Consider the following 72,089-nt stretch of genomic DNA (forward strand, 5'->3'; position numbering starts at 1 on the left):
CCCAGAGAGACTTTGCGCTCACTCTCCACCTGCATGGTCCTAAGGCGTATCCCTACCTGAGAGACGACCTGAAAATTCACCTTCCACATCCCAGTTCCTTGAAAAGGTATTCTTCGTCTCTAATTTCAACTACAGTAACAACTTCAGCTACAGACTGTAGTGTCATGAATAGTTAAACTTACTGATCTAAGTCGTGCTAATACATTTTGATGTTGTAGTTTTTTTAGTATGTCCAGGGTCCACAATAGGGGTGTGATTGGGTTAGTGGCTCATTGGGTAAGTAATTAAATGGTCAATGTCATAATTGTGTCAAGGTGGCTGATCTCACTGGACGCCAAACCTGGCCTCAACAAAATGATGCTGGACATGCTGGGAAAACGGCGCCAAGAAGATGAGGCCAAATATGGGGTTGTCACTCTGATGTTGGATGCGATGGCCATAAAGAAGCATGTTCAGTACGATCCACAGTCACAAACCATGTCTGGTTTTGTGGACATGGGGGATCGTATAAATCAAAGTGACATAGCTTCAGAGGCTCTTGTGTTTCTGGTCGTTGGGCTCCAAGGTTACTGGAAGGCTCCATGTGTTACTATTTGACTAAGAGCCTAACCCCGGAAACGCAGAGTGTCTTAGTTGTGCATGCTCTGGAAGAGCTTAATCAGCGCCAGATCAAGGGGGTGTGCATGACAATGGATGGCCATGCATCCAACATCAGTATGTGCACCCAGCTTGGATGTGACCTTAAGGCAACACCATGTGAGCCCTTGAAGACACATTTCCCCCATCCAAGAACCAGTGACAAGGTTTTTGTTATGATGGACGCTTGCCACATGTTGAAGCTGACGCGCAATATGTTGGAGGTACGTGCCTCTCTGGTTGATCATATTCAGTTGTTTATGTTTTAATCGTATGAAATCTGTGTTATCACATAATTGTGGAGAATATGCAGATTTACATTGCATGTTTGCGAGCAGTTAAAAACTATGGTTATTCTGCAGGCATACAGCCCAATTTTAAGCGTCACTGGCACCATCAACTGGAACTACATCGTTCATCTCAACGATGTCCAAAAAAAAAGTGGACTGCATGCTGCAAATAGGGTCACTGATAAACATGTTTACTTTAGTAATCAGAAGATGAAGGTATGTTTTTATGATGATTTGCTTTGTGTTTTTATCCTGGTGCTGATGTTTGGATCTTGTAGCGCTAATTTTCTCCTCATTTGTGTATTTTATCTCAATCAAGGTCTCCCTGGCTGCTCAGGCCCTCAGTAATTCCGTGGCAGTGGCCCTCCGACCTTGCGGGATCTGAAGGAATATGCAGTGTTCCAAGATTGTGAGGCTACAGCAGAATTTATCGAGGTAATAAAGCAAGAGATCTGCATCACAATCTAAAGTCATTTCCAAATATTCTACTGTTCTTATGAACATTTGAGTGATTAATTGCTTTAATCCTGTTGGAATTTATGGCATTTATTACAGGTGACAGATTCCAGATTTTAAGATTTCACAAAAACATGACAACACAACACTTGTAGATCTACTATTTTGGTTGTTAATGTGTACAGAATATATAATTGGTGTATCAGTATCAAAAAAGTATCCTCAAGTCTAGCAAGCACATATGTACAGTATGAGCTTTTTGTACTTACCGCAACTCATAATTAGCCCAGGAACACCCCTCATCTCAGGTTTAAATATTAAATTATTCAGACTTAGATGTATACTATGATACTTTAAACTCAGTTAAGGTGATGATTTCAGTGCTTCCAGTCACTTAAGATATTTGTTTATAGATAACGGACAGGCTGTTCGATATCTTGAACAGCCGCAATCCCAGAGCCAGAGGGTTCAAAGCCCCACTTGGTTCTCGGAACTGGACAAGCACCAGGGAGTTCTTGTCAAGAGCCAGGGCTTACTTGCTCGCTTTGAGGATGGGAGATGGCACACCCCTCTACCGTACAAAGAGGTCTTTAAAAAAAAAGAGAATGTTCTGTTGGTGATGCACTGATAACCCTCAGATGCTCTGTCGTCCTCCTGTTTGCATCGAGTTCATAAGATGCTCTGTCCTCCTCCTGTTTGCATCGAGTTCATAAGATGCTCTGTCCGCCTGTCTGCATTGCGTTCAAAAGATGCTCTGTCCTATCTGAGTTCATGAGATGCCCCACTCTTCAAGTGGTACGTATTATTTTATAATTCATATTCATATGATAATGTATTTACTTGTCTGTGAATTAGTCTCTGTTGCAATTCTCTTCTTTGTTTTTGAAGGCTGCTCTCTGTCCTCGGCTTTGTCATAAACATTGACACATTGATGGCGATGATTCCCATGCTCCTCGAAGGACAGCGATATGTCCTGACGTACCGATTCAGCCAGGACCACTTGGAGCATCTTTTCAACTCCATTAGAGCTTCCGGTAGAGTTCATATTTACCAGCCACATAAAGTGTCAGCATATGCTCTTATAGCTTTCACATATACAGTATCTGGAGTTGTCAGAAAAACTATTTAGAGTATTTAGAATGTCTGTGGGCTTGCATAAATATTGTTCTGAAGGTGGCTGGAATAACAACCCTAACGCCAGCCAGTTCAAGTACATTTTCCGGAAGCTGATGGCCAGGTGTGGGGTTGTTAAACCAAGCAGCAAAGGCAATGTGACAGCACAGGATGACACAGAGTCCCTACCAGCTGATCAGTCTGCTGTTCAGTGCTACCGCATAGACACATCTACCAACCTGTCGGCTGTAGAAATGTCCTCTGCAGAAGGAGAAGATCTCCCTTCCCCGTTTGCAGACATTCCTGCCCTTGTACAAGACCACAGCTATCTTCCCAAGAAGTTTGATGGTCTTGTGGAAAATGTGCTTGTGTACATTTCAGGTAGAGTTAGACTTTATAGTAGATTTACCCTATAACTAATTTATTTCCCCATGCTTATTAATTAAAAAAAGTAATTATAATGTGAATCTGTCCACCATTGATTTCAGGATTTGTGGTGCGACGCACACTAAAAAAGCTTTCCTGTGATGTCTGCCGGGCAAGCCTGTTGATGGATGCTGAATCTGCCAGTAAGGACCAGAGCTACCATCTGCTGACGCTGAAAAACAATGGAGGTCTTGTCATCCCATCAGCAGGCACCGTGAAGGTCGTCAGGGCAGCAGAGTGGGTTGTTCGGCAGGCAGTAGCAGATTCCAGGAGATCGCAACCCATCAAACTGTTGGAGGTCCTCTACATGGTGAGGAAGAGGATAGGTGGAGAGGATGTGTTTTTGCTCGGGGAGCACATCACTGACACGCGATATGGCATTGACAGTCACCACCATACACTCTTGACTCTGGTTGTGTCCCTCTTCTTCAAGCTAAGGCTGCACCACATTGCGAAAATGTCAACGCTTAGCTTGCAGAAAGACAGTGTGAGACAGAAGCTCACAAAAACTGTCCTTTTCAAAGGGCAGTAGCGCAAACTATTTGTGCACTTAAAGGATGGGTTTTCAACTGGTGGTCTGTTTAGTTTGCTACTCTTCTTTGATGTTTGCATGTGAATGAGTGGTGTATGAGTGTGTGCGTGAATGGGTGAATGTGGGGCTTTGTAAAGCGCTTTGGGCACCAAGATGGTGTAGAAAAGCGCTATGTAAGTTCAGACCATTTAAGAGAGAGGAGGAGAGGGAGGGAGCTGTATTGATTATATTGTATTGATGGAAAGAGTTTTGTGTCCAATTGTGTCTTAATGTTTTTTTTTTTTTTTATATTTTGTTATATAGTATTTTTCTAATTGTGTGCCTTTGGACCTAAGTAAAAAAAACAAAAAACAAAGACCCATCTCTATTCTCTTTATTTTACAGAATGGCAACTTGAGACAGATTTATATTATACATAAATTTACACATGTATTTAATAATGTTAATATTAGTAATAAACTAAATTGCACTATTTCATGTTTCATGTACCTTATAAATATTGACATCATTACTGTGTGTGTGTTTATGGGTATACCTAGTACTTTACCTGTCTAGTCTGCTTAATATATTAATATATTAATATATATATATTTTCTTAATTAACTCCGTGGCTATAATTTTTCACAAGTATGCAGTTAAATAGTCGCATCCCTGACGTTTATGACACACCAAGCCGTTTGAAAATCGGTTGAAAATTGAGCAAAATATAGTTATTTCAGCACTACATGCACAATAGACTTTAATGTTATAACTGGACGAGCGGTCCTGTCCTAAGATGGCCACCGAGTGACGTCGTCGAGTCCCATTGGCTCTCAGCGCCGGTAAGCCATCTAGCCTTTATACATATCTATGGTTTTCGATACGTATCACTACTTTATATGGGCTTCCGCCGGAAAACTTCCCCCGGAAAACCCCGCCCAGCCGTCAGTCAGCGGGAGACGCTAGAGCTTGCCAACAGCTTATCACGCCACTCAGCTTTGTTTAATTTCAAAAGTCAACAATGGCACAACACGAAGTGTGTTTTTGGATGTAAGGAGAAGACATCCAGCCTTATGGAAACAATGGATATAGTTTATTATCTGGATTAGCAGCGGAGTTTTGCGTGTGTGTTTGATGCTGTGGATTTTCAGAACCGGGTCATGACGAGTTACACGTGGTAAGTAAGACTTCTGTCTTATGTTGGAAATAGGCGCGTGTATATTATATAAATGACATGAACATGTAGTGAATCATAAGTTAAAACAGTGTTGTATAGTGTTGCATGACTCGTACTCGCTCCTCCTGCGGTAGTAACTCCTCCTTCATTTTTTCGTACGTTATCGGAAAGATTCGGTAAAGCTAATCTTTCTTTTATAAATCTGATTAAACTAAAGACTCTTCAGAGATATAAAGGATGTCATACTACTCTATAGGTACTCCAGATTAACATCAGAAATGCGGAAACAGCGTGTGTTACGTGAGCTTTAAATCAATGTATTGTTTCATGTGAATGAGTGGGAAAATGGTTTTTACATCTTTTCGTAGCAAAGTCTCTACTCTACAAGAGTAGATAACTTTTTTGCTTGTTAACAAATGTTTAGGATGTGTTCCTTGACCTTATTTCAGCAACTTTTTGTTTTCTTTTTTTTACTAACCACGCATAAACATCATTTACTTAAAAATACAAACATGTACATACATTTATCTTACATATTATTATATATGTGTTTTAAAGCAACTGAAAAAAGACCAAACGTGAGAGCATGTCAGAACCATTGACAGTGTCCCAAAAGGGTCGGACTCGGACCCCAGAGGGTTAACTTCAACAATGAAACAGGGTTTAATGACCCTTATCCCTAAACCAGGCAAAGATGCAAGACATATAGATAAACTTCGCCCAATCACACTCCTCAACTTTGATTACAAAATCTTAGCTCATATATTTTCTAATAGACTTAAGAAAAACCTAAATCAACTAATTAGTGAATCACAATCTGGATTTTTAAAAGGTAGGTCAATACATAATAACACTAGATTAATTTAGGATATTTTAGATTATCGTGAATGGATTGAAGATGACGGCTATATTCTTTTTTTTTAGATTTTAGGAAAGCGTTTGATACATTTGAACATAATTTCATTTTCAATTCCCTCAAAAAATTCGGTTTTGGCCAAAGATTATTTTCTTTTATAAAAATTCTGTATACAGATATTAATAGCTCTCTCGCTTTCATCTGGGACATCCCAAAAGTTTAATATATCTCGAGGAATAAGACTAGGATGCCCTATCTCCCCTTTTCTGTTTATCTTAGCAACAGAAATGCTGGCTATATTAATAGATAAAAACAACAACTTTGAAAAGTTAAATGTATTTGAAAGACAAATTGGTATTAGTCAGTTAGCTGATGATACAGTAATCTTTTTATAGAACCAATATCAAATTGACAAAGCAATTCATCTATGTGATCTCTTCTCTAAAGCATCAGGGCCCGGTTCCCCAAAACGTTCTTATCGCTAAGTAGTTCTTAACCTATTCCTTAACCTCTCTCTTAACTCTATGGCACGATTCCCAAAACGTTCGTACGCTAAGTATATCTTCTGTAAGTCACACTTTCGTAAGGTTGGTCTGGACCATTCGTAAGCTCTCTCTTAGCGTTGTTTGAGCGCAAAACGCTATCGCCGCAGTCTTTAGAAATCAGTGCAGCGCAGTACAAGTCAAACTATGGTATGCTGACAATGATTTTATGTTATAGACATTTTTAAGACTTATAATAAAATATGTTTGCAATGGATACAGGACTATTTATGCAGTTGACTTTATTTGGTATCAGAACTAATGAATCAAAGACGGCGCCGGTGTTTGTTCCTCATTGAAGTCTGTTCCCTATATGTTTATAGCGTTTTCATCATGTTACATTTATAATTTATTTAGAACGATTAAAGATTTCAATTGGTTATACTAAAAAGCAATAATATCATGTATTCTATTATACAATTTATTAAATATTTCATATTTGACAGTTTTATGTCTTTTAACATATAGCCTGTCTTTTTCTTTTCTTTTTTTCTCTACTGTTGGTTTTAAAACTGTTATGTTTCCAAACATAATAAATATATATTATACATATAATATGATTCATACTGTAAAAATAATTGACTTACAATCAAGAACAGTCAAGATACATTACATAAATGCACACATATACTTCTCAGTAGCCATTAAAACTTTCAATGTATACAAAGAATAAACATATAATGTGATAAAAATGCTATAAAAACACTAGAGGGAAACACAGGGGGAACAGACTTCCACACAACACAGGCCGCGTAACTGTTTAGTCCATGCCAAATTTTTATTCGGCAACCCTTAAACCTTTTGACATTTTGCCTGACGTGGCTAAATAAAATAAATCGCCTTCCAAGACAACTCAATATGGAGCTGCTAGATCTCCTCAGACCATATTCTCTATCTAACTAGGTTGCTTTTTATTGAAAACATTAATGGTAAGTAATACCGCATTAAACAGAAATACTGCAGCTGCTTGCCAATCAATTCTGATTGTTAAGTACCTTAACATTCGTATAAAAGTGTATTACATATTTTTTTAAAGTCAAAACCCATACCAAGAAGCGGCACAAGTGGCACAACGGGATAAGGAGGGTGGATAAATAGCGAGGGATACCCGGTTCGTCTACCTGTACTGACAATTTGATCATTTAATTAATAGTCTATATTTTACGGATAACTTAAACTATGTTAAAATAAATGTCACTGGAATAATTTGAGTAATGTTCCATTTGTATAGAGCGTGTTGTCTTTCTTAACGTCGTAATGCACCTTCGCGTGAAGTGGAAAATCGATACCTGAGTGATCGATCGAAAATAATTCAGCACCTTAACTTGGGACAGCGCCATTGTACGTCGAACTTAGAGGCAGCGTGTTAAGAAGCTTCCTAAGAGACACTTCGGGGAACACACTTAGGAACATCAACAACTTTGGTAAGATATATCTTTTTGAGTCTTCTTAGCGCGCTAAGAGTGAACGTTATCGGGAAACCGGGCCCAGGCCTTTACTTAAACAAATAAATGTGAACTAATAGCAATTCATGATAGTGAGCTGGATTCATTGTACAATATACCAATTAAAACTTCTGTAAAATACCTGGGAATAACTATTACTAAAGACAGCAATCAAAGTATCCAAGAACATTTTGTAAAGATGTAATGTAACACTGCAATCTTCAACTTTATCTGAAAAAATAGACATCATCACTATATTAACAAAAAATGACTTGCTTCATAGGTATGAAGGAGGTGGTTTAAATGTTATTGATTTTGAGTTGTCCAAATTACCTCTTAAGTTATCTGCATTCCATCAGCAAGTTATCATGTGTTGGAAATTGGCATTTTCCTACAACTTTAGTCCACCTGTATTTGGAACAATCGTTTTATTGCACACCATAACAAATCTTTTTTTTATAGGAACTGGTTTCAATACAACATTCTTTCCATGCTGGACATAATGGATATCTCTGAGAATATACTCAGTTATAATGACTTTTGTCTTAAGCATAAGTTTGTTTGTCATCCTAAAGAGTTTTTTACAGTTATAAAGGTCATACCTAAAAGCATGATATTATTGATAAAAGTAATTCTTTCACATTACTCTGTAACTTTCACTCTCCCAACCCTCTGTCTTGGTGAACTCTCTATAAAAGATTGTAAATGCAACAACAAATATATTAGAACCATTTTCACCGAGAGGCTACATCCAAATAGAATTAGACGTCATTATATTTTTAAAGACTTCAACCCAAATGAAATTAAGGAACTGAGAATGAATTACCTTACCTTTCAAAGTCTTCTCAAAGTAAAAGAACTCCACTTTAAAGGTGCAGTGTGTAGATTTTAGGGGCATCTAGTGGTGAGGTTGCATATTACACCTCTCCCTTTCGAAGCACATAGAGAAGCTATGGTAGCCATCACAAGACAAACACATCATCGTCTGAGACAACGAAGTGACAAACACGCTCTATAGAGCAGTTTGTCCGTATAGGGCAGGGAGGGGCAACTTCGGTCCTTGAGGGCCGGTGTCCTGCAGAGCTTCTCTCCAACCATAATTAAACACACCTGATGCAGCCAATTAAGGTCTTTCTAGGCATACTAGAAACTTTTAGGCAGGTGTGCTGAAGCAAGTTGGAGCTAAACTTTGCAGGACACCGGCCCTCCAGACCAGGACTGAAGTTGCCCATCCCTGGTTTAGGGCTACTGCAGAAATTTGATTGCGCAAAATGGCAGCTTCCATGTAGGAGGACCCGCCGTGTATGTAGATAAAAGCGTCTCATTCTAAGGTTATAAAAACATAACAGTTCATTAAGAAAGGTTTTTATACACCACTAAAAACATGGGTATCTATATTATATTGCATTGCTGTCAAAAGATTGTTCTAAAATTTACACACTGCACCTTTAAAATAATAAATGATATATACCCATCCAAATAATTCCTTCCTCACACTTTAATATTAGAGAAAACACTTGTCAATTTTGTGAAACTGAAACCACTGAACATTTTTTTTTATAGTAACTACACAAAGCAATTTTGGTTTCAATTGTATAGCAAAGTGTCAAGTATTATTGTATATATAAATCCCATTGAATACAAACAAATTAAGTTTGGTGTACTAAAAACTTATCAACAACACTATCTAATTAATAACCTTTTTGATTTTGCAAAATGTTTCATTCACAAGTGTAGAACTCTTAAAACTCCTCCATCCTTTCCTCACTTCATCAGAGAACTTGAAATGATTGCAAACTCTCTTCATACTTTTTCAAATGAAAAATGTAATGTTATTGCCAATTTTTTCAAAGATCTTTGTACCCAATAAGTATTTGTAACCCCTTGTATTGTCAACATTATTAAAAAGTATTACTTATTTATTTTTACCATTAGTTATTTATTTTCCCTCCTTTAATTATTTTTTTTTCCATTATTTATATTATTTAATACATTTCTTTGTGTTTTCAGATTTGAACTGTAACTGTTTATGGTGCAATGTGTCTGCCTTTGACAATTGTAGTTTATTTTTTTTCTATTGCAGCGTTGTTTTTGTATGTACATTTGAAATTCCAATAAAAAAAGGTCACAGCCTTTGAATTGGGACACAGCCACAGCTTCACTTTTCTTCTTTTTCTAGAATTTAATGACGGTTTGAAAACTTAAGTGGATTACCCCCACCTACTGGATTGGAGGGTGAAGCGCAATATGATAAATTTGTTGAATGTCTAAGTAGATAAATTGTTAATTCCCAAAGCTCTTATATGTTGAAATAACTGAAGTCATTTTCTTACAGATACTTGTTTAAGTAAAACAAAAAAAAGTCTTACACAGGGCTGCCAACTTTTGAGTACTTATCAATTATGGATTTAAATCTGCAGTTTTATGAGAGTATCTGCGTGCATGGAATCTGGGCAGGACTGCTTTTCATCCAGACCTTGATGCTTTAAAGCGATACTCCATCGTTTTGTCATATTAAATTATGTTATTACCTTAACTAAGAAGAGTCGATACATACCTCTATTATCTTAGTGTGTGCACGTAAGCGCTGTGGAGTGCGGCGACACTTTGGTAGCACTTAGCTTAGCCCAGTTCATTCAATGGTACCAAACAGAGATGAAATTAGAAATGACCAAACACATCAACGTTTTCCCTATTTAAAACGAGTATATAAACGAGTTATACAATCAAATATGAAACCATTTTTTATCTCTAAAGAATTTTGAAATGGTTATGCATGCTTTTGTAACATCACGATTGCATTACTGAAAATCACTGTATATCGGGGCTCCTCAGTCATGGGTTTCTCGTCTACAGTTGGTTCAGAATGCAGCGGCTCCGGTTCTTTATCGTAAGCGCAAATGTGAATCTATCACACCAGTTTTAATTTCATTGCATCGGCAATGAATTTTACTGTTTGATTATAAATCTCTCCATAATCAGTCTCCACAGTATCTATCTGATATATTACAGCCATATACTCAGACAAAATAACTCAGATCTGCTGATTCTGATTAATTGCAAGTTGCCAGGGCGCGTCTCAATAACAGAGGTGATCATGCTGTTTTTGGCCCCAAGTTGTGGAATAGTCTTCCAATTGATATCAAAACTTCCTTAACATTATCCATTTTTAAGTCTACTGTTAAAGCTTATTTTTCCTCTCTGGCATTTAATATTTTATGACTTCCTGTGCAATGACTCTTTATTTTAATTAACTTTATACATTTAACAGCTTATGTTTTATTTGCCTTGTTGACTTGTATGTTTTGCATTCTCAGTGCAGCACTTTGGAAAACTTCGGTTGCTTTAAATGAGCTATATAAAAACATTATATGGTTTTGTATTTGGATTTAAGAGTTTAATTAAGGAATATCGCTCGAGTAGGAGTGTGATATAGCTCTATATCATCACGGCTGTGATTAGGCCAGAGGCAATCACAGCCGTGATGATATAGAGCTATATCACACGACTCCGAGAGCGATATTGCTTTTATACAACAGTTCGACGGCACACGTTTGAAAAACGAAAACTAGAAAACAACAACAACAACGGAGTTATTTTAAAAGCCTCTTTGTTTGAGAACTACTTCTTCCGCCACGGATTTGAGGGCGGCCAGAATGACAGGTAACACTTTCGGCTGCTTTGAATCTCATAATAACTCAATGGACGGATAGGCGTTTCTTTATATTAACGTTTCTTGGTCACAAAGTGTAGTTTTAAGATTAGTTCAGTCGAGAATATATATGTATTATATTTAAATCTACAGTCGATTAGTAAAGGTAGCGCCTGTTTGAACGTTTGCTTAGTGAGATTCGGTACGTATGAGAACCAAAGCATGAGCGGACATCAGTGTTCACTCGCCCCGCTGACCACCGCCCTCTCTGGGCTACATCTCTGACAGGGATTCCCTGGCTCTGATATTCGCCTTGTTTGTTTTTGATGGTCAAAATGAGATCAAATCTGCAGTATTTGGTGTCATGATAAAACTATTACTTGTTTTCTTATTCATATTTAGTTTCTTTTGTGTTATTATTGTTTTGCCGCGAGGTAAAAGTTAATAAAACTATACTTATATAAATGTTACTATTGGTTTACCATTTCATCTTAACGCGATACGAGCACTCGGTTATTATTAGACTTCGTTCTTGTCAGTACTATATAAAACGGTTTTTTATAAGTGTCAGAGAGATGTTTTTGCATGCTGCTTATAAATATACCAGTGGCGATATCTCATAACATGTTTTAATAGTCACGTCGCGATTAAATAAATGATCAATGTCCACATTTAAAAGCTGCGGTGCTTACCTGCAGTTCCACTGTGTTTTCGCGTTCTGATAAGAGATATAGCTCCAGAAAAAAATGAGTGTTTACATTCCTCTTTCCAAGTGTTAATCGTCCACACGATGTGACAAGACATTACTCCCATTAACTTTAACGTAACATCCAAGAGCGCTGATCTTTGACGGAATAATAACTTCCGATTGGGGATTCACAGACTGATTTACGAGCTAGTGAACTAATGAGACACACAGAGAGTGATTCAAAACAACGCGGTTGTGTGTGTCCGTGTGTGCCTGCAGTTTTTCCATTCAGAGATGAGCCTGTTTAGAGGACCTCCATTCACTAGGTGGCGGAATGATACGAAAGGTGAAGCGGTTACTGTGCCGTTATCAGTAGAATATTGCACACCTCTTAGCCAATCAGATTCGAGAACCAGACAGAACTGTTGTATAATAACCTGTAAGAATCGCATATTGTTAAAAAAAACCTTTGGTCTCCTTCAGCAAAAATGAAATCATATACGTGTGAGATCAATAGCGAGAGAAACGTAAGAATTAGTTTGTTTGAGGCAATTTAAAAATAGTTGCAAAATGCAGCCTAAAGCACTACTATTTACTTAAAGGAGCATTTCACCCGTAGAAACATTAATCTTTATTGTAAGTGTGTCATATTTGATATGTAACATACATTTAGAATTTGGTGGCTATTTGACCGAGAAAATGGGTGTTTGTAGTCTCACCCCTTCAACAAAGATATTGGACTTCCTGCTTTCAATGATGCAAAATGATGAGATTTTTACATCATTGAAAGAAGGAAGTGCAACACTGAAATCTGTATTTCTCCTGTCTCAGCGGAAACTGAGGAAATGATGCACAACCATTAAAGGAATAGTCTACTCATTTTCAATATTAAAATATGTTATTACCTTAACTAAGAACTGTTGAATCATCCCTCTATCATCTGTGTGTGTGCACGTAAGCGCTGGAGTGCGCTGCGACGCTTCAATAGCATTTAGCTTAGCCCCATTCATTCAATGGTACCATTTAGAGATAAAGTTAGAAGTGACCAAACACATCAACATTTTTCCTATTTAAGACGAGTGGTTGTGCGAGCAAGTTTGGTGGTACAAAATAAAACGTAGCGCTTTTCTAAGCGGATTTAAAAGAGGAACTATATTCTATGGCGCAATAGCACCTTTGTGAGCACTTCGACTCGCCTGAAAAGTCCGCTCCTCTTCTCACTCTCATAATGGGAGAGGGAGGGTGTTACTGCGCCAAGTCGAAGTACTCCCAAAAGTGCTATAAAATATAGTTCCTCTTTTAAATCAAGCAGCAGCCCTTTTTTGGGGGGTGTATGAAAGGGTGTGCAAAGCACCACTTACTACTTACTATAAGGTGTAAGTGTGACACTGTCACACCTATCATACATATTAGGTACACTAATGTTTAATTGTGATCATTAAAGGCGGAGTCCATGATGTTTGAAAGGCAATGTTGATATTTGAAATCACCTAAACAAACACGCCCCTACCCCAATAGAATCTGGACCTTCTGTTGATAGACCTGCCCCACACATACGCAACCCGGCATTTGATTTGATTTGATTGCCTATAAGTGTGTTTTGGTAGTCGGCCCGTCTCCTTTTCCAACGCGTTTTTCAAACATCGTGGACTCCGCCTTTAAGTATTGTCATTATAAAAAAACATAATTGACAGTGTCGATTTGAGTTTCAGTTGTCCTTATCTTTACCCCAGCCCTTGAGTTAACCATCCAGCGGTGCAAACTCATCAGGGGTGCCACAGACACATGCAATATATATATTATAGATATCATATCACAGTTTATATATCAATTATAATTTTTATTTTATTAGTTTTTAAATCAAATTTGAAACTGTTAATGTACCTCAAACTAACATCAATTACTGTAATGACATAAACAAGTATTATTTTATAATTATAATAATTCATAATTATAATATACAATATATTCTTCATTTTTTGTTCATAATGCATTTACTAATGTGAACAAATACAACCTTTTTGTAAAGTGTTAAAGAAATTTGTATTTCATATTATTCAGTACATACAAACAAATAATTCAGAATTTCTTGTTCACAGTCATAGCTCTAATACAGTATATGAACCCTGAACGAGTAACTCAAAATCAAACTCGTGTACAATTCGACGTACAAATCTTATTAAAGGTAGAAAAGTGATTTAGTAAGATTTTCTCTCAATGCTGTTTGATTATCAAGAGTGACAGACAGGAGCAAAATTAAGAAAGTCCAGATCTAATGTACTGTTGCGTTTTCTCTTTTAGCCGTTTGCACGCTCCTCTCAAACAGAAACAACGCGTGCATATCCTGTAGAACTGTTGTTTGTGTTTCAACGACTTAAAATCACTTAATTTAAATTGCGGTGCTTAAATACATGTACAAATGTTAAGCTATATCTGTGAATCCCTTTTCACCCTGTGAACATGTTCATGGTTTTTCTCTAGTATGGACTCCTTGGTGCTTTGTCAAGGCTCTGGTTGTCAAAAAAGTTTTCCCACACTCAGAGCACACGTATTTTTCATCAGTATGTATTTTCTGGTGTTTTCTCAAATAATCCAACAGTGCAAAACTCTTTCCACAGACAGAACATATGTAGGGCTTTTCACTGGCATGAAGTTTCTGGTGTCGTTTTAGGAGATTTGGTAAGCCAAATCTTTTCCCACACACATCACAGTTAAATGATTTTTCTTTACAATGACTCTGCTTGTGGACTTTGAGATATGATGCAGTTTTGAAACTCCTTTCACACAAAGTACACACGAAATGTTTCTCTCCTGTATGAACTCTCAAGTGATTTTCCAGACTTAATTTTTGTACAAAACCATTTCCACACTGAGGACAGGTGTAAGGCTTCACTCCAGTGTGTAATGTTATGTGATTCTTAAGACTTAATTTCTGTGTAAAACTCCTTCCACATTGAGGACAGATGTAAGGTTTCACTCCTTTGTGAATTAGTTCATGAATGGTAAAGTTCTGTTTCCGTGTAAAACTCTTCCCACACTGAAGACAGCTGTACGGTTTCTCTTCAGTGTGAGTTACCAAATGTCTCTTATAGCTATTTGGCTGTGTAAAACTTTTTTCACACTGATCACATTTGTACAGCATCTCTTGAGGGTGAGTTCTCAAATGTATATAAAAGTGATCTGCACGTGTAAAACCCTTTTCGCAATGAGGGCATTTGTACAGCGCTTCTTCAGGGTGAGTTCTTAAATGTATATAAAAGTTATTTGCATGTGTAAAACCCTTTTTGCAATGAGGGCATTTGTACAGCGTCTCTCCAGTATGAGTTCCCAAATGTTTCTTCAAGTTTTTAGCATATTTAAAACCTTCTCCAGACTCCTGACATGTGTGACTTTTCTCTTTACTGTTAATGCTCATGTCATCACTATGTTGTCCTTTTTGTGAACTCTTTCCATGATGATTGTAGTGAGATTCTTCTTGTATCTCCTCCACTTCATTCAGTTCCTGAGGTTCCTCTTTTACTTCCATTGTTATCTAAAATAAACATTAAATTGCAAAAAAATTATTTAAAACAATCAAATAAATTTCATTGGGTTTTATAAAACCTATAGCATTTTTTAAGTTATGCATATAGGCAAAGCACCTTCACAAAATACATTTTAAAAATGACAGAATACACTGTACAGTAAATGCACTGAAATACAGAATAATGGTCTCTAACGTTAGATCATTACATTTTTCAATTCTTAAATAAAATGAATTTTTAAAATGTTTGTTCATTATTATTATTAAAGTGACACTTTGTAGTTTTTCAACCATCATAATATATTTTCAAGACCCTTGTGATGGTACATCGACTTAAAATAAGTTGAATGACATCTCTACCATAGCCTGACGGGGTCTGTATCGCTTTTACTCTGACTTCTAAAATTGGGGTTTCGGGTATTAAGAATCTAACAATCAAAGTAGACACTCAATCCACGAGACGAGACGAGACACGAGATTGGGTTCACGAGAACAAGACAATATTTTTACACTTTTTAAGAAATCCTCAATGATAAAGTAAATGAATAAGAAACTGAAATCACATTATTTTTAAATGTTTTAACTAATCAAGGACTGGCCCTAACAATTATTTTGCTACTGATAATGAAGTAATTTGTTATTTTTGGGTAATAAAAATAGACCCAAGTGAGCAGTAACCATTAAAATTACAAAAATAATAACGAAGATGCAAAAATCATTGGTTTAAATAAAGTATCAAAACCAAGTTACATTAAACAACATTACATTAACAAACACATTACATTTGTGGTCTATAAATAAAAAGCATTATGTATTATAACAAATGCCTGCAGGGGGCGATGCTATCTTCACTCTCACTTTAGACGGAGAAACGCTTATTTTTAGCCAAACAATGTTTAAATCCATTTAAATATTTAATATATGTTCATTGCTTTATAATATAAATGATACAGTCACTGTCATTTTTGAGCAAGAACATGCAGACATTAAGTCATGGAAACTCTGAGTGAGTGTTTAATCTGAGTTTAATGCTAATGAGTCTAATGCTGAGACTTCACATTTGACACTGATCGACAGACAAACACAACGCGTCTCAGACTTCATACGAGTTACCAAACGAACATTAAAACTGCAAGCAGTGATGGAAGAGACCTCGCACACATGACACCACCACGCCGTGGCATAAGAATTAAAGGGAACAGTAGTAAATAGGCATTTAAGCATGTAAACATAGGTGAACTATTTAAAAGTGTAGTATAATATGTACTAATAATTGGCATAATAATATATTTCGGTGTTTCGGTTTTTCTGCCTTGGTTTCCTCTTTTTCGGTTTCTGTTTTGGCCAAGAATTTTCATTTCGGTGCATCCCTAGTTTTCGTCAATCGGATCACAAGTGCCCAGGTGTAAATGGTGTTCAAAACGTTTTGAGCTCGTCCACTTTCAACCACTTTCAACCACATTCAGAGGTAGTCGAAACCCCTTTCGATTTGATTGCTTTTGTAATGTAAATGCACATGTGGTTGAATGTGTTCAAACAGCCACAGGACGCCGCCTTCTCTCCACCCATTTATTTAATCTGAGGTACTAAACACAATGTTTTACGTCTTTTCTGACTTCTGGCATGAACACACGGTGAACAGCGCTATTTTTAGCCTTTCATTTATAAAACTAAAGCGACTTAAACATAAGCAGTTTCATTTTGCAAGCGTGTGAAAGTTGCGTGATCTTATTTCATCAATTGCGCTGAAATATCAGAGAAAGCTCTAACATATACACTGTGCAGCATGTTTAATTACAACACAAGCCGACATAATATTGGTTTGCATCCATATAAACTCGTCACTACTCCCGCTCGCGTTTAAATGACAGTAGAGAGACTCGCCCACAGTCTCGACAGACCACCCCATCACAGTATTCCGAACCGAAGCAATCAAAACTGGACAAAAGAGACAAATTTAAATACCAGGTGTAAACGTGATGCGTCTCTCTCGTCCACTCGTGATCCCAACGACAAAAACACATCTTAATACCAAGTGTAAACAGCCCCTTTAAGTCAAATCATAAGCCTTACTAAATGTTTTGATTAATTTAACATTAATTTACAAATAAATTACATGAAGAATTATTTTTTAGAGCAGATTATTTTCTTTTAACTTTTTTTTAAAGTTGGGCTTAAATATTACAGTGCCACTTAGTGGTGGGCGACATCTTGATATTCAAACTATATCGATATATTTTTAAAACTCTAAATGGATTTTGACATATCGTATATATCGATATAATGTTTATATTAAATTCTGATTTTGCCTCTTTGCCTTCTCTGTGTGCTCGCCCCCCGCCTCCTTGCTTTTGTTTCCCCTCCCCTCGCGTGTTGTCTCATTTAACATGGCGGCGCCCCTCGCGGAATCACCACAAATAGATCTTCCATGATTCCCGTTTACATGTAAATTTTACTGTTTAAAACGGCTTAAATTCATTGTTGCGAGCGCTCAGCGTGCCCCTGTCTCTCTCTCTCGTTGCGTGAAGCGCTTCAACCACGCGTGTCTCTCTCTGGTGACAGTGAAAAGGTGGCAGTGCTTTAATGTCCGTTTCTCCGTATACTTTCTTTTTCGCGTCAATGTCATCAGTCACGGATATTACTAACAAAGAAGACGACTGATCTAGTTTATCTTAACCAAACAAAGGTTAGCAGTAGTGCTTCACACACACACACACACACACACACACACACACACACACACACACACGTTTTCTTGATGTGAGAGCTTTCTCTCTCCCTATGATGCGGTGTGCAAGCGTGTTCTGTTTTCTGTGTAACAAAAACAGTGTTTTCTCTCATTTAACCCATTTACTCCTAAAACGCCTAAAACCTGTTATTCCAGGATAAATATCCTTATCTCCTGAGGGTTTTCAAAAAAAATACTAAGAATTGTCAACGTCTACCAAAAACTTAATATCTGAAGTTGAGTTGTTTTATTTTTGAAAAAAATAAGACAATATGTATTTTCTTATTTCTATAGTATAATTTTTGTATATATTTTTTTTAAATGTTGCAGAAGCACTTTGTTCCTACGTGAACTACCTCTTTGCACTTCAATAAAAAAGCCCTTGTGGATTTTGACATATTTGTTTTGCAGTAGTTTTTTGGGGGAGGGTATTTTCCACGCAAAGCAATCGAGATATATATCGGCTATCGAGATATAATTTTCGCTCCATATCGCCCAGCCCTAGTGCCACTAAACATGCAAACTATAGCCAACTCAAGCTAACTTTAATTTAAAAAAAAATATTTTCTCAATGTGGGCACAATTAGGGCCCTATAATTTCGGCGATGCGGAAAATTTTTGACAAAATCGCGGAATCCAAGCATAAAAATGGAATTTATTGTACAACGTGAAATATCACAGAATCACAAACATTTTTGGATTCAGTCTTTTTTTTAAACCCATTCTAACTCATTAATCGGCAAATGAAAGGACAGAAATGCACAGAAACATTTTCCTTTTGTCATGCATCGCAAACAATGACAAGCGCCTCATCGCACCGCTTTGAAAGTACATTTACAGGACATTCACAAATTTAGAAAAGATGAAGAAAAGTAGCGGATCCTCCACTGCAGTCAATATACTGTATGATTGTGTGACTGTGCGTTTCCACAACGCATCGCGCTTGGCATCTGTTTACCAGCGTTTATAGCTCGTATATGTTCCTTAGACACAAGGGTTCACCAAAGGCTGCACAAAGCGAGCAGTCAATTTTGTTAGTAGCTTTAGTACATTCATTCATTGCGCACATTTTTATTACGTACACTGTAAAATATGTTTTTAGCTGTCTTTAAGTTATAATCAAATTGCCAGTGCAAATCATTTTACCTTAGTGCTTTATATATTTTATAAATTACACTTAAATAAAAAAACAGTATGAAATGACTAGTAAAGCCAATTTGATATACTTAGGTGCAGAGACCTAGCCTGGTCCAACCAGACTCTTGTACATTAATTTCATTTGTACAGAGAGTCTGGCCATGCTCCATTGCAATGCATTACTTCCGTTAAGGAGGGTCCTCTGTTGAAGTTTAAAATTATTGGATCTGACCAGAGTCACTCAGGATCTCCTATTGGCGATCGCTAACGTGTGGTCGTGACGTATATCATGCGAAACCGTCCGGAAACAACAAGTCAAAATAATCAGACAAAACTTAGCAAACCTGGTTCTTGCTACGGCTTTAACTTCTGTATATTCGGCACTTTTGCAACAACAGACCGAAGAGCTTTTCTCACGACTTTCTCCGCTGCCATTACTGAACTACAACTCAAACTGACGCACAACCTCAACGTCATCGTTCTTGGCCACCCCCAATCTGTTTGCTGATTGGTCCTGCAGATTTTTGCAGGAGAAAACGAAACTCTACAGAGCAGTCCCAGACGTAGTACTGAAGCGATATGAAAATTAAGCGGAAGCACGTAGGAGGGCGGAGCCAGGCTAGCAGAGACCTAGTCTAAGGGCCAATCTCATTTCTCTGTCTTACCCCTTCCCCTTTGTCTTCGTCTTTCCCTTGCCCCTCGAAACCGAGTGAAGAGGAAGGGGTAAGACAGATCGTTAGTCTAAAAAATGAGACACCACTCGATTACCGTTTGCGTCACCTTCCCTTGCTGCTAACTGGCTGCTACGTAAACAGACAAGCGTTGACATAAACAAAGAAGATGCCGTCGTCTCAGGTTGTGAGCTGAGCTCAACAAATAGCGCATAACTTAGCTGCTATAGCTAGCGCTAGGGCTGCAGCTATCGATTCTTTTTGTAATCGATTAATCTAGCACTGAATCGATCGATTAATCGAGTAATCTGATAAAAATTTTGTGTGTGTTTTTAAACAACCAAAACAAATAATGCATAACGAAAAATGACGTGGCTGTAAAATGTTCAAGCATTTGGCTTTTATTTAAAAAAACAAAAAACAGAGGTATTTGGCTCCAAAAAACAAGCCTATTTATTTCAATTTTACCCATTTAGTGTTTATAAGTGCCAGTGCCAACAATTAAACACTTTAATTTATTAATATGCACAACAGGTTTCATGCTGTCATCTAGCCCTGACATCAAAGTAAATATCTGGTTTATGTACATTTCTACACCTGCAGCATTTACCATTAGGCTACTAACAAATATATCATTTCTGGGGTGAGCCTATTTGCTATGGTAACAACCTGTGTGTATGCGCGCACGTGCACTTGCAGGGTCCGAAATTAACTTTTTGGCTCACCTGCCACGGGGACTGGTAGATGAAAAAATCCACCAGCCAAACACATTTTTTACCGGCCAGAATAATAAACAGCCTTTTTTGTCACATGTACATTAATTTAATTTGCTGTATTCATGGCAGGGCTCGCAAAATTTCAAAATCAATAGGGCATCTAACCACAATGTTTAATCTGCTATTCTTGTTGTTGTTTTGATGCTGTTGTTTTTTTAACAAACAAAAAGACTGGATTTCCATGTAAACCAACTTTTCCTTCTCATCCCCACACCAGATATACTCACCATTTAAAAGTGGTTTAGTGGGTCACAAAACTCACAGTTTGGATCATCCAGTTACAGATTGGATCATATTTTCGATCAGAAAAACAGGGGCTACTGTCGCTTTAAGAGTCACTCTCTTCACTGCCCGTACAATCTATATTTTAAAGCTTGCTGCGAGAGATTTAATTTTCTTATGTGAGGATAATGACTGACAGGACGAAGTTGGAGGATTGGCCCAACAAATCCATGACAAATCATGACGGATTGCTTCCTGTACTGCGTCTTTTCGCGCGATCGCGAAAGTGAAAGTAAAACTCGAGCGCGGGCTGAAACGTAATTTAAATACAAATATGCCTGAATTTCATACACCATTATTACCCATCCAAATCTGTGAAAGAATGCATAAGCATTTAAATATATTTTTCCTCCCTATAAGTCAAGATAGCCCGACGGGCAGGGCGGGGATGTATTTTGATAGCTAATATGCAGCAGATAGCTGCAGACCGCAAGTTACCTGGGGCCGGTTGCACCAGCTGTGCGTAAGTTACAACGTAGCTTAGTTACTACGTAAATGGGCACTAAGTTACAACTTACGCACTACTAAATGTTTTTGCGTTGCACCATTAAACTTAGTTTAAACGTAACAATACGTTTTAACTAAATATTTACGGAAGCCTCTGTCCATGAATAACGTTTGGAATAAGATGTCATCCAGATTATATAACATCGATGAGCTTGTATTAATTATGAAGAGCCGCAAATTCGTCAACGAGTTTTCAAGAACTGTTTAATTTTTTGTGTATCCATCAATTAAAATAAGATTTAAAATGTCTTCCTGTTTATTTTCTCTTCCATGTGTGGGATATATTTTTTCAATTAAAAGTGTAATGTTTTGAGTTCGATAACACATGCTTTAACATCTTTTTTTAACTTTCAGTTTAGGCGAGACAAGAATGAGTTTGAAATTACGTACTGTTCAGACTATTTCCTGTTTGCCCATTATAAGGCTTGTGATTGGGTTAAGGAAAATAAACGTCATTTTATGCGACAACGCATTACTTTATGGAGAGCTTACGACCTACTAGCTACGTTCTGCCTTAAGAACAAGTGGTGCAACCGAATTAAGTAAAGAGTTAGTTATAAACTAGCTAGTAGTTACTAAGCCTCTAGTTTGGACTTTACGTCCCAGTTTAAGTAAGAACTTACGAACGACTGGTGCAACCCTACCCTGCAGTACTAAACAGACGGTCTCTAGTGCGAGACTTGGAGCGTAGAGACATTCTGTGGCTAGCTCACCTCGTTCCCAGATTAGTTACTGTCAAACACATTATATTGCATTAATATTTTGGTATGAAAATCACCCGCCAGTGTGGCGGGTAGCCTTTTGAATTTAGTCGCCAAACGGAAAATCTACCCGCATTTGGCGCTTGGCGGGTGTTCATTTCGGACCCTGTGTACTTGTGTTTGTATGTGTGTGTGCACGCGTTCTGTGCGTGAGGAAGAGTGACACCCCAGTCAGACGTTCAGTTGCTTCATTGCATTTTGGTATGGCAGAAATACATACATTCCTTTTCAATAGAACGCTGCATTTGGTTTGCATCACTTGTATTGCGGTGCATTTTAGGTTAAGAATCCGTTCGAAAAATCACAACATCACATCCCGCTGTATACAGTGAATGCATGCTGAAATTATTGTTGCGTGGCTACATAAAAGTTTAAGCATATGTGATGCATTGCGCGATCGGTCTGACTCGCGTGAGAGAGAATAACTTCCTTATGCTAAACTCCAATAAGACAGAGATTATTATTATTGAACAAAATATGTCCGATTACAAGTTGCCCATATATGATTGCACTGTGGTGCCGTTTTTTGGTACACACACCTGTAGTGCATGCGTGTGTGTCAAGGGGTTCTTTTTTAATCTATACTGTCCTGCAATTGAACGTGAATACGTTTACTACTTAAAAACATCAAAGCTAAACATCATATCTAGTCAAACCGCATAATGACATCGCTACAAATACAGTATGGGATTAAAATCAGTGGAAGCTACGTTACCTTGTTTCATCGACGCCTGGTGAAACAGCAGTGGATGTTTTCAGTTCAGATGCTGAATGTAATGATAATGTAATGATACCAAACTTTAGACATTCTCTCTCTGCCGTTTATGGACATATTCGCTCCGCCATCGCGCCAACTAAATTCAAAATGTACCACGCGCTATGATGTGCTTCCTGAACATTGAACAACGGTCCGTGTGAATCAGATCTCGGCGCGTGTAGTGCGCGTCATAGGAATTTAACGAGGCTTCGAGGCAGAATTTTTTTAATCAAGTAAATTGAGTAACTCAATGAATCGTTTCAGCCCTAGCTAGCGCCTTAACTAGCGATTCAAAACAAAAACATTACAATTAAAACTGCTTGAACATTTTATTATAAGTATCATAAAACATGAGTGTCATAATATAATCTCAATTGAACTGCAGAAAATAACGTTACTTTCATTTGTGCGACTCCTTGACAGTTCGACGTTCAGCCATAAAACATCTTGATGCCGGCTCTCCTGAGAAATTCTTACGTTAAAGTTTACCCCTCTCTTTCAAGTGTGGTCCTTATCACACTTCGTTTCAAGGGCTATGGATCCCTTCGCCTTGGCCCTAGCCTTGATCAAACTGAGAATTGAGACGCCACTTTGCCTCACATGAACGCGCAAAACCGAGGGGAAGGGGTAAGACAGAGAAATGAGATGCACCCTAAGTGACTAAAATTTTAAGATCCTGTAGATGATGATGCTCATTTATTTGTAGGAAGTTAAATTTATGTTGCGAGAGGATTTTTTGTGAATCACTATGCGTACGTTAGGGCTGAAGGCTGCCTTATATACGCCCATAATGATGATTGACAGGCCTGAATGTTTAGGCTCCTCCCAAACCTACGTTTAGAACTACATTTATCAACATGGTATAATTCACCTTTTGAAAATACCTATGCAGAAATTAGGCATTGTTAACAAATATAATGGTAACCTAAATCTGAAAACTAGACCTGAAACCTCGTAACTCACATCACGTGTTAAACCAAACAATTAAACTTTTTTTAAACAATTCATAACATTCTCCTATGATTTGTTTAAAATTTGATTCGATTTTTCATTAATAATGTTGTCAATAATTTGGATAATTTTTGCTATGATGGACTTCTTTTAACCATTCTTTTAAATTAATCTGTTTACATAAGTCATTACTAGTTTGCCAATGATACATTTCTAGTCACAATATTCAACTTGCCAACGAGGACATCAAAAAAAATGTTGTACAGGCTATTTACTGTATTGTTTGCTCGGACGGTTTTCGGGCTACCAGATCCGTGTACTAGTGATGCACGGGTCGGCGTTTTTTCCAACCCGCGGGTCCCGCTTTTATGAAATATTTGGCCCGCCCCTCAGTTTTTTCATTTTTTTTTAATGACCCGCCCCAACCTGCCCCGCATTAAAGTTACAATTTCTTTGCCCGCCCCAACGACCTGCGCATCACTACCGTGTACTATATTGGTGCGGATAAAAGACGTTAGCAGACGGCCAAGTATATCATATAAATATATAATCAAAATATACTAATATTACTGCACCCGTAAATGCAACAACCAAACATTTCGATGCTGGGAAACCATTTAGATAAACTTTCTGAGTTGCTAACACGTGAGAACCACTGGGGAACAACACCACTGCTGAGTCCCAATTCGCATACTATCCGTCCTAAATAGTATTCGAAACTTGAATTAGTACGTCCCAAATCGTAGTATGTTGAAATGAGTATCCCAAAGATACCCGGATGGTCTACTATTTCCGGTTAGAATTCGAAGTGCAGATCAATGCACACTCTAACTGCTATACTGCCCACAACCCATTGCGTGCGGGAGGGAGGAGCAACCACATTGACCCTCTTGCGTATTTGTAGTAATACTGTGGCTGTACAAATGTTAACTTTATTAGTCAACATAACAAAAGTTAACAAAAGAAACATGGTTACTACACTTTTACTATAGTAAAAGCATGGTTCATTTTCATCTGGGTATTTTTTAGTTATATTCATGAGTATAAAATTAAGTATAAAATACGTTAAACAATAGTTTTACTATAAACTTTAAATATTTTGACTTTAAAATAAGTATCTTTCGTTACACACATTGACATGAACGTCAGAACCACCCGCCTCCCAAACGACCTGCGTTTGGTTCTACGATGACGCCCTGCTTCACTCCTCAACTTGGTAGAACACATTGTAAAATGTATTGTGAAAAAAACTATGAGAAAAAAAGATGGGAATAGTAAATAAAATTATATTGGACATAAGTTATAAGAATGAATTAAATATTGTTACAGTCGTGGTGTGCGTAACTAGGCAACCACATTTTCGTTCACGTTGCATGACATCATCAAAGTATGTCCCAGAATGTGCATACTCTTTTGCTACACACTCAAAAGTATGTACGTTTTCCTCACAAAAACAGTACATACTTTTAGGTCGTAGTATAAGTAGGCAAAATGTTACTCAGCACCATAGACATTATATACGTAGACACCTCGTAGACTGAGCTGCCTTTTGGAGCTGGCGTATTGCGCGGCCGCCATCTTGGATGCATGTCCAGTGCACTCCCCTGCATTCATTTCTAATGAGGAATAATCATAACTCCCCTAATGTTTACCGGATTTTCACACGGTTTGAGTTGTTATAAGCGGCAGAGATTTAGTTATGATACAGGATGCTGTCACACATTGAAAAATACCGCTTTCATGCTATAATACTTTGTATTATGCTCTTTAAGTATGGCATATTGACAGAGGCAAGTATTTTACTTTCTACATAAAAGTACATTTTCAAGTATCTGTATTTTATCAGTGTTTTTCTTTGGAAAACTTATATTCCAAAGCATATTATCATAATTTTTACTCCACTAAATTTCATAATTTCAAGTTTTTTGTTTATATTTAATATTTAAGTACATTAAACATCTACATTTTTTTTACTTTTACTTAAAAAGTACTTTAGTACTTTTACTCAAGAAAAGTAAAAGTACACAATTTTTATGTAATTTTTATATAACTAGGTATTTTATGTAACTAGGTATTAAATTAATTTTAATATGAATGAATTCTATACTCTTTGCTACAGAGCTTTGACGACTCTGTCACAACAAAACCCTCCCGTTTTATAGCAACTTCCCATTGCCTCCTCATGCCTGTATCACTGGGAAACCTTCAAATGTGAAGAAAAAACTGCGAGAGATCATGAGAAAGAGTACCAGTTCCTGCTGAACATTGACATAATATTATAAATAATAACGTAAAATAACCAAAATGATTGTTCAATCTTACTTGTGAAATGTAATCCCATGTGATCTGGAATCCATACTGCGCCGGTTATTGCAACAGTAAGCTGCACAAAATACGGGCATAGTTGCTTTCTTTCCTTTAACTCCGATTGACTCTGGTGCTAGCGTACAGTGAGGAGACCCATCCAATATGGCGCAGATGCTTGATGCGTTCCAGCATGTCATGAGGTGTCTATGTATATAATGTCTATCCTCAGCAGGAAACTACACTGCGACCAAAATGGTTGCATATGCGACCTTTTGAACTGCCGTTGCGGCCCTAATTTTTAATGGGTCGCAAATGTGCTACCTAATGTTTTAGACAATATGCTGTGATTTACTATGAGCATTTATTAAAACAGAAATGTGGATTTTAAGAATACGTTTTATAACGTGCTCTGAGCCTTCAACACGCTGGCTTAATTTTGCGTGAAAGCACGTTGTGTCTCTCCCTATGAGTGTGCGTTCGCGTGCTCAGCTGTTTCTCAATTAATTGGGTGGGACGCGAAGCAAGCGCAGTGTCTTCCATGTTTCTGAACTTGAGCAGAGGTTTTTCTTCACTGAGGATGCGGGACCCGTATGGTTCCGGGTTTATATTTTAAATGGTCTGTCGGGTCCGGTTAGGTCCTAGTTTAATTACTTTGGGTCCAAAGTCTGATTAATATTGTGTGTATAACCCGAGTCGATCGGAAAACGGCCATGAGCGCTACTGCACTAAAGCTTGAGTGCAGTTTCAGCGTGCCTTCGGTTTCTATGGCGATGGTTCTTGTTACGACCACGCGCTGCATTTTCTTTCTCACAATTTTTTAATAATCTTATTATTAATAAACCATATCTTTTCTAAAACCATATCCATATTAAGCTTGCACAGAGATTGTAGCAAAAAAGCAGTGCTTATGTCAAGGCCATTGCACTGAACGAGCAAAGCAATGTAAAGTCTGTCACCGGGACAGCAAGTAGACTTTTAAATCTGAAATAATGAGTGCTTTTTTAATCGGCAAGAGAGAAATAGAAAGATAGAGCAGAAGCAGTAAAAGTGCCTATCTAATAGAAATTATTACCATTATAACATCAGTCATAACATCAGTCACATTTATAATCTATAGACCTGCACTGTCTATTAATATACTATACATAGTATTGTATTATATTGAGTTTGATAAAAGGGGTCTAATTGCTTCATATATCAGTGCAAAAACAGTAAGTGTTTTCGTGGTGCTTTGACAAACAGTGTCAGCTTTGTTAATGGCAAAGAAAGTTTGGGGTGGTTAGATTAATGAAATATAATGTGAAATTAATATAAATTTTCAGTAAATCAAAGTATTGTGTTGTGTCACACATTATTAGTTCTATGTCACATGTATAGTAGACCATTATTTGTCAGTGGGTAATAATTGCCCTTTTCATTGACTACCACCACAAGTAAATTTCTGATCTGTGGGAAACACTGCAACGTTTAAGAAAACAAGGCGGCATGTGGTTTAAAAGATGGCAAGTAAAATAAAAAGCATATCTGTATGCAATACACAGTGTTTCCGCTATATACATTCTACTGTGGCGGCCCGCCATGCCTAAAACATCCCCGCCACGCCTGCGGTTGTGGATAGAAGGGATACAGCAAACGAAATCTCGCTGGATGACCACTGTTTAATCCTAATCCTTCAACCAAACCCAACTCTAAACACAAAAAATTTCACACGATTGTAGGATGTATTTGTATCTCATTTAGCCAGAGCCGCTTTTTTCATCCTAATAATCCTACCTTAATCTAATCCTTAACTTTTCGGCATTTGCTGTATCCCTTCTAGACAAAACCCACGGCGGCAGCTCGCAAAAAAGCTACAGAAATGTCCGCCTGCAAGACTGGCTGTCTTAGAAATAAATTCCTTTCTGGATTCGCGTTGTTCGCTCATTTATAAATAAATCTCCTAAAGTATCATAATTTCATCCATGGGTTTAGTTTAATGAACAAATAGATTTAAATAAACAGAGGATGATTAGGCTACGTCTCTGTTTTGAGAAATAATAATAAAATAAATAAGCCTATACGAAATATGTTACTTCGTTTGTGACAAAACGAATAAAAAAGTATTTGAGTTTCTGTTTTTTTTGTGACGCGCTGACCAAAGCAGAAGAAAGCACGTCATGTTTTTAATGATTTTAAATAAGCACAAAGTTTTCTCCTTATTGTGAGTTTACACAAATATAAAATACATAACTTGAAGTTTCGAATATTGTTTTACTTTTATCTTTATGACTATAAATTTAGGGTAATTTAAGGTGCAAGGTCATCACGCATTTGATGTTCACCGGCGCATGTACACGGACGCAGCGCAGGGCTGCGAGAAAATACATTATTAAACTTTCGATTTAACATATTACGAGTTTTTTGGACATTCATTTGGAATCACTGTACTCATATTATCAACTTATCTGGTCATTAGTTATTCAGAATATAGGCTATAAGCGCAGTAGCGCGCTGCTGACCGCTCAGCTGTCAGTCAATCTTCTGTGCTTTAGATCGACACTCACAAAGTTTCACATTAAATGATATTATATTTGTCCAAAAACAAAAGGCTAAATACTGAATACTACTTATATGCGACTGCAAGATATTAAAGTCGAATCTGTTGTAAGGAAACTTACATTATTCCCGTGGAAGAGAAGAACGTTGTTAATAGAAACTTGAGGCAGACGGTGAGACTGTTTTATCTGTTTTCAGACGAAACAGCAGGGTCGGGGTACCCGCAGGTGAACCGCATAATATTTGATGAAACGGGTGTAATAATAGGCTTTTCGCGCGTCATTTGCGTTGTAGATGCAGGTCGGGACTCAATAGACAAGAGTAAAATGCGGGTCTAACATCCAAGACCAAAATTCGACTCGTTTTTAAATGGCCCCGTGCTTTGTGTTTAAGATCTGTCTGAAGACCGTTAAAGGTTTATATTTAACTGCGCGATTTGCGGTGTGACCGGCTCGGGGTCTTTATGTCAAATGGTCCGGGTGTGAAATAAAATTGCTGCTGATGGATGTTCGGTCAATCACAGCGGTGCGGATTATCAAACAGGACTGTGCGTGAGTTTGCAGCAGCTCTGTAACGCTAAACACGAGCACAACTTGCAATGCACACTACATTAAAACTACAATGAAATGTCCGAACTACGTACGTAGCTATGTAATGTTTTTTAAGAAAATACATTTTAGATCAAACATAGAAAAGCAATATGCTATAAATATAAGGAAAAGTAAATGACAGCATGAAAATGATAAAAAATACAGTTAGTTTACTGTAGCCTATATTCTACTTAAAAAAAAATAATGTACATTTATAATCATCATGGGCGCCCCCTGCCGCCACAGCTGAAAAAAATCCTAGAGGAAACACTGATACAGTTTCATTATTGTTCATTATTATCCAGAGCGCCTTAATATAACTTGAAAAAAATGTGCGCGACCAAATCATATTTGACGCCAGTAACTGAAAAAGTTGGTAGCGCAAGTGCCACCAGTGGAAAAGGTTAGTGTAGTTCCCTGCTGAGCACACCTCTGGTGCCAGAATGCGTGAGCAACTATTTGATCACATGGGCTATAAAAGAGTCTATGGGGGGGAGCAACACACTTTTCCAATATATTTTTAAAGGGGGGGTTCAATGGTATTTTAAGCATTCTGACTTATTAACACAGTTATAGAGTTGTTTCCTCATGCTAAACGTAGGCAAAGTGTCAAAACAGCAGTTGGACGTATAACAGAGTATTTCTGTGCCAAATGCACTTCGCCAGGGTTCGTACAAGTTTTGGCAAGTTTTTTTGATTGCAGGTCCAACTGACGTTTCAAGGGTTTTCGATACGCATCACTTCTTTGTATGGGCACTTCCCCCTGAAATCCCGCCCACCCGTCAATCAGCGGGAGACGCTAGAGCTTGCAAACAGCTAATCACGCCACTCAGCTTTGTTTAATTTCAAAAGTCAACAATGGCACGAAAGATGAAGTGTGTTTTTGGATGTAAGGAGAAGAAATCCAGCCTTATGAAAACGATGGATATAGTTTATTATCCGAGGTAGCAGCGGAGTTTTGCGTGTGTGTTTGATGCGCTGGATTTTCCCAAATGGGTCATGACAAGTTGCATGCGGTAAGTAAGACTTCTGTCTTATGTTGGAAATAGGCGCGTGTATATTATATAAATGACACGAACATGTAGTATATCATAGGGCTGGGCGGTATATCGGATTTAGGGGGTATATCGATATGGGTTCCCGACGCGATGCGGAATTAGCCCATAGCGTTCATATCAAGGTTATAATCGTTAACGAAAACGAACGAAAAAACGAAAACTAGGTGGGGAAAAACATTGTCGTTAACTGAAATAAAAATAAAAACGAGGCATTACAAAAAAACGATAACTAACTAAAACTGTAATGTGTGCCTGGCAAAACTAACTAAAATAAAATAAAATTATAGATTAAATGTCCTTAGTTTTCGTCTTTGTTAATGTCTTTCATAGAGCAAATTACGTTAAGCTTCAAATTCCTTTCCATGCGTCTCTCACTCGCGCTTCACACACACACATTCGCGAATTAATGACTCATTTAAGTTGATTCCTTACAGGGTGTTGCAAGTAAATGAGTCTTTTGAGTCGATTCTTTACAAAGCAAACGGGTCAAACTGTTTGAAGTGGTTTGCGAATCAGTTTAAATGAATTGTTTAGATCGCTGGAAAAACTGAATCGTCTGATGCGGTTTTGCTCGTGTCTAGAAACACGCAGAACATAAAGAGTGTTGGATTACGTGAATATGAATTAACTAATCTTTTAACTAAAAGCAAAGCTTCACACGTGTACCCGCCATTATATATGCGCGGACCTGTTCGTCGTCAGAAACATTTAAACGCGCGCAACCTCCAGAAGCACTGTGTGAACACATGACTGCATGAAGAAAGTCCATCTATGATTGACGTTTGATTCGCTGTATACTGTACTGTGAATAATGTAAGTGCCCACAACACCCACACACACATGACATGAGATTCACAACATAAGAAAACATGAGTTTTGTCTAAAATCAGTTTGTATTTCATGTAAGTGTAAACTGTCGATGTCCTCAGACCATCTAAGAGATTTTCTGAGTTAACTTTAATATGCATAACGTTAACTGAATGCAAAACTGTGTCGGTTAACTTGATAAGTCTGATATTTCAGCTATAAGCTGTATACATCAACCTTAAGACACAAGTTAATTTCATAAAAATGCTTGTCTATTCTGTGCTTGTCTAAAGTATTCTTTAATATGTACTGTTTGTGTATTTTGCAATTTTACACATACGTAGCCTACTGTAGGCTTACGTGCCTTTCAAAAGTTTTCAGACAAAGCATGCAAAAATCCTCAGTTTGCTGTGGAGTCAAGAAATGTCTAAACATTAAAAGATGAATAAAAAAGTACAGAAATGTCACCTGTTTTAACATGCACAATATTCCAACTCAATGACACAACACGTTTGTATTTTAATACTATCTAATGTGGCCACGTTGAGACCATTGACTCAGAAGTGTTCAAGTAATGAACTGTGTCCTAATGCAGTGGTTCCCAAACTTTTTCAGCGTGCGGCCCCCCTTGTGTACGATGCATTCCTTTGCGGCCCCCCAAAGAAAATTTGTGACAAAAAACTGTTATAAAACTCATCATTTTACTAAAAAAAAAACATAAAATTATACAAAAAAGTAATGCTTTTGGTAAGTAGCCTTATTTTTTTAGGTTTAATTACACAAAATTCCTATAAAATTAATGTATTTCATAAAATGTCATTAAACTGGGGCCCCCCTGGCACCATCTTGCGGCCCCCCAGGGGGCCCCGGCCCCCAGTTTGAAAACCACTGTCCTAATGCATTAATTGTTCACACACATATGTAGTGTCAGTTTGATCCATTTATTTCGAGTTTTGCGTTTGGACACAACATACAATTCAGCATTAAAGGCTGTTTTTCTTTGTTGTTAAAGCATTTATGTGTTGAAGGTTAATAAAATGTGACTTCTGTACTTCTGACACACTGATATTCGTCTTACCAATGTCTGGTCTCCACAGCAAACTTTTACTGTCCCGATCCTTGTGGTGTGTACTGTGTGTGCATGTATATTTTTTCTCAAGAATAACTAGTAACTTGCTACTTGAGTATTTTTTTCTTAAGTTACTTGTACTTTTACTTGAGTAAAGTTTTTGTCTACTCTTTCCACCTCTGGTTATTTGTCATGTTCTTTTCTCAGATTGAGCTCCCTGACAATCTGACAGAAATGTCTTGTTGTGGCTTAAAAATGGGTTCATGCGGTTCATGTATGTCTTCTTTAGTCTGTTGGCTCTTTAAGTTTTTTACTGGCACACATCACATCTTACTATGGAGTGTTGAACTTGAGACTGTTTACATATTTGTGCCCATATGTACATTTTATGAACTGGTTTTATTTTTGAATTAATATTTTCTAAAATTGTATGACGTTTTTGTTGAGTTATTATCACACAATTCTTTTTCTGACCTTTTTTAATTCTTGCCCCTGACAAATAACCCAAATTACGAAAAAGACTAAAACTAACACTAAAACTAATAAAAACTAAACTAAAACTAAGCATTTTCATAAAATAAAAACTAAACTAAACTAGCAAACCGACTTTAAAAACTAATTTAAACTAAACTGAATTTGAAAACAAAAAGTCAAAACGAAATAAAAATAAAAACTAATGAAAAATGCGAAACTATAATAACCTTGGTTCATATCGATATGGTTTAATGCAACTCATGCGCGCGTACACGCGCTCTGCGCGAGCCCGCCCGTCACAGCAAATACGCGACACGGAGAAGCACGAAGAAACTCTGTGACGCTTGGATGCGCCTCATGTATGTGGACATTCAAAAACTGCGGCTGCATGCACTCGGAGGATTGTAATAATTGAGTTCAAGCCTAAAATAAAATGTCTCCTCAACCTGCTTTTACAGAGAGATCATTGGAATTAAGTTACCGCTGCATATGTGTGCTTTCATCCCAACAACATGTCTGACGCTCCATCACAAACACCTACTTATCTAATACGCTATTGCAGTTATTTCTCATCACTATTATAGCAATATCAGGTGAGTGATACTGCGTTTATACTTTAGTTCGACGGGACAAGTACGTAGATAAAACAGAAACTCCGAAGGAGATATATTTTGTGGTGAACTTTTTCCTCAGATTCAAAGCCCAGTATAACAGCCACAAACAAGTCTCCGTTTAATTTTAAAACGTCACTTTAGAATTAGTAACGAATGATTGTATGACTCGTACTCACTCCTCCTGCGGTATAACTCCTCCTTCTTCATTTTTTCGTACGTTATCGGAAAGATTCGGTAAAGCTAATCTTTCTTTTATAAATCTGATTAAACTAAAGACTCTTCGGAGATATAAAGGATGTAATACTACTCTATAGGTATTCCAGATAAACAGCAGAAATGCAGAAACAGCGTGTGTTATGTGAGCTTTAACACATTATTTTTTACATATACTAATTTTATTAATTAAACTTTATTTAAAGCGTAACTAAACCCCTGGTCAGAGCCTGACTCCACCCACTGGCAATATTTGAAAAATGCAAGAAAAGTGGGCAGATCCCAACGGAGATAGAGGGGACGAACTAAGTGTGTGGTGAGATCGTAAAAAGGGCGTGGTGAGCTTGAACCTGCTTATGTCAAGAGGCATTTTTTGGAACCAACATCCAATAGGAAAATTCAACTGCAGTAGACACCGTTCAACCTGAAGAGGGCAGCACTCAGACGTTTTTACACCATATATTGTAGTATTGAAACACTTCATCCAAATGTCAAAAAAATTACTAAAATCAATGAACAGCACTATTAAAGCAATATTCTTACAGATCATTAACTAAAAAAAGTTGGTTTAGGGTTTAGTTACTCTTTAACTAAGCTTTTAAGTTGCTTCACAAAATAAACCATAAAATGTTGTAGACTTGAGGTAGAGAGAATAAAAATAAATATGAGCACAAAAACTAGTTTAAAAAATAGGTCTGCAGCAGAAAGCGAGTGCAGTAAACAAAGTGATCTGATGTGTAAACGAGTGAAATAAGTAATGTAAATAAGAAAACAGAAGATGAAGATAATCTTTGTTGTAAACATTGTTTTAAACTAAAGGCGAATTAATGTCTTCTCTGTCTCTATAACATCAACAGCAAATACATTCATGTTTGTTTTCTTGAGCTTTATATCTAAACTGATACCGTATGTAACGTTAGTGTTTTTTCGTATGCATTGTTTCAGTCAGGATCAACATTGACATCATGATAATGTTGTCATTTAAAATAATCGCCCACAAGCGCGTGCATCACGTGAAAGTGAATTGAAACATTGACAGTTATTTAAATGATAATAAAGTGCAAAAGTATAGTTACCAATTCGTGTGAGGATTTATTTTCCTACTCTGCTCGCTGCTGTTTAGAGAAGCACAAATGACTCCGCAGCGTCACGCTTCTTCTTCTAGTATTTCATGGCGGTTGGACAACATAAATGGTGCATTAACGCCTCCTACTGGATTGGAGTGTGGAGCGCAATATGATAGAAAAGTAACCTAAACTCTGTTGATCATATTGGTATCTTTATCTTTATAAATCTGTGCTGTTTTGGGCCATTACCTAACAATGTCTGAGTAGATAAATTGTAAATTCCCAAAGCTCTTATGTTGAGATAACTGAATTTTTTTCTTAAATAAACTTTTAAGTCTTACACAGAGCTGCAAACTTTTGAGTTTAGCTTGGAGTTAGATTTACTGGGGGTAGAGGATGCATAGACGGTTGGCATCAAATTTTTATTATTGTTATTTAGTAAATAATTATTAAAGACTGAAAAAATATTATTTAAGTTCTCCAAAGTAACCATTTGCAAACCAACTTTATTTTATAATAGTGTGCATTTTTTTTGCTATTTCTGCACACTCAAAAATACACCATAAGTACTCTCAATTACTGAAGCAACAGATAATGTGCATGTCAAGACCATATAATTATATTCTGTATATAAGAATATAAGATTCTTTTAAAGTGGAAGAATGCTTCCCCTCCAATGCATGACAGTTGGATACAGGACATTTTTACTGTATAAGCTTGAGATGCTCACTCTCCGATTTACTTGAATCCTTTTACAAGACTTGGGACCCTTTTTTAAATTACATTAAAGGCTTCCCTTTCATACCTCAAACTGGCAATGATTCACAAATGAAAATTTTAGTTTTAAAAGGCATTTAAGTTTATTATTTTCATTATTGATTTTAGTTTATTTTATTACTATTGTTGTTTAATTATTTTTCAATTTGTAAATGGTAAATGGACTGCATTTATAGACCATTTCACAAGATGTAAACAATACTGGTCCAGAAACACTTCCTGTTTCAGTTTGTGACTGTTTTTTATTCATTTCAGATATATCATTATCTTTTAGATGTTTGTTTAACTTTTTGATTCAGTTCTATATGTTCTGTTGGAAGTATTTCATCCCAATGTTTATCTAGTGTTAAAAAACTGAAACAGGAAGTGCTTCTGGACCAGTGTTGTTTACGTTTTTTTTAAATGGTCTATATTGCTTTCATAGACCCATGGCCATCCAAAGCGCTTTACATATTGCCTCACATTCACCCATTCACTCATCCAGCGTCACTGTCAGACAACCTACATGAACCACTAAACCACTACACACAGACACGCACGCACGCATTAACACAGTGTACAAGTCTGTCTTTTTATTTTCAAAGAAAATGAATATAATGCTGTTCAAATAGCAGTGTCAACATTTTTCTCTGTAGACACTTAAAAGTAAGAAATTTCTTAAGATTTACCTTCACTTTAATTAAAATAACTAATATTTAGTTGCATAACCATTGTTGTTGATAACTGCTGCACATCTGTGTCAAATCAAATCAAGTCAACCAACTTTTGGCACCGGAAACAGCCAAGGATCCAGAGTTCCTGTCAATTTTTAGGTTTTGCTTCAGAAACTGCATTTTAATGTCACCTCACAGGTTTTCAATGGGGTAGAGATCAGGGAATTGAGCTGGCCTGGTTTGGGGTTGTTGTCCCATTTTGGGTATTTCCTCTTCTGTAAGGGGCAACATAATCTCCTCAAGTATTCTGATGTATTCAAACTGATCCATTTGCCTTTGTATACGATAAATAGGTGAGAACATCCCAATACCATGGTTTAAATGTCTTTACACTGTACTGTGGCTTGAATTTAGTACCTGGGAGTGGACTAAGGTTCTGCCGATAACCACTTGACCCAAAAATAAACATTTAACTCTTATTAGGCTATAAATTTTTGCTCCAGTTTTCTTTGGGCCAGTTGATGTGATTCTGCTCATGCCTTTTTTCAACAATGCATTTGAGATCATTTTAGCTGAACATCTTAAACTATGCTGCATCTCTTTATACGTTTTCCCCTCTCAAATCAACTTCTTAATCAAATTGTGTTGTTCCTCTGAGCAATGAATGACAGTCCATTTTACTTCGAAATTCAGCAGATATATTTTATAACAATGGGTGAAACATTTGCTGCCGCTCTTCTTATAAAGGACAAAATGAGATGTTTTTATGAAATAACATTGCGTGTTTGTGCACCACATGAAAAGGCAATACATATTAAAAGTAGAAACACTGATCAGCAACGTTCTGGCTGGTTACTACAATGGCCAGTGACCACAAGAACACACTGTGTGAGTTATTGATTGAAGATTATTGTGAACTTTTTATGACGCTAATTTATAAATACCAGCTAAAGCTGTTTTTCTGATTCACTGTTTTCTACATAAAATCACCTTACGTAATGTAAGATATTCTGTGAATCGACTGAGTAAGAAAGATTAAGATTGATTGATTGTAATCAAACTGTGATGTTCCTAAAATACAAAAAAAGCTTGTTCAATACAAGTGCCTAAAAAGTTAACTTCAATTGCATTATTCTCATATAACTGATTTCTGAATGCAACAATATAGCAGGAGTCCACATTAACAAAGTCCTACATCTGCTTAGTCTGCACAGAAAAGTGTAGTACAGAAGATAAAGATATGTGAAAGTATGTGGAAAAAATGTATTAGTTATTGGCATTTTTGTCACATGGGCATACAGTTAATTTATTAATGCAAAAAAGGGACAGGGTAACATCTTTGTAAAGTGTTTACAAGATTCGAAATTAGATACAAATTACTATGCAAACATTTCATGCATAACATTGTACTTGACAATCTAAAGACAAAACTAAAATTGGAGATGAGTTGAAAGGGAACTTCTTTCACAAGTAATATTTTCTTATTGTAGATCACATCTAGTACTGCTGGTTAAAGATGACTGATTGCAGTCTTTCATACAGGAAAATTAAAATAAGCTTAAACTTAATGTGGTCATAAGCATGTTTGTCATGTCAATCATTTAAGAATAATAATCAAAACAAAAAAAAAACAAGTTGCACAAGAACTAGAAGCTATGCCTTCAATATGTTGTGAGCATCAAAATCGCTATTTTTACAACACTAAGAAGGCTCGACGCAACATGATACTTTGCTCGAAGTACCACCTGTGTCTCCACACGTGAACTCGAGCATTGAGAACATTGTTCCTCTAACAAAGAGTTTACTAAAAAGAAGGTCTTGAACAACTGCCTCTGGTTGATTTGGCTTCCGCTCGCTGCCATCTTCCCAGTCGAGATGTATCAATCTCCGAATGTGACATAAGGAGGGAGGAGAGTAAAGATGGATAGCTCCTAAAGCATAGTTCCATATGCACGGATAATTTGTTGTTTTGTTGCAAGTGACAAACAATATTGACCTTTTAGTTGAAAAAGGAGCCTCATATGAGATTCATTCATTCGCATTCGGAAATCGATTATTTACGCCTGGCAGAGATGACATGCGGACACCATAACAGCCAAAGTCAGTTGTACAAAACCTTTCCTTCTAGCAAACTCTGTGTAAACAAACAATGCTCTCAATGCTCACGCCCACGTGCAGAGACCCAGGTGACACTTCGAGCAAAGTTTCATGTTGTGTCGTGCCTTCTTATGTTGTAAAATAGTGGTAGTTTGGTAGCAGCGAACAGCGGCTGGACGAACGCATCAGGGAACAAGTAGGCATCACACCCTAACCAAGATATATATATTTTTTAAAGTAGCGTTTCTTTTCATGAAAGTCGAGGTGCGACATGTTGTCTTTCGTAGCAATGTACTGTATCGGTAAGAATCATAGACAGTAAAAGATAAGAAATCCGTAAATCGTAGCAAGCTAGCCAATGCTTGTCAGTAGCCTATTGGTACTCGGTAGGTCCTCAAGATGGCGGCATGACGTAAAAGGTCACCTGACTGAATTCCATCAATAGAAAAAATAATACTATGGAAGTGAATGGGGCTCATGAACAGTTTGATTACCAACATTCCTCAAAATATATTCTTTGTTCTGATGAACACGAATGAAAGTTTATTAACCTACTGAAGGGGTTACCTTTGAAATGGATGTATTTGCTTTTCAGACCTTCAATAATCCGTAAGGATGGCATAATGTCAAAATATTTCACTTTTCATATTCATATATGATTTCAGAGCGAGTAAAGTAAGAATGAATATTTATACCTCACAATGAGAACAAAAGAGAAACATTTTATTCAAATTCAGTCTGTAGCATTGTTGCTTAGTTAAGAATTTTGAACCTGACAATAAGTTTGGTGACTTTTAGCAATATGATTTTTTAGACAACTGGGTGAGTAGAAACTCTTTCCACATTGAGGGCAGTGATATAGCTTCTCTCCAGTATGGATTCTCTTGTGACTTTGCCAGTTACATGCATAGGAGAACTTTTTACCACAATGTTAACACATGTATGTTTTTTTTCCAGTATGAACTCTTTGGTGCTTTTTCAAGGCTTCAGTTGTCAAAAAAGTTCTCTCAAACATGGGTTTTCTCATCAGTATGTTTTATCTGATGTTTTTTCATTGACGTGAATTTTTAAGTGTCTTTTTAAGATAAATGCAGAAACAAATGTTTTTCCACACTCATTACAGTTAAATACGTTTTCTTCATTATGGGTGCGCTCATGGAGTCTGAGAGTGGATGCATGTGTGAAACACTTTTCACACCGAGTACACTTGAAAGGTTTCTCTCCTGTATGAATTCTCAAGTGATCTTCCAGGAATCCTTTTCGTATGAAACCCTTTCCACAATGAGGACAAGTAAAAGGTCTGTCACCGGTGTGAATGGTTATGTGGCTCTTAAGATGTGCTTTCTCTGTAAAACTCTTTCCACACTGAGGACAGGTGTATGGTTTCACCCCTGTGTGTAATGTAATGTGTGTCTTAAGATGTCTTCTCATAGTGAAACTCTTTTCACATTGAGGGCAGGTGTACGGCTTCTCTCCAGTGTGAATTCGTTCATGAAACTTAAGGGTTACTTTCTGTGTAAAACCCTTTCCACATTGAGGGCAGATGTAAGGTTTTACTCCAGTGTGTAATGTTATGTGACTAGTAAGATGTCTTCTCACTGAAAAACTCATTCCACATTGAGGGCAGATGTAAGGCTTCTCTCCAGTGTGAATTCGTTCGTGAACCCTAAGGGACCATTTTTGTCTGAAACTCTTTCCACACTGAAGACAGATAAATGGCTTTTCTCCAGTGTGAGTTCTTAAATGCCCCTTATAGTGACTTAAATGTGTAAAACTCATTCCACACTGACTGCATTTGTACGGCCTCTCTTCAGAGTGAATCTTTAAATGTCTATTAAGAGCACCTGTACATGTAAAACTCTTTCCACACTGCTGGCACGTGTGACTTCTCTCTTTATTGTTATTGCAATGATGTCCTTTATTTGTTGAACTCTCTCCACTCTGCCGTAAAATGACAAAATTTGGGGTTTCTCTTTTCTTAGTTGATGTTTCTAAACAATCAGAAGATTTTTCTTCAGTGATGACATCATGAGGTTCTTCTTGTATCTCCTCCTCTTCAAGTTCCTGATGTTCCTCTTTCACTTCCATCATTATCTAAAATAAATTAACATAACATTTGTCAAAAACGTATTTAAAGGAGGGGTTCAATGGTATTTCAAGCATTCTGACTTATTAACACGGTTATAGAGTTGTTTCCTCATCCTAAACATAGGCAAAGTGTCAAAAAAGCATTTGTGCGTGTTACAGAGTTTTTCTGTGCCGAATGCACTTCGCATTCCAACTGACGTTTCAGGGGTTTTCTATACGTATCACTTCTTTATATGGGCACTTCCCCCGGAAATCCCCGCCCACCCGTCAATCAGCGGGAGATGCTACAACTTCCAAACATCTTATCACGTGATATAGCTTTGTTTAATTTCAAAACTCAACAATGGCACGAAAGAAGAAGTGTGTTTTTGGATGTAAGGAGAAGAAAGTCAGCCTTATGAAAACAATGTTTATAGTTTATTATCCGGGGTAGCAGCGGAGTTTTGCGTGTGTGGTTGATGCGCTGGATTTTCCCAACCGGGTCATGAGTTGCACGCGGTAAGTAAGACTTCTGTTTTATGTTGGAAATAGGCGCGTGCATATTATATAAATGACACGAACATGTAGTGAATCATAAGTTATAAGTGTTGTAGAGTGTTGCATGACTCGTACTCGCTCCACCCGCGGTAGTAACTCCTCCTCCATTTTTTCGTACGTTATCGGAAAGATTCTGTAAAGCTAATCTTTCTTTTAAAAGTCTGATTAAACTAAAGACTCTTCAGAGATATAAAGGATGTAATACTACTCTACGGGGCGGTTTCCCGGACAGGCATTAGACTAGTCCTAGAATTAAACATATCTTAAAATACATCAGTGACCTTTGTATTACCTCAAAATGCACACAGGTAATGTTTTTAGTAAGACATGTTTGTTAAAACTAGTTATATTTCCTAATTAAACTAAGGCCTAGTCTTGGATTAAGCTAATCCTGGTCCGGGAAACCGCCCCTACAGGTACTCCAGATTAATATCAGAAATGCAGAAACAGCATGTGTTACGTGAGCTTTAAAACAATCTTTTTATAAAACCTATAGCATTTTTTACAGTTGTGCATTTTTGTCAAGTAGCTTTACAAAAAACACATTCTAGAAATACAGAATAAATGGTAAAAGTGAAAAACAAAAATACTAAATAGCTAAACTAATCTCAGAAAGCCACAGAGATCAACGGTCAACTCTCTGTTTTAGTATGACTGATGATAAATCATTATTAGGGGTCAAGCCCTACTTATTCTTCTTCCCCCATTGTGTCTATGGCAGCCTATAGAAGCTTACGTAGGAAAGTTATAAAACTTGGTACACAGATAGAGGACAGTCCAAATAGTTAACAAACTAAATTTGGAGTCTATCTAAAACCCTCTAGCTCCACCAACAGTCCAAATTTTCACTTACTTTTTGCTTATAACTTCTGACCCGTAAGCCCTAGAAACTAATAACATTATTTTACTGACAGCACATTCTGTCATGAAAATTTTTCTGCCATTTTTAATTATTTGAAAAACCTACTTTTTCAAACTTTTCCTAAAGCATTTATTCAATTGCCATTAAAATTGGTATGTAAAATCTAAAATTATCAAAATAATTTCAATAAACCAATTCAAATGTCATACACGGCGTCAACAAATTTTACAGATCATGCAAAAACAGACTTGAGGCCGTATCTACAAAGTATCTGCGTCATGTTATTTAAATAGGAGCGCTGGCACATGCTAAACGTGAGACCCCCTTCTCCCTCTGTTTGAAAGTAAGGCGCACACAGAAAAAACTGAGGAGTGTTACAGATCACAACATTTATATAGTGAAAGAGCTGCATGCATTTTCTGTTGTTGAGTCGCCATCATTTAGGTAGGCATTATGTTATGAGGGAAAATTATAAAAAAATAATTTTGAACTGGCCTAGCCATGTTTGTTTATCAGAATCGTTAGGAATCGGATCAGATAAGCGGAATCAAATTTGGAATTGGAATCGATAAATTTGAAACAATTCCCAAGACTAGAGAAGAGACTCTCATTGGTTTATTGCACGTTATGCCCAAAACATACCCATTACTCATTAAGAGAATAGGGACAACCCCTTTTAGACCATGCGCCTTGTGCGCCGCCGCAAACCAGTTTTCCAGTTGTTAAACTAGTCATTTCTATCATCGTTTTTATAACTTGGACTAATGATGAATAATGTGTATTGATGTCGATAATGTCTTTTCAGTAAATCATGTTAGCACTAGGTCAATACATGTTGCACTGTTGTTGGTCTGTGCCGCTGATCTGTGGTCTGTACGAAGACTCTGTCAGTTGACCAATCAGAGCAAAGTAGGCTACTGAAAGGTGGGGTTTAGGCAGACGGAGTCAATGAACGGCTTCACACGAATCGTTTGGGGATCAAGAAATGTGGTAAACAGAGATAGATAAAGAGAATGTTTACGGAAGCCCAAGGTCTAAGGGATGTTGCAGCTGAGCAATTTGGATAACCGTGCATGCTCTATTCCTGGGGTAGACGAGGTTTGAACATTGACCACGTTAACATGCACACCAATAATGCGATTATTTCCAATAATGCGAGTAAGGTCTTAATCGCAGTAAGATGTTTACATGACTGGAGCTAACCTCTTCACTCCGGTTTACATGCAGTTTTTATTTTCGGATTATTCACACATAGCCCAATGCACAGCACAAAGGATGAACTCACATATATGGTCCACTGTTTTAATTTACTTACGTTAAATGACAAACATGTTGTTATGGATGTATTTCATTATCCGGTGCCGTGATGAAGATATAAATATGACAGTGCCTGTAAAGGGCGTTCACATGATATAAAAATATAGTTTTAAAAATCGTTTTATATTAAAGATAATAGCAGAGCTCACACAACAACTATAACGATAGCGATTTTGGCACATGATGAACGGTAAACCATTGACAGCCAATCAAATCTATTTGAACTTGAAGTGCATGCAGCAAAAAGCTCATTTATTGCTGAGGTTATAACATAAAATTACCTCAGGTATCCAGAGCTGATGCAGTTGTTGCTGTGAAATTTTTCTACCACAATGACTACGCCAAAAGGTAAGCTATTAAACTACTACATTCATTGTTTAGTTACGCGAAACACAGCGAGTTGAGGACATCTGCTGGTTTCACGCTGTGAAAATTCAACAAGAACAGCATACATTCAGTGACATGTACACAATTGCAAAAAAGTTTTTATTACAAGAAATATCCAATATTAGGTAATGCCGCGCTCGTTGAGCGAATTAGCATGAAGTTATCATTATGATGTGGTCACTAATATATTTATCGTTATAATTATCGTTATAATGTCCCTTAAAGCTTTTATACACTGCTGTCGTGTTATTTGAGCTGTTTCTGAATGAAGACAGACTGCTGAAAGCGAGTCGTGTTGGCAGAGTTCATGTAAAACTTCCTAATGTCAAGTTTAAAACGAATTTGTGCTTAAGGTGCGTGACTTAAACACACGTGCACTTAATTAGTGCGGTATAAATAAAGCGTTTACATGGACGCATACTGCGATTATAAACGGCGTACGCCACCTCTTTTAATGCGACTATACTTACTGCGATTATGAGCTTAATCGCATTATTTTTATCGAATTATTACGTTTACATGAGGTAAAGTATAATCGCAGTATTGACAAAATCCCATTTTAATCGCATTATTAGGGTGCATGTAAACGCGGTCATTGAGACATATGCAGATGAAACTACTGTCCATCAATAAAACTTTGTTCTATTTTTATCATCTAAACCTTCGTCTCACGTCCTGTTTATGCTCTCCTCTAGCAACGATTGATTAACCTTTTAACTGACAGATGCTTGTTAAACAAGTAAACTTATATTTTCTGACATGATCTGGCGTCCGGGCCTGGATCGTTTTTTTATTTTGTCTGTGGTGTGGAGACCAGATCTAACATGTTGCACTTTACTTTTGCTTTATAAAGTTTATAAAGTAGTTTCACCACTGAAGTCCTTTTGTTTATTTTTTTTCATGATACTATAGGTATCAGTTTAAATCTGTTCTTTACACATTTCTAATAGTACTTTAAATGACTAAAAGTAATTAGTACTTAAATTTGTAACTTGATTCCAGTTCCAGTGAAGTTTAATTGTTTATGAAAACCAAACTGTTGGGGTTTAATTAAAACAGATTTTTCTTTACCTTTAGAGCTGCATTCAAAGCTGACAAGAATTAAAGAACAGTGCCCGGTTGCATGAAACTCCTTAAGTGAGGGTTTCCCTAAGGGAGAAAAAATCCCTGAGGTAAGGGATTTATTTAAGAGCGTTGCAACAAAGGTCTTAACTGTCACCCTTACCTTAGTGTTTATACTAAGTATTTTACGGTAGTCTCTGCCAAAACACGGCAGCGGAGACGCGGTCTCTATAGTTACAAAATCTCACAGTGGTAACAAATCAACGCACGCAGCTCAACAGACGCCGGATTTGTGTACAATGAAACATCGCAAATAACAGACTGTAAAGTGCCGCGTGTATAAAACCTCAAAGAAATTCAAACTGGAAACACTTTAGATTGACGGACGATCAAACCGCAATTCTCCTAATAAATGCGCATCCTTTTCTCTAGGGATTATTTCGATCGTTAGAAATGCGCGTTGGTACTTCATTTTCTTAAATAACCATAAAATCAGCCATCGCGTGTGACGTTAAGGGACCTGTTATAGTCCCTGAAGTTTTTAAGGGAAAATGTGACTGCATAGCAGAACTTAAGGTAATACTTTAGCATTTAAGGGTAAATACTTATTGACAGCCTTAAGGTTCACTTAAGGGTTTTTCTTGCAACCCATTTTTTATTAAGGGCACCCTTAACCTTATATTTAAGGGATTTCTTAGCTTAAGAACTTTCATGCAACCGGGCACAGAAGCCCAGATCATGTAGATATACAAACTGACATTCAGAACATGCAGCCATTTTATTTTTAAACATTTTTTACTGTTAGTTTTACATATCGTCAGGGGCTTGCGTACCTTACATTTTTATGGTACATTGCTGGATGGCAAAGTTGAAAAAAAATATATATTAAGTAAAATAGTTGATTTTTGGTGGTAAATTATTCGTTTAGAATAATCGATTAATTGATTAAATAGTCGATAGATTAGTCAATATAAAAATAGTCGTTAGTGGCAGCCCTAAATGTTATTACAGTAAATAAGACAAACAGACAATTGGTGAAACTAAAAAATATCACTTGTTGTGATATAACATTTTTAAATATACCTTTTTAAAGTACTTAAAACAAAATTTACAAGACATAATTAATGTGGATCTGACATCTCACAGTACTATTTGAACACCTGTGTTAAACTAAGCGAATATATACCTTTTGTGTGTTTGCAAACAGAGATGACATTTTTTAGTGGGCGGAGTCCAACTGGTGGCAGAAAGTGACAGCTACGCAATAGCGGTGTGAAGTGTTTTAACGTTAAACTGGGATTTTAAAGGATCCGGTGTTCTGTAGAAGCCTGTTTTCCCTATATTTCTCTTAAGTGTAATGTTTCTTATAACGTTTTCACCAAGTTACGTTTATTTTTTAAATAAATTAAAAGTTTAAATGGCTTGGCTATTGGTATGTGTGTGTGCATGCATGTATGTAATGTATATGTATTGTTCTTTATTGGTAAATCAATTATTTTGACAGTATGAATCACTGAAGTACGTATAAGATCAATACTATCATGTATTCTGTATATCATTTATTAAATATTTCATAATTTTCCTGTTTTCAATTTCTTCCTTATATTTATAGCCTACGTGTTTGTTCTAAAACTGTTATGTTTACATACAAATTAATTTGTATAGGCCTGTTTATATATTATTAACACTTTACATCGTGTGTGTGTGTGTGTGTGTGTGTGTGTGTGTGTGCTATGTTTATATATTTATTAGTAAACATCATAATTTAGAACAAACAGGAAGAAGACATAAGGTAAAAAGAAGTAAAAGAAAACGAAAAAAAACCCGAAAACTTTAATAAATGGTAATATTATTGATATTATGAACTAATTCAAATCTTTAATCTTTCTAAATAAATTATAAACATAACGTGATAAAAACGCTATAAGAGACATATAGAGGGAACAGACTTCGACAGAACACCGGATATCTTCTCTAATTATTTTCTATTCTAATTATTAAAAGATTTCCATATGATTTCATCACTCCAGCCTGTCCGGTTGAGGGCTTACTGCCACCATAAACACCTACGTTTATCTTCAAATGGTATCTTCGATGACGGTATACTATAAAAATGAAGGTCATCTATTTTGGCATTCCTATTCTGACACTCAACAGCACAACAAGACATTTTCTAGTGAGATATATTGTTCGTTTCACTCGTGTCTAATTCATTTCCACTGTTTTTCTGCTACCACATTGCACGCGTGACGTAGACTCGCAAAAGATCTATTGAGTGCGTTTACATGCACAGTCTTACGCCGATTATGCCTAATAAACTGATAACACATGGGGACATGCTGGAAGACCAGCTGACCCACCAGCTTTGCCAGGATGGGAGGACCAGCTTAGACCAGCTACTGCCACCTACTGCTACCAGCTTATGCAGTAGGGCGGAGTTTAGGTGGAGACAGAAACTCTAGCTAAATATGGTTTTTTAGTTTGTTTGCCAACACCTAACCATAAGGTTGAATTTGTTAATATTAAGCAATAGTTTTTCATCATTCATGGTGCATTATAATGTTAACAGTTAAAACTTTCCGTTTTAATTTTAGTAAATGCTATAATTAACATTAACTAAGATTAATAACTGTTGTTGAAGTATTGTTTTTTTTTTGTTAGTTCATGTAAGCTAATGCATTAAATCATGTTAACAACAAATACAACCTATTGTAAAGGGTTTTTAAATAATAACTGATAAATCTGATTTTATTAGTGATTTATCAGTGACTAAGGCACACTGTCTAGGACCGTGATTCCATGAATGCCATTTGAAAAGTTAACTTTTTTAAATTCTATGATTTTGTTATCATTGTGTCAAAAACAGACATAATAATATAACTAAAACTGGTTTTAAATATCAGATAAACATACAAACAATCTGTATAAGATTGCAAAGCATTTCTCAATGAAATATGCAGTCAGTTGTGCTGAGAGGACTTCATAGATTTCACTGCAGTGTTTATAACATAATCCTTAAAAGTTGTTTGTCCACAAAGACTGAAATATACATGAGAAAGCGGAGGATGAGGGTAATCTGTGGTGTTTGTTGTACACATCCTCGTTTTAAACTCTTTTAATCAAGTGAACAACATTAAATACATTGTCATTTAAAATACTCGCGCACACCTCACGTGAATGTGCATTGAAACACTGATTGACAGTTTTTAAATGATGATAAAGAGTAAAAGTATAGTTACCAAAGCGTGTGTGGCTTTATTTTCCTGCTCTGCTCCCTGTGTTCGGTTCATCATCTTCTTCTTTGGGTTTTATGGCGGGTTGCGAACCAACTTTATATGTGCATATCGCCACCTATTGTGATGGAGTGTAGAGAGACTGAACTTGTTAAAACGAGAATGTGTAACAAAGATTATCCTCATCCTCTGCTTTATTATTTACATTTTACTCGTTTACACTTTAAATCATTTTAGTTTACTGCACTCGTTTTCTAAGGCACACTTATTAGTAAAGCTTTTCAATATATTGTACATAATTTTATGAATTGTTTATTTTGTGAACACTGTCCTAATTCACTTGCTAGTTAAAAGTCAGTGTTTGGAAAGAAAAGTACACAATAGTTACCTGTAGTTGTTTGAAACAAGCATCTTGTTTTTGTACAGAGTAAAGTATGAATAAATGCAAAACTAAAACAAGATATCAGTGCTGCCAACTTTTGAGTTCAGCTTGAAGTGAGGTTTACTGGGGGGGGGGTGTATTGTTTCAGTGACAACAAATAAAGATAATCAGAATATCTGGGGGGTATTGCACAAAAGTAGAATTAAGAAAGCCAGGATAACAGAAAAGGCCCAGCTTGACCTAGTTTAATCAGCCCATCCTGGCTAAGTCTGTTGCACGATTGCTAAGCCAGGATGAGAACGTTCAGCTATGTCAAGCCAGATAGCTAGCTAGGATAAGTGCACGTTCACAGAATTCTTAAACAGACCACGGGATCGATCACAGAATCACTGATGCAAAAATTGATAAAACTCATAAAAATTCATAATGAAACTGCAAACACTTAACTACTACTATGTGTATCTACAGTATTTGATGCAAAAAGTGTGCATTATCTTAAAAAAAGCCTATAACAATTTATATTTGGTGGAACTAAACAGAAATCATTGAATTATTATAAGATTTATGTACAGGATTTGACCATGAAGAATTTTTTAAGGAAAATATTAGGAAAAGGCAACAATAAAAAATGCCACTGCTAAAAAGCAAACATGCTGGTGTCTCTGTAATACCAAGAAGCCCTCAATATGGGATCCTTCAGTGCATACAAGTGGATTTCAACCCCACCCCCAATCTAAAGCTTCCAAAAATACTACATTTACTGTGAGCTTCATAAAGTTTTCAAACAGTTGTATTCATTGACATGCTATAAAACACTGAATAGTATATTCTGGATTGTTGGTAAATAGCCACCATGTTCAAACAAGGCTGGTTTGGACTGGAATATTGGGAAGTAAGATGGTAGGTCCCTTGAGGGGGCCAAAAGGACATCTGGAAGATATGTAGAGTACCCTAAAGATGGGCATGAAAAAAAAATGAATCATGTCTTCTGAAATTAATTTACTTTCATGCAGGATAATACAACAGCAGCAAAAAAGCAACACTGACTATTTTAATATGGCCATGAAATAAGAAAAAAATTAAGATACAGTATGAATACTATCCGCTGACCTCTTTATGGACTATCATTATATGAAAGATCTGTGAGGTGGACAGCACTATAATTCATATTCAAACATAAACTCTGATGCAATACTAGAATCTTCAAGTGAAATAAAGACAAAAACTGTAGACTTACAAGTTTAATAAATGGGACAGTAAAAGTCATGTCAAAAACATGCTCATATATTATTATGTAACCTGTCTTAAATACATTATTTGATTTACAATGATTTTTTTATTATCTGTCTATGCAGCACATTTGACATATCTGTTTTGTGAATTATTTTAACACACTGAATTTTGATAAAGTGCATTTTGCATAATAATTTGGAAAAGCATAATTTGCATATTTTTTAAGTAATAAAGTATCTTTTGAGATTTTAAATACGTCAAATTATGTATTTAAATTGAATAACATACACAATGTCATATAACTATTAAGATTAAAATACAATTTGTAAAATTACTGACTTTATTTTAAAAAACAAACAAAAATAGCATGTGCATAATAATTTGGACCATCCATCACTTTCAGAAAATCAAGATCAATGACATTTTGCAATGCTGATGGCTTGATTGCAGAAATAAATCTACACATAAGGTAGTATCTGCTGACATATTTTATTGTCTGTACTAAGTTTAACATTAAAAAAATCTTATATATCTGTCATAGGGGTGGGTGCCATCCACTGCATCCAAAAAAATAGGGAAAACTGTTACACAAAATAATGCCTGTTCTACTGTGACTGCCCTTATGTAACACTTTATTGAGTAATCTGTTTCTGTTACTTGCAATCTTGTAGAAGTGATTTATCTGAAATGGTATAGTCTGCTATACCATGCTGTGGATGTTTTATGAGTCTGTGGTGTCTGGGGGTCTGTTGGGTGAGGTATGAAAGTGGCGGACAGAAATAAACTGGACAAATTCATTAGAGGCGCTGGACTGTACTTGGTATGAAGCTGAACTCTGTTCACTCTGTTCTGTTGTGGCTGAGAAAAGAATACTGTCAAAACTATATTCAATTCTGAGCAATCCCTTTCACCCACTACATAGGGTGCTGGCCGAACAGAGAAGTACATTTAGTCAGAGACGGATCACTGCTAAGTGTTCTACTGAGCGTTTTAGCAGATCCTTTATACCTGTGCTCATGAGGCTGTTTAACTCCACTTTGTAAGTGCTGGGACAATGCACTATTGTAAGTAAATTACCTTTTTTTATACTGGAAAAGTTATAGTTTTTTTTCTTATCTATTAATTTTTAAATCATGGATGGGCAGTTATGTTTTTATTTCTTTTTTCTTTAATTTCTTTCTTTTCTATAATTGTAACATTAAAGCAATATCCCCCTGGGATTAATAAAGTTCTTTGAATTAAATTAATCACTAGGATTAATCTTAGCCTGGTTGTTAGCCTGCTCTGGAGCAGGCTAGCTGCAAAGAGTAAATCTCCATAGTAACTTCATCTAGATTAATTTAGCCTCCCTTCATGCAACCGAGTCAGGGCTAAATTCAGCCAGGATAACTGGAAAATCCCAGCTTAATCCCTTATCTTGCTTTTGTGCAATACCCCTCTGGTACTGGAGTCTTTATTTAGTCCAGCACATAATGCATGTCTCCATTACAACTCTCCCTCTAGGGGAATGCACGTCATCTTATATTACATTACTGCCACCTGCAGGCATCAATCAGTACTCATCACAATAGATACTCATTACATCTTCCTTTTTTTTTTTTTTTTTTTTAAAAATTAGATTCACAATTACTAATAATTCACATCAGCCCAACTGTAACAAATCAGCAATCAAATCATCAATATATGTAAAAACATCTACAATCAGTTTTTTTTTATTACACATTAGATTCACAATTACTAATAATTCACATCAGCCCAACTGTAAAAAAAATCAGCAATCAATTCATCAATATATGTAGAAAATCTACAATCAGTTCATTTTCATAAATCCATTCGAACAGAAACTTTCCGAATTCGATTAGTTCTCCGTAATAGAGGCATGTCAGTCTTTGGTACAGATAACTTGAGTTCAGGAATTTGTTCAGCAGAATTTAACATACATGGAGATAGCATTTCATGACGTTGCAGATCAACAAGAGGCATTTCACAAGACTGCAGTTCTGCAGACAGGGTTGGCTCATCAACAAGAGGACATTTCTCTGGAGTCTTGAGCAAGCTCTGTCGATTTCTGTCTGTCTGTCCATCTTCTGTTTGAACCAGATATGATCTTGGATTTACCTCTTTTAGGACTGTAGCTTTCTTTCTCCATCCAGTAGGCTCCTCAATTCTAACTGTATCTCGTTCAGAAAGAGATTTCAGATGTCGAGCTCCCTTGTCATAATATTCTTTCTGCTTCTCTTTAAAATGTTGCATCTTTTTCAATGATAGACTGTTGTTTTCTGTTTTCAAGGATAACTTTGGTAGTGTGTCACGCAGTTTTCGGTTCATCAACAACTCACCAGGAGATAATCCACAACTGAGTGGAGAAGAACGGTAACTCAAGAGAGATAGATTTGCATCAGAACTGCTTGCTGCAGCTTTTTTCAAAAGTCTTTTTACAATTTGGACCCCTTTTTCTGCTTTGCCATTTGCCTTTGGATAAAGGGGGCTGGAAGTAGTATGTTTAAAGCCATACTGTTCTGCAAACAGTTGAAATTCACGACTTGTGTACTGAGGACCATTGTCACTTTGCACAATATGAGGAATTCCATGCCTTGCAAAGATGCTTTTCATGGATTGAATCACGTAGTTTGATGTTGTGTGATGGAGCTGTTCAACTTCAGGATAATTGGAATAATAATCGATAACCACCAAATAATCCTTACCATTCAACTGGAAAAGATCAGTTCCTACTTTTTCCCACGGTTCAGTAGGATGAGCAGCTATCATCATAGGTTCTTTAGCCTGTTTATAATGGTGATTTAAACAGACATCACACTGACTGAGGTATTTCTCAATGTGCACATTAATTCCAGGCCAAAAAACAGCTTGTCTAGCTCTTCGCTTGCATTTTTCAATGCCAAGATGTCCTTCATGAATTCGACGAAGCATGTCTTGACGCATTGATACTGGAATGACAATTCTGTTTTTTCTCAACAGCATGCCCTCAACCACACTCAATTCTGCCCTTAAAGGAAAGTACTGTGGACACTTGCCTTTGATCCATCCATGTTGAAGGTATGCAATCACCCTCTGTAGTTCGGTATCCTTTGCGGTTTCCTCTGCGATAAGCTTTAGCATCTCATCTGAAACTGGTAAAGCTGAATACACCATACTCACATGTCTCTCAATGTCGTCCATTTTGCTGGTCTCCAAAGCTACTGGTGCTCGAGACAGTGCATCAGCCACAATGATATACTTTCCAGGTGTATAAACTAGATTCAGATCATATCTTTGTAATTTCATAATCATGCGTTGAATTCGAGGTGACATATCATTTAAGTTCTTTTGAATGATAGAGATTAATGGTTTATGATCCGTCTCTACTGTAAAAGTAGGTAATCCATATACATATCCATGAAACTTTTCACAGCCAAATACTAAACCCAAGGTCTCCTTCTCTATTTGTGAATATCGTCTTTCAGTCTCTGTCATAGATCGAGAAGCATAGGCCACAGGTCTCCAGGAATCCTCAAAGGCCTGAAGAAGCACCGCTCCCAATCCATCCTGAGAGGCGTCTGTGGAGATCTTAGTTGGTCTTGTGTGATCAAAAAAAACAAGAACAGGTTCAGTAGTAAGAGTCTCCTTTGGCTGCTTCCATTCTTGATCATGTGCTGAGGTCCGGGCAGACTCCTGATCACTTTGTAACAACTTTCTCATATGGGTAGTTTTGGCTGAAAGATTTGGCAGAAATTTTCCCAGGAAGTTCACCATTCCCAAAGCACGCAGAATTCCCTTCTTATCAGTAGGTGGAGGCATATCAAGGAGGGCTTGCACTTTTGCTGGATGTGGCTCCGCACCTTTTGCGGATGGTTTGTCGCCTAGGGGCGTGGTCTCTGTGGCTCCGGATTGACACTTTTTCTGGTTGGGCTTCGGATCATGTGCTCGAATTCTTTCCATCACTTTTACTAGTCGCTGATTATGTTGTTGAAGGGTGGACCCCCACACCACAATATCATCAATGTATACTCGAACACCCTCTAGACCTTCAATAAGGGTTTCCATGGCTCGATGAAAAATCTCTGGAGCTGATTTGATGCCAAAAGGAAGACGGAGAAAACAATATCTTCCAAAGGGAGTATTAAATGTACAATACTGGCTACTCTCAGAATCCAACCGGATCTGCCAGAATCCTTGAGAGGCATCTAATTTGCTAAAAAACTTAGCTCCTGACATGTCACTAATTATCTCTTCACGGGTGGGTATCTGGTAATGTTCTCGTTTGATGTTATCATTTAGGTCTTTAGGATCTAAACACACTCTTAAATCACCATTGGGCTTCTTCACACAAGTTATAGAATTTACCCAATCTGTAGGTTGTTCAATCCGTTGGATAACTCCCAGTTGAGTCATGCGATCCAATTCCTGTTTCAAAGCTTCACGAAGAGGGGCAGGGACCCGCCGAGGAGCATGAATGACTGGAGAAGCATCAACTGTATTTTATAGGTAAATGGTAATGTACCTTGACCTTCAAAAACATCAGAAAATTGTTTGACTATATCCATTACATTGTCACAGACTACGGTTTTCTTGTTGACCTGATATACTCTTTTAACCAAATGAAGGTCTTCACACGCTTTATCCCCTAGAAGAGATTCATGACCATTGGGAACAACAACAAACATCAAACTTTTCATCTTCCCTTTTACTTGTATTTTTAATCTGCATACTCCTCTCGTTTCAATTGGTTGTCCATTATAGGCTTTGAGGGGAACTGTACGTTTTTTGATTAGAGGTTTTTCTTTCAATGCCTTCACATCTCTGATGTTAATTAGATTCACTTTTGCACCAGTATCTAATTTAAAGGGTACTACGGTCCCATTAGCCACAAGAGGAACAATCCACATTGAAGACTTGACTGAATCATCACTTGATACACACGGTTCAGCATCCTGATTTACTTTCTCTTCAGAAACCATGTTCACATAAAATGAGTCACTCAAATCACTGTCATATGCCTCCTCCACTAAATGCACTTTATTTTCCCTCTTCACATCTTTGGAAAAACACACTTTTGCAAAATGGTTGGGGCCACTGCACTTGGAACATTTTTTTCCGAAAGCTGGGCACTGTCTGAACTTATGTTTGGTCCCACAGCGCTTGCATGAGAATGTTTCATTATCAGTATCTCTGAAACCTCTTGTGTTACCTCTTCTCTTATCTCTGAATGAAATGGCGTCAACTTCTACACTCTGAAAGGACATAGCGGCTGCATTAGTGCCATCAAACTGCTTCACTTGCTGTCTCGCTACTTCACTGGACTGACACAATTTGACAGCATAATCCAAGGTGAGTTCTGATTCTCGTAATAATCTTTCTCTCAGTTTCTTATCATAAATACCAAAAACAATTTGGTCACGAATCATTGAATCTCTCAGTTCATTAAAGTTACAAGTCTTTGCCTTTATCTTGAGATCGGTCAGAAAGTAATCAAAAGCCTCTCCTTCATGTTGCACACGTGTTCGAAATACATATCGTTCATATGTCTCGTTCTTTCTTGACAAACAATGAGCATCAAATTTTTCCAGTACCTTATCCAATTTCTTCTTGTCTGCCTCTTCATCAAAATTAAAGGTGTTATAGACTTCCACGGCATCAGCTCCAGCAATGGTAAGTAACAGGGCAACCTTCCTTTCATCCACAGCCGCTTTTTGTCCGATAGCGACAATATACAACTCGAACTGCTGTTTGAAAGTTCTCCAATTTGCATCAACATTACCACACAACTTCAACGGTTCCGGTGGTTTAATGGAATCCATTGGGATTTTTTTTTCAAACCCCACTCCTGGTACCATGTATTGTTTCAGTGACAACAAATAAAGATAATCAGAATATCTGGTACTGGCGTCTTTATTTAGTCCAGCACATAATGCATGTCTCCAGTACAACTCTCCCTCTAGGCCAGTGCTTCTCAAATAGTGGGGTGGGACCCCCAGGGGGGGCTCGAAGCGACTCCAGGGGGGGCGCGTGAGCCCCCGGGGAAAATACTTTTTCAGGAAGTGATTTTTTTTGCACCGTCACTTAAAGACATTACACCCCAAACACGCTGATAAGCCGCTTGAGTTTTTTATTATTATTTATTGATTATATTTAATTTAATTTTTCAGTATCAAATGGTCAAAAAATATACTGTAAAAAAGGATTTATTTATTTTATTTCAGGCAAATTGATGTATTTTAAGTCTTTTCTGTTACAGACTAAAAAACAATGTTAATAAAGTTATCCTTTGTTGTAAGTTGATTGATATTTCTTTTTTTGTGTTTTCTTTAATGTTACTAAGGATACAATGCTTTGCAGATGTGTCATTTTATAGACAAATTATACTATTTACAGTCACGGCGGAGAGTTGGGGGGGCGCGAAATGTTTACTTCTTCCTAGGGGGGGCGTGACAGAAAATAATTGAGAAGCACTGCTCTAGGCCTAGGGAATGCACGTCATCTTATATTACGTTACTGCCACCTGCAGGCATCAATCAGTACTCATCACAATAGATACTCATTACAGGGGGGACTGCTGAAAAAAACCCCAGCATAGACCACCATAATTCCCATGGTGGTATGCCGATGACCACCAGCTAAACTAGCACCAGACCAACATGGACCAGCGTGGGAGTTATACTGGTGTTCGGAAGTGCATAGAAGGTTGGCATCATGGGGTGGCTATTAAGTTATTATTATAATTATTTACTTAATGATTATTAAAGACTTATTTTATGCAATATCGTTTTCGGCCGAACTATCCCTTTAAGTCTTTTTTGTTACATACTAAAAAACAATGTTAATAAAGTTATTCTTTGTTGTAAGTTGATCGATATTTCTTTTTTGTGTTTTCTTTAATGTTAATAAGGATACAATGTTTTGCAGAGTTTATAGACAAATTATACTATTTACAGTCGCGGCGGAGAGTTGGGGGGGCGCAAAATGTTTACTTCTTCCTAGGGGGGGCGTGACAGAAAATAATTGAGAAGCACTGCTTTAGGAGAAGCGACGTTTTGGTTGACGTGCCTTTCACAGAGACAACACAGCCATACTTGCGCTAACTCTATTGGTAAGACTGTCACAAAGACTTTCTTCTCATATTGCATCCTTTCTACACTTGTGTTGTGTGACTGCGAGGTGGACTGCGAGTATTTTCAGAAATCCTCTCCGTCATGTGGTGGTGGACAGCCAATCGCCGGCGCTTTAGGTCCTTACACGCAAGTACAGGCTCACAGACACAGCCGCTTTTGGAATCGAAATTTGGCATCGAAAGATAAATCATTTATCGATACCCAAAGTATCTGAGTTTTTCATTCAATACCATAAAAGTATAGACGTTTGGTACCCACCCCTAACGCAGCCCATTACAATTGACTTAATGTTTAGGTGCCTTTCCACCTTTCGGCTCGGCCACCACTCCCTCTACCACTCCATCCATACTGCCCGCATGCTGGACGCAGTGTTTATTTTGTGTTTTTGCTTTTTGTTTTTTTACTGTTTAGGATTTGCAGTCATCTAAAATTTTAGTACAATCATCAACCCTACAATTTCTGATTAAAAAGTTCTGTATCAAGGTTTTAATCTCGTTTTTCTTCAAACAAAGTAAGACTTTCCAATTTAAGAAGGGACACTTTGTCTATTTTCAATTTACCGAACCCCATCCAATCATATAATTCGCTACTAAATTACCTGCAGTACAGACGATCCTGGTCAAAACTTGTTCCTCTTTCATCGACAACAGAATTCAATTGGCTACAAGATTTTGGTTCCAAAAAATATTTAAAATCCATTTTAATACAGTCTGATATGCCAGTAATTAAATTTTCATTCAGCAGGTTCATTCAGCATCAGTGCCTCAACCACTGCCGCTCCAAAAGGCCTCTTTAATCAACAAACTTAGGCCCTCAGTCACTGGTTGTCAGAATTCAAATCCTACATTAGATTCAACCACTTGCATATCAGAAAAGCTCTCGTACCCCTCGTTTGTTTTGTTTGCTTCACCTGCACATTCATTAAAATGAATAAATAATTATACATATATGTATATTGATCTACGTGCATTTATACTTGTGTGAATATACTGTATGTACAGTATTCGTATATATTTTTCAGTTTTCACCCATGACTTAACTTTCTTCTTCTTTTTGGGAAATGCCTACACTTTCTCCCAATGCGCTTAGATTTAAATCCTGCTTCCCTGCCTCTCTCTATCGCTTTGTGTACCTGGCCTGTACCACTACACTGGCTTTTTGGAGTGTCTATCCCCCTTTCTTCTTTCACATAATGATATAATCCTAGTCTGTTTTCCCATTTGATTGGACGCATCGTGTGCCACATACAAATAGGTCCTGTCCCTACCTGCGAAAGCACAGATGTGTTATTTTTACGGGGGCACCCAAAACCTCTGACATGTTAAAACTCCTTTGACTAATTGAATACGCCAGATCCAGATAAATGTAAGTAAAGTCCCATTAAATGATTCAAATGGAAATGTGGATGTTGCCCACAGTGGTCCCCAGTTGTGCACAGTGATGCGAGGAGAATTAACAAATGTATATTGAAAGTGACATTAGCAGCACCATAGAGTTTCTCAAAGTTACGCACAAACTTACAAAGAGCTTGTTCTGCCATATCCACTTGGCTCAATTTGATGGAATCCTGCAGAAGAGTGTGAATTGCAAAAACTAATAAAAAAAGATGATTCCAGTACTTCTTTACCAAAATACCATTCAAAACAGGCAAAGCATAAAACAACAAAAATGACCTCCACACAGATGCCTTCCAGAATTTTCGGTCCTTCACTGACCTTGGTGCCCTTGTGACCTCCACTGGTGGTTTAATGGCCATCAGTTCCTGGTCTATGTCACTGACCTTGGAGCCCAGGTACCATTCTTCGTTATGGTGCTTGCTGTCTAGCCACAGAGATGTAATTTGTCTAGTAACACCAAGGCAAACACTGTGCTGGTATTCTGGAACAAACCCAGTGATCATGTTATAGTTATCCAGCCCCATTAAAGGTGATGGGCCTTTGACACCCATTACTGGTTTATCGGGTGTTGCAAGCATGGCATGCCGGAAATGATCTGTCTCTGTCCTTAAAGGTGGTTAGGTGGTTTCCTAAACATATGGCCACCACCATTGTGAAGGCAGAAGTCACACCCGTATTTTCCATTAAACTGTTTTGTATTTCGCAGGAGGGGGGTGGCAACTGAATCTGCAGAGTACAGAAGTGAATAAACTTTGGTTGTATGCTCTGTGTTTTCTGAATCCCTTTATTTAATGCCAACATGTTCCAGTTCATTTAGCTGTTCAACAAAAGCCATTAAAAATGTGATCATATTTGGCTTGCTGTTACCAACCCATAAGTATGGTAAGCATATATTCCCTTGAAAGTCTTTTGGTGACAGCTCTATAATTTGACACTGGATTGGTCATATTTGAACATTTTTACTTATGAAAACAGGAATTCCATCACAATTCCACAAGATTGAAACGTCATCAGGTCCCAGTTGTCCAATTTGCTTGAGTTTTTGATATTCTGCCCCACACTGAATATTAAAAAGACTGCCAGGAAATGATTCCTTTTTATTTAGGTGCATCTCAGGTATTTCCAAAATGGACACTATTTGGGCAGAAAGGCTAAGAACAAGAAAGTAACATCCAACTCTTAAGTTTTTGTCTTTTTCAAATTCAGCTTTAGAAGAAGAACAGTTTTGTGGCAATGTCTCAATAGGTCCCAAGTAGTTTTCACAGTTAATACAATAGAAACGAGGCACATACTGCCCAAACTCTCCATAAACTTTATGAAAAAGATATGATGTTGCTGGCACCAAGCTAGGGAAATGTTCATTAAACATTGTAAGAAGATCCTGAAGAGCTAGACCTGTTATATTGTGCCTCAGTACATAAGACATGAGTAACAGCACACTATGTCCCTTTGTGAGGGGAGCACCAGGGTATACAGGTTCATTGTTGTGTTGTTTCTGTAATAAAAGTTAACAATTCTTGTTTCAGATTTTTGTTGTTCTTGGTGTGTCTGGTTGAGTCAAATGTTTCTTTAGCTTTCATTTGGATGCCATCAGGACTTCAGAGTTGTCAAAACGACCCTGACTCTGATTTCAAATTTGGCGCAAAGTCTCCGAATTGATAGCGTCAACGTCTGTGTCCTTTGACCTCACTGCGCAGCCAATCAAAGCGCTGACAGTATTCGTTTTGTGTGGGCTCTCAGGAGGTCAGCAGGTGAGGTGAGGTCGTCACAATGCCGTTCCAGTTCGCTATGTATTATCTTTTTGATAAAAGTTTAATAATTGAAAGTACATCGCTTCGGACCAGTTTGATCAAGTGACATCGAAGCCTGACCTTGATAACAATGATAACTCGAAATAAAATGGCCTATGCGAAAGAACCAGAGAAGACAGTAGCTGCTAAAGTTTTGCTATTTGGAGGTAAGTTTATTGCAGCCATTATTTTTCGTTTACATTTTCTTTTTTGATTAATCATCTTGTTTTTGTTGTTGTATTGTGTCGTCAGACGAATAACATTACTGTAGAAGCGATGACACAACTTCCACTAAGAAAGTTATAGTGTATTTGATTTTGGAAAATCTGTTTAATGTTATTTAACTTAATAAGTCTATATTTAACATTTAGGTTGATTCCCTTGTTAACTTAAACAACTTTGGTAACTTTACGGAAGATCATTCCATGGATTTATTCAGTAGTTTTGCACATGTGCAGTGTCTTTGGCATTTTTTCTTTTTTTTAATAATGCAAACCTAATATTTGTGACCCTGTCTGTGTAAATCTAGCTAAAACCTTTTCTGTTATCCACTACATAAAATCCTCCCAAATAATGTAAAGAAAATTCTGTGAAAATAAATTTAATATTGACAGAGTACGTCCATGTAAAAGATTGAAATCGTAATGAAATGAACGATGAAATAAAATTTTGTAATCTAATAATTATTATACAAGTCTTTGCTGGATTTCACAGACAGGGTCACAAATGTGTAATTTACGTTACACAAGTTAAGTTCTCTGGGAGTCTAGCTCAATGCTCTATCAACATGTTTGACAAAGCTCTTTCTCCCAAGCAATATGAACACATGGACATTTTTTATTGTTGGTTTATCACTGACCAATTTAACACAGTATTTTTCTTTAAATTCTTTTAGGCATGGGGTTTCAAACTTAAACTGGTTCGGGGCTATTTTTGAGATTGACATCTCGCCGGAGGCCCTGCAGAAATATAGTAAGATTTAAAAAACACACCACACACTGTAAAAATTTCTTTGATGCCTTATTTTTTTATAGGAATCAACATTTCATCATTTAAGTAAGTAATTTCAACTTACTATTATTTATCTTGACAAGAGATGAGTTGTTATAACTTAAAAAATGAAGTTGACTTTTTTCAACTATATTTTATAAGTTGAAGCAACTCATCTCTTGTAACTGGCCCCTTAAAAATTTAAATCAATAATCAAACAAAATTGAAAATATGCTGAGCCTCATTGAAGTTGCATTTAAGCATATAATGCTGACATGCTTTTTGCGAATGTGCCGCCACAAACTGCAAGTCTAGGAATAAACTTATGGTGTCCCTGATTTTCAACCTGTGGATGTTTTTCATGGGGTACTATGCAAACAAAAAAAGCGCAAAAAGTGTTCCAGCCAATAAACGACAAAAAGGATTTGGGAGTGGGGGTTGGGCAGGTTCATGAAAGCACGGAAGGGAGGGAAGGAGTTAGCTAGGCTCCGTTTTGTTTGACAACACTTCGAACATCAACAAGAAGTGACATTACACAAATTTGCTTAGAGCACCTTGAACAAGTCAAGTAGCATCAATGTTACCTTTTTTATGGTAAGTTTTATAACCACCTTGATAGATAGGGAGGTAAACTGTATAAAAAATTCTACTTATGAGTACAGTTCCACTGTTTGCATACATTTGAGTAGCAAGTAGTCTGAACTTCTTTGTATTTCTCAATAAAATAAAATTCATTTAAGGACCTTGTCTCAAAGAAGAATTTATTTATTTTGGGAAAAGACATATACACTGTAAACCCGAATGCTCAAAGTAATTAATTGTATTTAGTACTGTTAACTTAAATCATTACAATTAGTTCAAATTAATTAATTTAAAATGGTTTGGGCGCCGAGTGCATGGTCGAAAAGAGTTGGTCCTATTGTAATGAGAGTATTTTGGGCGTAACGTGCAATAAACCAATGAGAATCTCAGCTCTCATCCCCTTTAAAAGCCTGTTGCGCTGGCGCTATGTCTAATTCCTATTTAGATGACGGACTTTGTAAACTGAAAAACTAAGCGGAGGAAAAAGATCCCCAGATTAAGATTAATGTTAAATTATTTTGTTGTTTTTCACTTGTATTGAAATGGTTATTTTTTATTAAAACCTTTAAAAATCGTTTTCTTTTAGTCATGGAAGTAAAAAAGTTGGCTTGTAATTGCCTTAAATGTATGGCTATCCAAAATCATCAAAAAATAATTTACAAGTATGTAAGAAAAGGTTTGTACTCTAAAAATACTTTATTTGTAACAAACAGGCGATAAAGAATTTACAAACGGCTCTCCGCACGTTCGTTTCAGCATTTGGACAGCGTTTTTTTTTTAGCAAAGAGTTTTTTTTAAGCATTACTTAAAAATGTTTCTCAGCTCATTATATCCACAGGTACAGAGTCATCATATACAATAAATCCGTGAGGTAGCATTTTAAAAAAACATTTAAAAACAGATGCATTTGTTTAAAGCAAAGCATTTATTTACTTACCAGGCTGCAGGTGAAGCAGCTCTTTGCACCTTCTAACGTCTCATAATTAGTCCTCATTTATGTCCAAGAGACTCAATAATAATCTTTTACATTCAATCCTTTAATCTTTCATATTTAAAAAAGTTTTTGTGCTGCTGCGCATTCATGTACTATGTGATAAGCAAACCCGCGTTGTCCTCCCGTTTATAGGCGCATATTACTAATGCGCTCTTTAAATAACAAAAACATATTGCGCCACTGACTTTAGAGCAGGTTTTTTGGTCAATGGCGTAGTCTATTTTAGTTGCCTCAAAATAACAACGTGCCAACAATGCGCCTGAACACACCTCGTTTTCAGACCAGAACGCCCATGGCGCAAAAGGGGGCGCAAATGCATTTGCTATTTAAACAACGTGGCGCTAAACGTGAAAATGATAATTGCGCAAGGTGGAAACAAACAAAAGACACTTGTCGCGCTGCATTGCGGCAGGTGTAATATAGAGCCCAATGTATCAATTCTAAAGGCCATTATGTTTACTTTTCATGTACGTAATTGTGTTTAGATGTAGATATAATATTTTTAGATGCGTTGTAACATTGTTGCTGTCTTTTGTGAGTAATGCCATATTTGGCTAGGGAATTTAGTGACTGCAGTACTGGAAGATTCCAGTAGGGGGCGTGGACAGGTGACAAGAGTCAAGCACGCGTTCCTTTAGTATCATAGAACATGGCTATTCAATTAGTTTTTTGTGGGGGCCAGTTCATGAAAAGCATCTCAAATGAGGGGCCGGAGATATATCAGTGATGATGACTACATTTTCCTACATTTAAACATACTAATGTTATATTTTGAAACTGCATAAAAACAAAATCAGTGCATTGTACAATTAGGCTTTTTCTACAAACATGTTTTGAAACTGCTTTCATCAACATAAGTGCATTGTTAGATGCCCAAGTAAGCTTTATTCTACATTCAGACGTGTTTATATGTGTTGTAAAATTGCATAACAACATAAGTGCATTGTAAGATGCCCAAGTTAGCTTTATTCTACATTTAAAGGGTAAATAAGAGCCATATCACACTCACTGAGAATTTAACTCATTTACTCACTTAAGTACACATAACAAAAAAGTTTATAATATGGAACATAACATTGTTTTATGCTGTTTTTTGTGAAAGCTAATTATTTCACTACTCCTATTTAAACTACAACAGCCATCTTAATAATTGGGAAACATTAGGCTAGCTTCTAATAAGACAGAATATGTTTGTAGATTGCGCAAGAGCAGTGAAACAGGTGTATGTTTGTCAGCACGATACGCATACAGTGGTGCAGGTGCTGGGCTGTGAGCGATGGGCGATTAAATGTTACTCATTTTAATTGCAATCTTGTGTGAGAACGATGACTCACATAATATTTGAGCCTTTGTCTGCTTTGAATTTTGGAGAAATGGCAGGATCTTTTTTTCTAGTTCACAAAATCATTTCAACAAGTTTCCTTTATTAAGACATCTAACGTAAATGTCATTGTGGATAAGCAAATCATCACTGAGCTGACATATCAGACAACAATTGTCTGAAAAGGCAGTGTTTTTAAGTTCTTTTCCGGTCCGGGCGGAAACACTTCCGGGCGGAACCAACCTTCCATAACTTCGGTTCCGCCCCTGAAAAGATCGTTACCATGTGACACGTCTACAGCAATACATATAAATCGCTATATAAATGCCTCATTCATCCATTTTTGTTTCCTGGGCACAGATTTCTCTGGGCAACACTGCTGTTCAAGTGAGCAAAAGCTGCTTTAGACGACTCAACCGTAGCAGGATGTCCCTGTTTACGCAGGAACTGGCTGTTTTGCTGTTTGGGAGGGATGTTCTGGGATCATCTAGCCTCACTGGGAGTGGGTCGCAGAAAAACAAGCTAGACTCAGAGAAAGTCAATGCACTTATTGGTTTGTATCTAATCTGTATTTTATTTGTAGCAATTTTTCTTAGTTTTATTACCCCAAAACAGTGTCTAGCTTCTACCAAGCAAGTGTACAAAGCTGTTGTATAAGCAGTAGTTGTCAACTCTGAATGAAAGTAAAAAAAAAAGAATGATATTTATGTTCATGTCATTTCCTTTTTGTAGACACGGTGATGTCCGAGTTTCCTGGCACTTCCCTCTCGGAGGTGAGAGCTGTAATACGCAGAAAATTTTACAATGAAAACGTGTCCAAAAAAAAAAAAAATACTAAGTACAGGTTTTTATTAAGGCCTTTTTGTTTTTTATTTTCTTTTTACTTAAAGGTCTGTTTGGGGTTTGTACATGCAAAAAAAGGGTAAAAGCTGTAAAAGGGTCTATACATTAATATATAGTGCAGTGCACTCACTGTTAACCTGCCAGTTATCAACAAAAGCAACATGTTCTCAAATTTTTCAGAATGCATTAGCTGTGATGTTTTATTTTATGCAAATTTACTTAGAACGTTTAGAAAGCTAATCAATGTTAATGTATTAAACTTAATAATATTCTAATAGTCCTTTTTTTAAACAAGGTGGGTGTGGGCAAAGAAAACTGACTGTGGTGCCACCTGAGTCTGAGGGCTAAACAACCAAATCTTTAAAAGCAGCATCAAGCAATGGCAAGATCACACTCTACATTGTTCCACTGCAAGACACCATTGACAGTTCACCATTACCCCCACATGCAGCAGAATAATTTGAAAAGATGCCCAAATCCGTTTGTAAGAAATGTGGGGTTACCATGCCACTTCAAGTTTTGGCTCTGCACATTGAAAATTGTGCCATAGAGTGCTTTCATTATCAACTCATTTGAAGCGTATTGTATTTGCTTATTACAGGAACTATGTCCAGTTTGTGGAAGGTCTTTTCCTGAAGACATGATTGAATTTCATGCTAATATCTGTGTGGATAAGTATGTTTAACATAAGTTTACACATGCATGTTAACTTTCCTCTCTTTCTCTCTCTTTCTCTTTCTCTCTCTTTACGAGTATTATAAATTAGTCTATTGAAAGCAAATGCCCTTTTTGTGATGATAGGGAAACGATTTTTCACTGTTTTCTCCAATGTTGTGTTTATTTATGGGTTTAAATATTATAGAGAAAACGATTTTTCACTGTTTTCTCCAATGTTGTGTTTATTTATGGGTTTAAATATTATAGAGAAAATAGGAGAAAAGGGCGCTTATTGAATTTTATTATAGGTCAAGCCAAGTCAGCCATCTATTTGACAAGAAGAAAAAGAATAGAGGGAAAGGGAGGAGATGATTTAGATGGTACTTTCAGGAGACTATTGAAAGCAAGAATACGACATGAGTTCTTGTTCTATAAATTAATGAAGAATATTGAAGGTTTTAATGATGTATGGAGTTATAATGATGCTGTGTGTACTGTTATAGATGATGATCTTGTTTTTTCAATATGGGTTGAATAATTTGTAATTGCTGTGTGGGTTTTAGGTGTTTTGTAATATGAGGTATGGTTGTTGTGTAAAATTTGTAGAATAAAGTAGATTCAAAATTCAAATTCTCTCTTTCTCTCTAGATAGATAGATAGATAGATATATATAGGGCCCTATTTTAACGATCTGAAACGCAAGTCCGAAGCGCAAAGCGCAAGTGACTTTGTGGGCGGATCTTGGGCGCTGTTGCTATTTTCCCGGCGGCAGAAATAAGTCTTGCGCCGGGCGCAAATCAATAAGGGGTTGGTCTGAAGTAGGTTCATTATTCATAGGTGTGGTTTGGGCGTAACATCAAATAAACCAATCAGAACGCTATCCAACATTCCCTTTAAACGCAAGGGCGCAATGTCCATGGTGGGTTGCTATTATTATGACGGATTTACCAGGCGCACGCCAGGAGCGGTTCACAGCCGAGGAGACCCACGTTCTTGTAAGAGCAGTCAAAGACAGAGAAGTTGTTTTGTATGAGGAATGGGAGAAACCCGCCCGAATCAGCGTCGGTTAAACAGCCGTGAGAGGAAATAACCGCAATTGTCTCATCAGCTGCGCCAAGCACTACAATGATGTCAGGAGACGGGGGGATCCCAAGCTTGCCAGCATAAATCAGGCAGGCCGGGCAAACAGGAGGACATCGCTGCGTCCACCCTCACCGCTGAAAGGGTTTGGGGGCTTTGATATCGCAAGCAAGGTCCAACCCCAAAGTACACTTACAAATCAAGTTCACATACATGAAGGTTTCTTATGAAAACATTTTAATTATTATTTAGATAAAATAAACGTAATACAGCCATACAACAAAATTATGAAAATATTTTAATCGTTATTTGCATGATAATTGTTTAACGCTGCCACACAAAATAAATAAAAACTATCACCACAATGCTCACCACAATGATTTCCCTTATCTCATGTATTAATATTTTTTATTGTAACAATTTATGATTTAATGATTTCCCTTATCTCATGTATTAATATTTTTTATTGTAACAATTTATGATTTAATGATTTCCCTTATCTCATGTAGCTATTAATATTTTTTATTGTAACAATTTATGATTTGCAAAAATAACTGTTGCATCTATGTAGATTAGATAAGCAATGCGCGTTGTGCACGCTATACAATATGGTCAAGCATGCGCCCTTAAAATAGCATAATGAACTACGCGCAACGCGCCACTGACTTTAGACTAGTTTTTTTTTGTTAGTAGCGCAATTGTTTTTTAATACTGCAAAATAGCATAAGAGATGGTTTGCGCCGGATCACGCCTCCTTTTTTGCGCTGAACCGCCCAGGGAGCGCAAGTTCATTCCCTAGTTTGCCGACGTGCGTCTGTGAAGGGAAAAACCCGCTGTGCGCCAGTGCAAAATACGAAATGATACATGCGTCACTGACAAAGTCATTTGCGCTGGGTGCAAGATAGGGCCCATAGTGTTGAGTTGTACAGGAGAGAAAGCGCTGAGGATGCTGGAGCCGTACCATCTAACAGGGGAGTAGTTGACAAGGATGCTGTAGGTGGTAAAAATGCAATAAGAAAAACTTTGACAATTACAGTGTTAAGTAGATTATGAGATTTATTAAAACCAGTAGCTTAAGTTATATTTTTTCTTTAGCTTAAATTGGAGGAAGATAGCTGATCCAAAAAGTGGCTGCAGATGTGTTCTGAAAACAGCTACTAAGGGCTGAAGTGCAGGAACAACCCTTGCGTTTTATCTTGGATCTCAGGGAGGACCTGGAGGAGCAGGATAGAGAGATAATATCTTTCTACAAGCGACCAAATGTCAACTGGTCTAGGCCATTTTCCTGTATTCTAGAGGTAGACCCTAATATTTTTTTCCTGTTTGCGGTCATTATTGTATACTGATAACATACAACTAAATGTAAACATATTTAAAAAAAAATGCATAGTGCTATCTGTCATATTTAATCCCTGTTATCATGTCTTGAGGTTTAAGGCAATGTATAAGCTTGTGTGCTACAAAAAAATGATAAAAATTCTCATTCAAAACTCTCTTACTTCTGCCAATACATTTTAATTACATCATTCTGCATCTTAACTCTTCCCCGACCAGCGTTCTTAAAATAAAACCTTTTTTAAGATTTTCACAAAAGTTTAATGCCTTCCAGAAATTGTTCTTCTATTAATGTATAAGCATACAGTACTCCCCAAAAAAATGTCATCCTATCTTCACTTGTTCTCTTTTTATCGCCTCTCAAATATGAGCAAAAAGCTGAGATAATTGCATTTCTGTACTGTTTGGCCTTAGTGGATGCTTCAGTGTTGGTAAGAGCACCACCTGATGTATAATAGCGGAAATATGGATTGCCATAATGCCCCATCATTGACAGAGAACATTTTCTCTTAAATGATGAGTTAACCCTTCAATGGCGGGGAAAGAGTTAAGCCTCTCATATATTTGATCCTGTCCAATCAATCAAAATAAAATAAATTTTGGGGGGAACTAACCCTTTACTGTTATGTTTAACAGGTGATGCTGCGACAGTTGAAGGGGTGAGCCGTCACATTCTTAGTACTGCAGTCCTGAAACTGAAAAATGGCTTCAGCATAAACTTTGGTAAGATGTGTTAAATATTTTATTTGAATGACTTTGTATGTTAACTTGCACACAAACAGATATGAAATCAATCAATATTAATGTTTTGCTGTATCAGTTTTACATGACATAAGTGAACATTCATAAATTGCCAATTCAAGTAGTTATTTGGTAAGAAAAAAATATGTATTTCATTTCTTGCTTCAGGTAACACAGGCACAACCTTATTAATTGAGGGTGAATCAGAACATCTTGTGCCCTCTACATCCAAAATTCTTATGGATAGTGACCTGTTCCTGATGGCTGGGAGAATAGTTGCAAAGAACAAAGAAAGGGCCGCACTTTATATAAATATAAAACGTATATTTATTAGCACAGACGCGTTTCGACTTTGCGCCTTCCTCAGTGTGTTTAAGTGAATGAACATTTCAAACTCATTCATATATTCCCACCCTTCCATACACCCACACAATCGACCAATGATAATGTAGTGTCATCCCATTAATTCCTAATGTTACACTTATGTTCACAAATTCTGATTTTCAATTGGCGTTTAGTTTTACCCACATACAATAACCCACATGGGCATGTCAATAAATACACCACAAAGGAAGTTAAACAAGTGATTCTGCCTTTCACTCTAAACGTCCTGTTTGATTTTGGATACGTGAAAGTTTTTTCAGTGAGCATGTGATCGCATGCCACACAATTAAAGCACTTAAAGTTGCCGTCTGGGATTTTGAAAGAAAGACGCAGCGGACTCGGCGCAGGCAAATATGATCGCACCAAACGATCTCTCAAATTTGATGCTCTTTTATAACAAAATCGCGGAGGGTCTTGGAAAGCATGACCGATTGTGGGGTCACTGCTTAAAACATGCCAGTGTCGTTGAACGATATGTTTTAATGAATGAGATATGTGTCCATAAGTTGATACAAACGTAATTGGAGTATCTGTATGTGGCTTATGCGCTCTGTCAGTCATTATGTTTGTGCGTTCAATGTTGCGTACCCGCTCAAGGCAATCTCGTAATAATGTATTATCATATCCCCTATTTGCGAATCTTTGGCATAGCTCTCCTGCCTGTCTTTCAAAAGCCTCTTCACTGTCACAAATACAATACAATACAAATACAAATTAGAGGAGGAGACCGTGAGAACCGCCTTCTACAGAGGGAGGCGTGCTATATTTTAATTTGAATACATGCACACCTAATGGCATGAATGAAGAATTGTCATTGACTTGTTTCTTGTAAAAACTGTTATTGGTTCACTTGATCTGAGTAACCTTGGTGTACTTCTGATGCAGTTCTGTGTACAATGTGTTAAAAAACAAAAAATGATGATTGTATTAATTGTTTTAATTGAATGATTGAATGAATGGGATGACACTACATTATCATTGGTCGATTGTGTGGGTGTATGGAAGGGTGGGAATATATGAATGCGTTTGTAATGTTCATTCACTTAAACACACTGAGGAAGGCGCAAAGTCGAAACGCGTCTGTGCTAATAAATATATGTTTTATATGCAAAGTGCGGCCCTTTTCTTTGTTCTTTGAAATTACTTATAAGTCTGGTCAAGCACTCTTAGGGTGTTTTCACATATAGTTTATTTTAAAAGAACCAAACCCAGTTCACTTAAAGTGAACCAGAAAAGGAACTAGCTGAATGTGACCTCAGTCCTTTTGGTGTTCACAATATAGTGAACTCAAAAGAGGACCGAGTTCTTTTTTTAGTCCTCTTCAGAACTGAAGTGATCTCAGACCCTTTCTTGTTCACATCACAACTTCATAAGAACTCAGACCCCAGCTTTCTATGCAGCAGTTTATTTTGATACAATGTCAAAACCACACGCAAAACGGACCGGGACCTCATTGATTTCACATATCAAAAAGAAATCGAACAACAAAAGAACCCAAAAGCGAACCATACTCAGACCACCTCCAGACGTGGTCTGAGTTTGGTTCGCTTTTGGGTCCTTTTAGGGGGGTCTGAGATCACTTGGTTTGTTTACATATACACCCTGAACTGCTCTGAGAGCGTTTGGAGGACTCAAATGAACTAGGTGTGAAAACACCCTTATAATATATATAATAAATTGAGTGAAGCCTGCTCCTACGACACAATTGTTTGGGAGGATAGTTGGCCATTCCTTCCTCCATGGTGGTCCTTGTTTGTCTGGGATCAGTCCTGCAGTGATACATGTTTTAATAGGAAAAACTGCCGAAACAGACACTATTCAGCTACAAGACTGCCCAGACCTAGATCATCGTGCAACTATACAGTTGGTATGCAAATGTGTGGTACTAAACCACTCATCTGTCACCTGTACAACTGAAATTTTATTTGAAATTGCAAAATGTCCTGTGTTCTACAGCTTGAAGGAGATGCTGAACTTTCAGATCAGGACAAAAGGGCCATCCAGGAGTTGGCTTTGTCATGGGACCTCCCAGGTGTCACAAACAACAACAGACAATGGCTGTTCAGCAGACTCCTGCATCATGCTGTAATTTACAGATTTTTTCTTCCCGTATTTTACTAGCTAAAAATAGGTTTATATTTATGCAAATACATGATTCATAGAATGTTCACAGTTTATTCATCATTTAAACCATTTAAAGTAGTGTATGAACTTTATAGAAATGTTTTTTTTTTCTTTATTAAACAGTAGTTTAAAAGCATCAAAACCATCAGGTCCATATTTAATGTTTTACAGGTCCTCGGAAGAACCATTTGTCAAATTAAACAATTCAGACGTGGTTTAAAGGACACAAAAGTTTGGTCGCTGCTGCAAGAACGTCCAGATGTTGTCCATTTGATCTTCCCCAGGAACTCAGAAGCTGATTGCTGTGCTCAGGTTTTATTACTTACATCTTATTCAGTATGGAATAGAATAGATTTATTAATTCATTCATTATTATTTTGTTTAATCCTGTTTAAAGAGTATTCTGAATAATATCATATGGCCTGCTGAGGACGAAGATGAAGATACATACTCACTTCACATCAAATGTCGGATTGCAGATTACCTCCGTTGTTTTATTCAAAGTGGTATGATAAGTTATTTTTTTAAATGATTGGAGATTAATTTAAATAAATTCAACAAAGATCTGGAGGCCAGTATTGCAACATGTGACACTGGGTTTGGGTTAATCTAAAGGGGACTGCTGTATTGTTAAATTCAAAGAATGTTTCACAGAGAACCCCAACAGTTGATGTTCCAAAATAACTACTAATGTTGAATGGTTAAAAACATTTAATACTTGAATCCTTAACTTTGTTGTGAATTGGTAAGTTTGTCAATTTGCTAAACATTTGTAATTTAGCAAAACAAGTTGTTCAGGAAGAAATTGTTCTGAGATGAAATTACAAAGAAACTCAGATTTAATACTGTTACTTATCAATCGGTAACTGAGAATCAACAGATCTAAGAATTTCTTAAAGGAGCATTTCACCCGTAGAAACATTAATCTTTATTGAAAGTGCATCATATTTGTAGTCGAAATGTAACATACATTTTGAATTTGGTGCCTATTTGACCGAGAAAAGGGGTGTTTGTAGTCTCACTCCCTCAACAAAGATATTGGACTTCCTTCTTTCAATGATGCAAAATGATGATTTTTACATCATTGAAAGAAGGAAGTGCAACACTGAAATCTGTATTTCTCCTGTCTCAGCGGAAACTGAGGAAATGATGCACAAATATTCAAAAACATGAATGGGGTTCTAACTATACAAACCTTTATGCAAATGGGTGAAGTGTCCCTTTAAAATATTTTTCTTTGACTCCCTGCTGCTTTTCATTATGAATAAATGTTCATGTGTTGTAAATCACAATTGATTAAATAAAATAAGACATTTTAAACACCAGTTTCTTTAATTTTATTTAAAGAGTGCATTTATACATTACACAAATGTCTAAATCTTACAGTTTAAAAAACGTTGTTACAAACCTGTATACATTTCTTTGTTCTGATGAACATGAAGGAATATATTTTGAGAAATGTTTGTAACCAAATCATTTGTGGACCCCATTCACT

The 72,089-nt window shown here is 36.9% G+C and overlaps 3 protein-coding genes and 2 long non-coding RNA genes across 7 annotated transcripts; 3 read left to right on the forward strand and 2 right to left on the reverse strand.

Moving 5' to 3' along the window:
• The first annotated feature begins 593 nt into the window (after window positions 1–593).
• LOC129435185 (transposable element P transposase) lies at window positions 594–3,778 on the forward strand. 2 transcript variants are annotated; one of them, XM_073873876.1, is made up of 7 exons: window positions 594–860; window positions 999–1,142; window positions 1,246–1,361; window positions 1,796–1,968; window positions 2,271–2,416; window positions 2,556–2,876; window positions 2,984–3,778. In XM_073873876.1, the coding sequence occupies exons 4-7, from the start codon at window positions 1,934–1,936 to the stop codon at window positions 3,451–3,453; spliced, it is 972 nt and encodes a 323-aa protein (XP_073729977.1). In that variant the 5' UTR covers window positions 594–860; window positions 999–1,142; window positions 1,246–1,361; window positions 1,796–1,933; the 3' UTR covers window positions 3,454–3,778. The 2 variants fall into 2 exon arrangements, with proteins under 2 accessions (XP_073729977.1, XP_073729978.1); XM_073873877.1 differs by having other exon boundaries at window positions 1,796–2,177; window positions 2,984–3,774.
• A 10,099-nt stretch (window positions 3,779–13,877) lies between these two features.
• On the reverse strand, window positions 13,878–34,769 carry LOC129445874 (uncharacterized). Its single transcript, XM_055206872.2, has 2 exons — window positions 34,629–34,769; window positions 13,878–15,324 (listed from the first exon to the last, which is right to left on the reverse strand). Exon 2 carries the CDS (start codon window positions 15,316–15,318, stop codon window positions 14,257–14,259), a length of 1,062 nt encoding a protein of 353 aa, XP_055062847.2. The 5' UTR covers window positions 15,319–15,324; window positions 34,629–34,769; the 3' UTR covers window positions 13,878–14,256.
• Window positions 34,770–38,848: 4,079 nt separating this feature from the next.
• On the reverse strand, window positions 38,849–47,788 carry LOC129445873 (uncharacterized). Its single transcript, XM_055206871.2, has 2 exons — window positions 47,639–47,788; window positions 38,849–40,240 (listed from the first exon to the last, which is right to left on the reverse strand). Exons 1-2 carry the CDS (start codon window positions 47,690–47,692, stop codon window positions 39,173–39,175), a joined length of 1,122 nt encoding a protein of 373 aa, XP_055062846.1. The 5' UTR covers window positions 47,693–47,788; the 3' UTR covers window positions 38,849–39,172.
• Window positions 47,789–62,999: 15,211 nt separating this feature from the next.
• LOC129446479 (uncharacterized) lies at window positions 63,000–66,932 on the forward strand. The gene is made up of 3 exons (XR_008645192.2): window positions 63,000–63,983; window positions 64,163–64,203; window positions 64,569–66,932. It is a non-coding gene; the product is annotated as an uncharacterized lncRNA (long non-coding RNA).
• Window positions 66,933–66,941: 9 nt separating this feature from the next.
• LOC141368997 (uncharacterized) lies at window positions 66,942–71,157 on the forward strand. 2 transcript variants are annotated; one of them, XR_012372440.1, is made up of 5 exons: window positions 66,942–67,308; window positions 67,982–68,068; window positions 70,427–70,555; window positions 70,766–70,906; window positions 70,992–71,157. It is a non-coding gene; the product is annotated as an uncharacterized lncRNA (long non-coding RNA). The 2 variants fall into 2 exon arrangements; XR_012372439.1 differs by lacking the exons at window positions 66,942–67,308; window positions 67,982–68,068 and adding an exon at window positions 69,636–70,337 and having other exon boundaries at window positions 70,992–71,147.
• Window positions 71,158–72,089: the final 932 nt, after the last annotated feature.

The sequence above is a fragment of the Misgurnus anguillicaudatus genome, chromosome 12, assembly GCF_027580225.2.
Source record: "Misgurnus anguillicaudatus chromosome 12, ASM2758022v2, whole genome shotgun sequence".
NCBI lineage: Eukaryota > Metazoa > Chordata > Actinopteri > Cypriniformes > Cobitidae > Misgurnus > Misgurnus anguillicaudatus.

Excerpts from the sequence above, each read along its gene's own strand:
- LOC129435185 (XM_073873876.1), top strand. The coding sequence starts at position 1,934 with ATGGGAGATGGCACACCCCTCTACCGTACAAAGAG. Across the intron at positions 2,417-2,555 it reads CAACTCCATTAGAGCTTCCG|GTGGCTGGAATAACAACCCT; the intron begins GTAGAGTTCATA and ends ATTGTTCTGAAG. Across the intron at positions 2,877-2,983 it reads TGTGCTTGTGTACATTTCAG|GATTTGTGGTGCGACGCACA; the intron begins GTAGAGTTAGAC and ends CATTGATTTCAG.
- LOC129445874 (XM_055206872.2), bottom strand. The coding sequence starts at position 15,318 with ATGGAAGTAAAAGAGGAACCTCAGGAACTGAATGAAGTGGAGGAGATA.
- LOC129445873 (XM_055206871.2), bottom strand. The coding sequence starts at position 47,692 with ATGATGAACCGAACACAGGGAGCAGAGCAGGAAAATAAAGCCACACAC. Across the intron at positions 40,241-47,638 it reads ATAAAGCCACACACGCTTTG|ATAATGATGGAAGTGAAAGA; the intron begins GTAACTATACTT and ends AATTTATTTTAG.